General features: G+C 39.0%; 3 protein-coding genes across 3 annotated transcripts in view; 1 reads left to right on the top strand and 2 right to left on the bottom strand.

The window, feature by feature from the left end:
* The first annotated feature begins 47,140 nt into the window (after positions 1–47,140).
* On the top strand, positions 47,141–48,471 carry LOC149404357 (uncharacterized). Its single transcript, XM_089607500.1, has 2 exons — positions 47,141–47,502; positions 48,468–48,471. The coding sequence occupies exons 1-2, from the start codon at positions 47,141–47,143 to the stop codon at positions 48,469–48,471; spliced, it is 366 nt and encodes a 121-aa protein (XP_089463626.1).
* Positions 48,472–55,872: 7,401 nt separating this feature from the next.
* Positions 55,873–59,808, bottom strand: GPAT6 (glycerol-3-phosphate acyltransferase 6). Its single transcript, XM_089604417.1, has 3 exons — positions 58,864–59,808; positions 56,670–57,106; positions 55,873–56,541 (listed from the first exon to the last, which is right to left on the bottom strand). The coding sequence occupies exons 1-3, from the start codon at positions 59,482–59,484 to the stop codon at positions 56,076–56,078; spliced, it is 1,524 nt and encodes a 507-aa protein (XP_089460543.1). The 5' UTR covers positions 59,485–59,808; the 3' UTR covers positions 55,873–56,075.
* A 12,264-nt stretch (positions 59,809–72,072) lies between these two features.
* The window catches only part of LOC149404355 (stromal 70 kDa heat shock-related protein, chloroplastic), a 3,219-nt gene continuing 3,202 nt past the window's right edge, over positions 72,073–72,089 (bottom strand). Inside the window, exon 8 of the mRNA XM_089603052.1 lies at positions 72,073–72,089. This exon is cut by the window's right edge and continues 696 nt beyond it. The gene's annotated coding sequence lies outside the window, so the exon portion shown is untranslated.

The following is a 72,089-nucleotide window of genomic DNA, read 5'->3' as shown; positions in this document are numbered from 1 at the left end:
AGATGACCGGGTGGTTTTGACCGAGTGAAGACGACCGGGTGGTCTTGGCCGGGCGAAGACGACCGGGTGGTCTTCCTTTTTGGCCGACCAGGTGGTCTTGGCCGGGTGAAAAATGACCGGGTGGTCTTCTTTTTTGACCGACCGGGTGGTCATTCTCGTGATTTTGTCTTGAAGATTTCTCAAGGAGCCTAGCTTGAAAACATTCTTTGAGAGTCTTTTGAAAGACATTTCATGAGAGTTGACTCGGAGATTGGCGCGTGAATTTTCTTGTAGGCTTGGGCCTTGTGTATGGGCTTGATGTTTCGTTTCTTTTTTGCTCTCGGGGTGTTATTTACACCATGTGAAAATAACAGCATAACAGATATGATTTGACAAAATTAACACACTTAATTTACCCAACTGGATTTTTCTCAATAGGGTAAAAAAACGGAGAGTTACTCAAATAACCCACTTAAATACCATACGTTAAAATTTTAGTCGAACAATCTAAAAATTAAAAAAATAACACAAACTAAAATAAAATAAATGCGTCATATTATAGAGAGGTAAGTATGAGTTAATTTTTTTTTTTTAATGTTTGAATAGTTAATTATAATTTTAATAGATATAGCTAACTTTTTTTTTTCATGAAAAAAATATGTATTGGTTGAGGCTATTCTTTATTTGTCAGAAGTAAATATAGGCTCTTAGTTGTGAAACATTAAGGTAGCGTTTGGTTTTCATTCCAAAAACTGTTTTTCACTTTTTGAGTTGAAAAAATTGAAAACAAAAAGTGAAAATGTGTTTGTTTTAATTTTTCGGAAAAAAATTTCAAAAATTTTTGAAGTTGTTTTGTAAAAAAGTAAAGAAAACTGAAAACAAATAAAAGGTGTTTTTGGAATTTTTTTCTTCTCTTCTCTTCTCCTTCTCCCCATCTTCTCTTTTCATTCTTTAAAAAAAAATGAAAACTATACCAAACACTTTTTTCAGTTTTTTCACTTTCTCAAAAACAAATATGAAAACTGTACCAAACAGCTTTTTGAAAACAACTGCAAAATAATTTTCAGTACAACTACAAAAATTAGAAAATAGAAAACAAAAACTTTTGAGTTAACTACCAAACAAAAATTAAAGTTTTCGTGTTCCGTGTTTCACCACCAGACATTGTAAAAGATACTGACCGTTCAATGAAAGAGTCGGGTATCAAAGTATTTTTTGTTTTTTTTTTGTTTGTTTGTTTTTTTGTTTTTTTTTTTCTCCCGAGGGAGGCTTTATATCTTGTAATTATCGGAAAATGTCACTCTAGGGACCACCAAATTTCTAAATTTTCCTTAAAAAAAAAAAGAAAAAAACCAAATTTATCAACTACTTTTCACTCATGAGAAATAAAGAGAAAAAAAAAGAAAAAGAAAAAAGAAGTAGAATTAATGACATGAATCTCTTCTAAACTCTTGTCGCTATTATAATGCGCTTTTTAATCTCGAACTTTGTTATAAAATTGCTCTGATATCTTTCTTTTCTCGCACATTGTCTTTATGTCAAATTGTGACTGTAATCCTGGCAGGATTTTTGTCACGTGAGGACGTTTTAGCGGTAAGGTATTTTTTTTTGCTCTTTACTAAACATAATTTAATTAATTTAAAGGTTGAATAAATACATATAATTTATCTCAACATCGGGACGAGAGGAAAATCCCCAATCGGAACCCTAGAACCCAAAAAACTTCGCAATTCCATTTCCATAGTCACACAAACCCTAAATCTCATAGTCGTTATAAATGGCATCGTCTTCCAGGAGTGGTTTCACACCCGGCGTTGATGAGATGGAATCCGCTGACAATCGTCGGAGGCCGGGTGCTATTGTCGCCTGTTGTGTGTAGAGCGGACTTCGTGGACGTCTGACAATCCATGACGTAGGTTTTATGAGTGTTCAAGATACAAGGTAAGTTTTGGTTTGTTTATTATCATCGACATTTTTTGTCGTCTGTTCTCGTAGGTTTTATTGGTAACTTTGTCTGAATGCCTATGTTTATCTAATCGCAGAAGAATGATGACAAAGGTTGTGGAATGTTAGAGTGGATTGATCCACAAATATGTAAAAGGTCAGTCCAAATCATTCCCGGATTGCTGAAAAGAATCAGTAGTGTCGAAGATGCACTGAACGTCGAATTGTCGAAGAATTCTGGTGATGACAGTGACCAAGTACAACTGAATCATTTGAGTGAGAAGATGAGAGAAGAAGTCTAAAAAATTAAGCGTTATCTTAAAGTAACTGTAGTCTGTGTTGTGTATGTTATCCTTTCAAATGAGTAGCATTTCGGTTCAAGTCACTAGCACTTTGGCTCTTTTTTTGTTACACTTTTGGAATTTTAGACTTCTTTGAAGTGCTAAATCTTTTTGTAAATGAAAAGTGCAATGGAAAGAGGTTTTTTAAGGACATTTACATTTTTATATTCGATACACAAAATAATCAAAATAAATAACTTGATTTACTGTTATCATAATCAGTTTCTTGTAGAAAACATAACCTAAGCACATGTTTGTTACACATAAATACATCAAATGGCCATACATACATGACATAACTTAAATACAAGTTTGATACACAAAACAACTATAGAAACATGTCACCATAAAATGGCCATATAAGTTGAAGTCAGGTTTAAGACACAACCCTAGCAATACACAAAAACATATCACCATCACCAAATCTGTATAAAGTCTTTGGGAGTAATCCATTTTTCCTAATTGGGACCCTATTCAATCTCAGACTACGGTGCAATTTGAAAGAGTAAACCTGATCATTAGTGTACACACAACACTTTAGTAAAGATAATTTCCAAAAACAGAATTGAGAAACTAACCCTTGTAGGTGGATGTTGAGTGGCTTGGCTCGGTAGCCTCACGATGAGCATCCCTTGCCTGTGTTTGTTGTTGTCTCTGCAAGCATAACAAATGTTAGATTGGCAACAACAAGCATCTGATCTTAACAAACTCTGAAAAACTTTTTAACTCTTCTTGGTTTTTTCAAAAGCAAGTTGTGAGGTTGTGTCCAGGTTTGCCATAACGAGAACTGGTAACTGTGACATATTTCCTAGTCATCCTTGTTCCACCTCATGGAACAACCTCATCGTGTTCGAGTCTCCTCAATCTTTTTCGTCTTCCCGACTGTGCTCTATTGGGAGGCATTCTAAGAGGTGTCAAACCTGTCTTAGGCCATTTCTCAATGGGGTTAATGAGGCTTATCTTGTGCTTGTAGCAATTAATGTAGGTGGCCTTCTTGTAGCATTCACTGATATACATATCTCTGGTTGCTGTTTATTTTGCCAAATGCATTGAATTGCATGTGCACAAGGATATCAAATCAATTAATATCAAATCAATTAAAGTGAAGTAGCATACCTTACAAATCCCATCTACCACAAGAACATGTTCTTCGGCCCAGGTCACAATCATACATACGCCCATACATGTTGGTGACTTGATACTATAAGTCTGTAGCCCATTGGCAATATTCTCACTACTGATGCCTTTATTCTTCTCTATGATCTTGAATATTCTTGGCCCTATGACGCCTTGCCATTTTTTGGAAGCCAGTCTTTGTTTACTCATCCTCTGCATTAAGTACATTTCGGATTCTCTTTAACATAGACAATATCGGTCTCTGCCTAGCCGTTAAAACTCTCACATAGGTTGTTTAGCAGGATGTCACATTTAGGAGTGGTTCTGAAATTCCTCCTCGCCCAATGACTTGGATTTTTCTCGCATAACCAATTGTAGGCATCCTCATCCACTACTACAAATATGGTTTTCAGATGCGCATGACTATCAAGTGCGACTAGTCGCACCTAAAAATCGCATCTAAATGACTTTCTGGTGCGACTAGTCGCACCTGATTGTCAACCCGAAGTGTAAAAAATTTCGCTAAAATTGTTTTTGCTTTTGAGTATCAGGTGTGACTAGTCGCACCCGATAGTCAAAAAAACTATCCGGTGCGACGATAGTTTCAAAAATTTAAAGCGGGCCAATTCTCCCCCTCATTTTTTCATTCAGGATTGACGTGGCATTCTGGGTTAATTTTTTTTTAGATATTATCAGGTGCGACTAGTCGCACCTGATAACGTATCGGGTGCGACGAGTCGCATCGAATAGATCTTTCGGGTGCGACAATGTCGCACCTGAAAGTTAGGTTTTCTATAAAACAAAATCGTCTGCACTTCGTCTTCCTCATTTCATCACTCCGCCGATTTAAAAAAAAACCTCTCTCTCTCTCTGCAACTGCACCGCTTCTCTCTCTCTCTCTCTGCCTCATCTGCCTCACCAGGAAAAGAGGAAAAAGAAAGAGAGCTTCGATCGGCCAGCAGCTCTTCCGCCAAGCCGCGCGCGCGCCACCACGTCTCTCCTTCATCTTCTCTTCTCCTTCTTGCTTGCGCTCGGCCAGCAGCTCCTCCACCAAGCCGCGCGCGCCACCAGCCACGCTCCGCCGCTGGTGGGACCTCCGCCGCCGCCGCGCTCCGCCGCCGCCAGCAGCCCCTCCGAACCTCGCCTGGCACTCAGCCCCTTGTCCTCGAGCCCCTCCGACCATAGCTCCGGTGCTGCCCCTTCGAAGCTCTACCGAGCCTTGTTCCCGCTCACTCTCCGGCTCTCTCTCTGCCTCACTCTCACTCTCTCCGTCAGGTCATCGTAAGCTCTTCCGGCCGAGCTTCCGACCGCTGCTCAGCCTCGGCGTCTCTGCCCCGACAGCCATGCTGCCTCGACGCGTGCTCAGCCTCGACGTCGCTGCAATCCCGGTAAGCTATCTCTCACCGCTTCTCTATCTCTCTCTCTCTCTCTCTCTCTCTCTCTCTTATTTTCCCTTTGACTGAACCGAGAACCGAGAGCAGGGCTGCTGTTGTCCCGAGCTGTCCTCGACGAGTCTGCTGTCATCCCCTGTCCTCGACGAGTCCCTGCCTCGTCCCCTGTCCTCGACGAGTCTCTGTCCCCGCTGCACCAAACCGTCGCTGCCTTGATCCCTCCTCCGCCGCATCACCGAGCCGTCCCCTGTTGTCCTGAGCTGTCCAAGTAAGTCTAGCTTTTTAAAAAAAAATTGTTTGTTATATAAGCTGGCTGTTAGTTTAGTTAATTAGGCTAGTTGATATAAAATGTTAGTTAGTTAATTAGTATGTAAATGTTAGTTAATTAAATAGATATGTTAATAACTAATTATTTAGAATGTTAAGTGTTAGTATGTAAATGTAAATGTTAGTTAATATAATTGTAGTTAATCATTGTAAATTTTAATTACATAGTTAGTAATATGTTTAGGTTCTTTAATTTAATTTTGATTAGTATGTTAATTATAATTGTAAGGAAATTGTAATTAATTACAATACCATGTTAATGTCTAGTAATGTGTTTAGGTTAGTGTTTAGTTTAAATTTGTTTTGTTTTAATTAGTTTTGATTTATTGTAATTTATCAATTAGGAATTGTAATTAGTCGAATAATTACATGAATAAGTTGTTTAGTTTAAAATTATTTAATGAAATTAAAATTGTAATTGTAACATGCTACTTGAAATTGATTAGTAATTGTAATTGATAATGTCACATGTTTGATAATTTGATTAGTTTAGATTAAAACTAAGTTTTATTTGTGTTTTGTGACATGTTTTGATGTTTTGTGACATGTTTAGTATAAAATGAAGTTTAGGTTAAAATTAAGTTAATGAATTTGTGATTAGTTTTAGTTGATTTAACATGAAATGAAATTGTAAGTTTAAATAAGAAATATAGTTTGTGAAATGTTTTGATAGTTTGTGATATTTTGTTTATTTGGCCTTTTCATTTATAAAATGTTGTGACCGAACCACGGAGGTTCGGTTTAGGGCTGAGCTAATTTGTAGGATAGTTCTGGATAGTTTGTATATGTTTTTAAATAATTTTGCAGGTTTTTAGTTTGTCAGTATAATAGGGGAAACTCTGCCGAAATTTCGGTAGAGTTTTGAAACAATTAGTCTAAAAAATCCCAACTTATTCAATCCGACTTTAAAATAACATACAATTATTCATAATCTCTCTTTCATTTTGTTCTCCGTCGTCTTTTATCAATAACTCTTCACAACTTTCATTTTTCGCTCTCATTCAGCGAAATGTCCAATCCAAGTAGAGATTGGATCACGGAGAATAATCGGGTGACATTGCAGTACAAAACCGGTGTTAACGAGTTTATTCGCGCTGCAAGAAGATTCCCTAACGAAAATGGAAAATATCGGTGTCCTTGCAAACCTTGCAACAACGTGACATAGCACGACATCGGGGTTGTCAGGAATCATTTGCTGAACAAGGGGTTTACCCCAGGCTACACAAAATGGTATCATCACGGCGAGCTCGAGTGTGTCGTCTTTCCTCATGAAGAAGATTTCATCGGAGGAACAGATCAGAGAGGAATAGGAGGATTGCACGGTGCTGTGGAGGATATCAGGGATCACGAGGATTTCGACGATGCTACGGAGCCGACCCAGAGTGAGGTGCATGCAGAGGAGCAAGTGGAAGACCTCTTCGCCGAGTTGGAAGCGGAATTGTACCCTGGATGCAAAGAGTTTTCTTCTTTGTCCTTCTTGGTTTCGTTGATGCACCTCAAATTCACGAACCATTGGACGAACAAGTCGTTTACAGAACTCTTGCAGCTCTTGAAGAAGTCTCATCCAGCTGGTAATCGAATTCCGGAGAAGCATTACGAGGCAAAGGCTTTGATTAACTCCACTATTGAATCGGGATTAGATCTCTTGATCTCAGCTCCATAATCCCACAAGGAAGCGTACTACTCTTTGTACGTTCCGTGAATAACTTGGTTTGCAAATTTCTTAGCCCTACAAGCCTTCACCCTTGAGCACCCTAACACCAAATCCTTCTGAACCTTGTGCATGAAGTCGATAGGTGACCACGAGTCATTGTCATTGAAGTGCATGTACTTCTTTGAAAACCAACGAGTAACAAAACCTATTCTGGTTCGTTCTAGCACATGTGTGCTCAGGCGCGTACGTCTTGATCATAAATGTGGTAGTGTTCCTATGTTCAGACGCAAAGCATAACCAATTACATGTTGAATCTTTGCAAACAGCTCTAACTCTATTAGAATCATTGACTTTAAAACGTATTTCATTGCCATTTGTAAATGGAGTACTCTTGGATTGTGTCTTGAAAACTTTGCCACTAGGAAAGACTAATCCCACTCTTAGATTAGGGCAAGCCATGTCTGTGTCTTCTCTGAATTCATGAAACATGGGTAGAACTTCTTTGACAGCTTTGTAGGTTTGACCTCATCTTCACTAGACTCTTCGTCCAAGTCTATATTTTCTTCATCGTTGTAGTCGTTGACGGCATCAGATATAGGATCATCGTCATTAACCAATAATTTTCCCTTGCTCTTAGACCACATTCCACAGCAGCGCCGTCAATATCTACATCTGTTGTCAATGGTGCCCACAAGAAGAGTTGTAGTCTTTATTTTGTACATTTGATGTAATAAAATCTCAAGAAGACTCTTGCTTGTAATTGCTTATTCATTAATAAAAAGTTGAAACGTTCATTCATTCTTCCTTGTCTCTTTGAAGCTTTATAATAAAACATTAGTCTTTAGTCCATAAACAAACTTAACAACTTACGAAGAGACAAATGTAGATTTGCATGAACAAACTCTTCGTAGTTTGCTTAAAACGATATATTCGCTATCTAAGGGTCAAAGGACTATTGACCTCAGTACGGTTGTTAGGAGAATCTATGATGTCTGGTTATGGGGCATTGAGAGTTGGAGACTCTATAGTTCTTCTAGGTATCTTCCGAAGGTACTGAATTGACCAGTGCACTTCTAGAGACAAAATAAGAACAAACCATTTAACCTTTTATGTCTCGCAGTCACTACGTATGAATTGCATCGTGCTTACCTTAATCCTGAAATGAGACATGCAATTTCACAGCTTATGTATTCTCATTTGAGAAAATTAGAGTTCGGACTCACTATGTGATTCCGAACAAGACCTATTGGTGAATGACTAAGTTATGAAGATGTCATGTGTAACTTTGTGAAGTTCTCATAGATATGGAATTCATGTACAAGATTGCTGAAATGCAATGTATATCACCTCATGCTTTGTTCCTTGGAGTGTGAATAAATGAACTGACCAGTGTCCAAATTGAGTCTTGACTCTTTTGGATGAAACAATGTGACTTGTTAGCTCCTTGTCAATACATTGTTTCTGACTTATTCACAAGCGACAAATGAGTTGAGGAAATAACCGTTAGATGGGTAAAATGGTAATCTTGTAAATCCCGACTAGTTGATGATATTCATGAAGAGTAAACATAGATAATATTCAGTGGATCCGCTCATCATAATTTGGTTGAATTCTTCAGTAGAAAATAAATTCATTTGAACCAAGAGATTTTCAGTGTCTTTAGTGGAGTCAGTTGACATTAAGCTAAACTTGGAAAATGTTTGTGAACTTTTGAGTCCAAGTGTTTAGCTCAAGCTTTGTTCATTTGGATCCATTAGGTCACTGTCACAAATCACATCGAGTAGGAATAGTTAAACTAGAAGCTAAGTCAAGACAAGAACGAGACAAGTTTTATGAAAATTGTCAAAAGGATATTTTTGTCCTATTGGACATAGGATGAAATGAATGTCAATAAATTTTTTAACAAGGTCATATGATTACTTAAGACCACTCGGCCAAAATTGATTTAATTGGGCCTTGTGGATTAATTTCATTTCATAAAAATTTTATTGAAAATTCTTAATGGGCCTTTTTCATGTTGTCATGAACAAATGAAGAAGCTTCTAGAAGCCCCTTCTAGAGAGCCTCTTGGGCGCCCATCACCCAAAGAAAGAGAGAATATTTTGTGCATAAATGTATCAAGATACTTGCCAAAAGAAAAAGAGGAAACAAATTTCCTATGCATGGCATAAGGGAATTCGGCCAAGACAAGTCAAGGGAACAAAAGAGAAAACAAATCCAAGCCTTCTAGAAGGCTCCCTTGGTCGTGTGAAATAAGTGGGAAAGGAGGGAATATTTGCTCATGAATATGTGATATTCTATAGAAGAGGAAAATACCTTATTGAAGGTAAAGCCTCTCCTATAAATAGGGGCCTCATTCTTCACATTTCATTCATCCCCAAGTCTTAGAGATTGAGAGCTTCTCTCTCTAGCTTGGCCGCCTCTCTCTTCTTCTCTCTCTAAGTTCTTTTCGTTTTTGTTTTGGCACCTAGGTCCTCATTCGACCTAGCGTTTTTAGCTCTTCGACTTGAAGACTTGTTCTTGAGTCGTAGTGTTTAAAAGTGCCCACCTATTTTTCTCGAGTGATTCTTGTGATAGAAACCATCGTGGTTGCTCGAGTTGGCGAGGAAAGAAGAGAGACGTGCTGCGAGGGAGACGAACGTTTTCAACCTTCCGAAAGCTCATCAACGTTCAAGCTTCTAAAAAAGTTAGTAATCTTAAATGCTCATAATATTTTTTATTTACATGTACTTGCTCTTTGTCTAGGTTAGTAAAATCGTTTTACTTGTCAAAATATATTTTTTAAAATTCTGCCGCTTACCGAAGCATTAAACTTTTTCTTAAACCCTAGATCAATTCCAACAACATCATCTTCACTGTTCTCAATCCGCTATCTTGCCAAGCACCTTAAGTTCTTCATGGTCATCTGGTTGACTCCCTCCCTCTCCTGGTTGACTTTGTGTTAAGTCCGGCTTACTCCTTCTCCTGGTTGACTCTGTGTCAAGTACGGTTGACTCTCTCCCTTCCCTGGTTGACTATCTTGATCTTCATGCTGTTGTTCAAAAATATGGTCTTTAAGTTGAATATCTTGCACTTCAGGATCTTCAATTTGACTCTTTTGCATTTCAAGGTCTTCAACTTGACTTTGTTCAACGTCTAACTCCACATTTTGTTCACGCACATGGTCTTCCACTTGACCCTCTTGCACTTCAGGGTCATCTAGTTGACTCTCTTGCAGTTCAGGGCTTCCGATTCATACTCTTTGACTTGTTCTGGTTGGGGTAATAGCAGAAGTTCGTCTACAATAGCGAAGATCTTGGCTATGGTGATCACAAAACAATGAGATTTCAAATGTCTCCTTAATCCATTCACCGACTACTATCATCAGACTCTTATCTGAATCAAGGTAGAAGAACTTTGTTAATGCTAGCGGTACAATGTACTATATTGCTGAATCAGAATACCTCAGATTATTCTTTACAATCGAATCAAGATCCAACAACGACAGCTTATCAATGTTACAGTGCTCTACATAGTCGACTCGACCTTCTACGCACAAAAAACGTTCATTCACCATCTCCATTCTACCCTCATGTTGAACTTTGTAGATGAATTTACAAGACCCTTTCAGTGCGAATAAAGACAACAAATCCATTACATATAGTATTAAATCAAAGAAAAAACGTAATGAACACAAAAAGACCCAAAACCAATAGCAGACAATAAATCCATTACATATACTATTAAAAACTTTTAAAGTTTAAAACCAAGAAAACCAGACAACAATGGTGGTCCCTACTCTTCAAATTTAAAGAATCAATGCTTTAAACCGACCAATACCAGACATCGTGATCAGTAATGCTTTTCAGCCCTAAGAACATATATAAAAAGAGATTCTCGCCATATTTTAGGCCATCGTGGGTCGATCCGCTCCATTTCGACTCGTCTTTCTTCTTCGATCTCGGAGCACGACTTCCCGGCTTTTTCTTCGGAGACTTCTTCGGAGGCTCGGCTTTTTTCTTTTTCTTTGCCAGAGACTTCGTCCGGAAACCAGTCTGTTTACGGTTCGAGTGCAGTGGAGGATTCGAAGCTTTCGAAGTTTTCACCATTTTCGGAGAGCGGACGATAACCTAGATTCTTGAGATTTGTTTATTTTGGTACTTTTACTTTCATATATTATACAATTAAAATTCAAATTAAAACTATTTAATAAATAAAACAAAAATGTGTCCAGTTAACAGCCAAATTTTGACAGAAGGGCCAACATACGAGAAAAGAGAGAGATTTGAGGATTTTTTTCTAAACAAATTCGAGTTAGGGAGTGATTTTTAATTAAGAGTTCAAAACATATAATTTATTCAAAGAAGTATAATAGAAAACTGTGGCGTTATCTAGATCTTCACTTTCTGACTAAATATACAGCAAGACTTTCAAAAGAAATAGTAAAACAAAAATGTAGAGCAAGAGTTACTACTAACATTCAGCAAACGAAGACCCACAAAGCCCCAAAGTATACAACAATTAAAGATTTTGTCAGTATCCAATATATTCCATATATTGATAAGAATATTCTATCAATTGTTCTAATTAGTGCGCATAATTGTCTACAGTATTTGGATGAAAAAAATCGCATCTCCTACTACTTACGATCGAAAGATAAGAGCAGAATCAAAATGGGACATTTTTCCCAGCAGCAAATCTAGATCTAAACGGAAAAAACATATTGTAAAAGAAGTAAATCAATCTAAAACCTAGGTGGCCTCAGGAATCTAAAGAAAGGTTATTCAAGGCCGGGGATTCCCTGACTGGAAGGTTTCTGTTAGCTGTATTTGCAAATTGTAGCGGAAAAAATAAGTAAAATAAAATAGAATCCAGATTAAACTGTTACAGCTCGGGACTTAGATCTCGTGATAAGAGCCGTGGTTGCGGTGAATTTCAAAATTCTGATTGTTTTTGCTTCCGTCTGAACCTAACCTTTGCTCACTTGCGATATATTAGATTAATTGGGTTGAAAGCTGACTTTTATTAATGAAAGAAACCCATTTATAGGTAAGTCTAGATACAAACTGGTAAATGTCCAAAATCTAACTTAGTAAACAAACGGGTAACCACCCATACTTAACTTAGGAAACTTACTATAAAATCATAAAAATTATGAAAATAATGAATAAATTACCCTGAATAATAAATAAATCGGATCCATAAAATAAAAACAGGGCCTTCAGGCCTAATCAATTGCTTGGTCCGTTGCCGGCCCAATATTACGATTCTTCCTACAGTAACTAGCACCGTCGAATGAATCTGTAACATGACTCTTTCCCTCCATGACGAGCTTGTCCTCAAGCTCAAATTTTGAATGCGCCTCTTGAAAATTTGGTGAAGTCTTTCCATGTTGCGTTGTCCGTCGACACTCCACTCCACGAGCAATTAGTATTGTCCCTTAAAGCGTCGAGCCCGAATGATGTCGCGGGGCGGATCAGAGATGGTCGTTTCTTCATGGATTAAAGGCAGGTCTGCTGGTTTGATCAGCAAGTCTCCTCGGTGCGACTTTAACAAAGAGACGTTGGATACATTTTGGATGCGGGCTTCGTTAGACAAATTGAGACGGTAAGCCACCTCGCCAGTGCGCTCCACGATCCACAATGGTTCGTAAAAAAGTGGCGATAGCTTGTGCAATGCATGTCTGGCTATCATGAGCTGTCGGTAAGGGTACAACTTCAACTACACAAAATCATTGATGGCGAACTCCACCAGGCGATGCTTATTGTCATATGTGGTCTTCATGCGATGTTGTGCTTGTGTCAGACGTGCACGTGCCTCGTGGAGGAACGCAACGATCTACTAGGGAACGATCGACTACGTTAACTTTCAAGCTTCCTACCATGTAATCGAGGACATGTGGTGGTGTGACCTTTAGTGCGGTGTGGTATGAAAACCGTGTTAACTACGGGATATCGTCTTGTTGTATAATATCCAAAAGAACGTTACATATTGTTGTAGCTATATTGTAGTTTTGGACATTTTTTTTTACAATTTTATAGTTGTAGGAGCTCTGTTGTGGAATCCACAATTTGTCATAGTGGCCTTTGGGTTATCACCCGTCGAGCACTGCAAGTACATTTCTAGCATACGATTGACTACCTATTCTTGCCCGTTTGACTGTGGGTGGTAAGAATTACTGAAGGCTAAGCTTGTACCCTAGAATCAAATAAGTTCTCGCCAAAATTGAATCCTGAATACTTGGTCGCGGTCGATGACTATGGAGTCAGAGAGGCCATGTAGCAAGAAAACCTCACAAAATAATACTTCTTTGACGGACACGGATGGGAAGCGATGAGCTAAGGTAAGAAGTGGACATACTTGTAGAATCTGACAATGAACACAAGGATAATTTTTTTACCCACGACCTTTGGAAGGGCCTCCACGAAGTCCATGGAGATGTACACCCATGTCACAACCCGCAACAGTGGATGACGTCACATATCATAATATCAACATAACAATATATCATATCAAACAGATACAGAAATAACTAAACATAATAACCATAGCACTTATATACATATCAGTTCCTGGGTTTGCGTATAATTATATGAGATATGTTTTAGGAGCGTAGATTACAGAAGGGGTTCAACAAAATATAGATACTATTATAGAAGAGGTTGATCCAAGGTGAGTTCCCATTAGCCCATAGGTCAAGAGATACATGTCCGGTCTTCGTCTTCAGTTCAGTCATTCACATCGCCGCCTTGCCCTTCTCTACATTACCAAGGGTCATGAAACTATGAGTCGATTCATGATTCAATACGTGGGAGTCTAACTTAGAAAGTAAAGCGACTAATTCCATATGATAACATGTGACGTGCAAACAAGCACATAAGAATGCGTGATGTAAATCTAACTAGTCTAGAGCATGACTAATGTGTGCACACTCTAACTAGTATTTGTCTTCCTTAAGGTTACACACATCCCCCGCTATAACCTTCGGATCGACAAGAGACCAGCCTTAGACTTCGAGTAGCAGTCATCCGACGGCCTAGGAGTTTTAATGTTTATTTGGGATCCACTATTGGTACCAACTCCGATCGACGTTGGTGCAACTCCCAGGCCCACATAGCCCGTCAAGGTATATTCCTCAAGCCCTCATAGCTGGCAACAAAGTCGGGTACGACTCTTTGTCGACTCCCCAATATATGAGTACTCAGCGCCATTCCCCAGGCCAACAGAGCCCGTCAGGGTTCTCTTTATTTTGGTGCCATCGACATCAGTTCATTATGGTTTAGGTACTCTGCAACACTCAGAGTACACACCTATGCTACTTATAGGAGAGCGACTCAGGATATACCCTGAAAGAGATTTCGTTCCCCTTTTATGCTCGTTAGTGTTTTGAGTTGAAGACTCGGGACAAGACTCTCGGTACTTCTACCCTCGTTTCAAATCCGAGAGTCAAACATGGCTCTCATGTCTCCCCCATTCTAACAGGTCAACCACAGAACTTAAGGGATGATTATATCATGTAGTAGAGGCTGGGTTTCACAAGTCTATGTTTGAACTTATCGGACGAACCCGAGATAAATTTTCAAGAAAAGCGGCCGAAGCCTTAATCTTTGAGATTATTCGTTTTTAAGGCTTTTCTTACTCTTTACTAATACGTAACAATGCACGTAAACAGAGTTATTCCCTTGGTATGTAGTTGACTTAAGTCTCCACACTTACCCGGAATAGTTCGTCGGAAAACTGGTTGACTTCCGGAAATTCTTCGCTTTACACGCTTCTCGAGACTCTTGGCACGTCCTGAAGCGTCGAGAGAACTAGAATCCGAAGTTGAAACTTCGTTAGTCATTCGATTCGGAAAATGTAGAAGAGTTTAAGGTTCGTTGTCAGGATTCGTCGCGAGTCGGTTCGGGGGTTTGAGAATTTAATTTACTTATTTCCCGGCTTTTCGGAAATTAAACTTATCTAAGACTCATACGTGTTCGTACTGAAGAAATCATACGAAATAATCCGAATCATAGAACCGAGAATTTCCAAAATAATACACTGAAATTAAATTCTCGAACGTCTTTTAATTAAATAATTAACAATTATTTAATATAACTCCAAATCATTAAAGTGTAACTCAAAGTCTAACACTATAAAGCAATACACGACTCACGAGTAAGATCGAGATTCACTCTTTTTCTGAATTCTTTATTTTTCGGCTTCGATACGTTAAGTTTTGCCGGCTCTCGCTCGTCCCATCCAAGCTGTGAATAAGCTGTGAAATCCAAAAACGAGCTTCGAGTCAATTTCATAATTAAAATTCAGACTCGAATCCTAGAATTCCTGTTCTCGGTCTCACTCCGAGATCCGGGAGATCCTCGACCTAAACAACGAATCAAGGAGACGAACCATCATTCTCAATCAACCCGACCATACCAAACCGAACCCGAACTAACCGAAAATCAAATTACTTCCTAAATAATATCACTCTAATTCAAGGTCAATTAACCAAACTAAACAATTATCAAACGTTAACTTCTCAAATCATGATAACCAATTCCTTAATCAAATAAACCAAATTCAAATCTCAAATCACATCAACCGATTCCACGATTCTCAGATTCGACTCAGTAATTATAGCTCGACCGAGTTTCAAGACTTCAATCGATTAATAAGAACCACATCAATAATTGAGCGCTTCTCTCAAGGTACACGGCCAAAACAGAACTTCACACAGCCTAATAAACAATCTTGGCCAAACCAGCAACAACGAGAGAAATCCCTCAACAACGAATCATAATCGAATCACAAATCCGAACTACAATTTTTTTCCGACTCAACCGTCAACAACACTAACAGTTTCAGAATTACACAACATCACAAACACATACACACACACGGCTAGAAAAAAAATAAACCATAGCCAAACTCAAGTCACACGGCCAAAACAAGAAAATTCATCACCAAACCCTTTCAAATTCAAAAACACTCGGAGAAATCAAATTTACTCACAAATCCGAGCACCAAATCAATTCAACAACATCAACAAACCTCAGAATCATCAAATCCCCAATTCAAATCTATAAACCATAAATTTTCCCCATTTTATGCCAAAATCAAAGAAATTTCAAGAAAACAACTTCCAATCCACAAATTTAAGCATTGAACATCAAAACCCGAGCTCAATAATCATCCAAAACACATCAATTCCAAAGTTCACGCTCGGAATCAAGAAAACCCCAATTCTAAATCTTGAACCCTAATTTTCAAAAGTCAATTCGAGAAAAAGGTTTCCTCACCTTGTTTCGTGAAATCAATCCCTTTGGCGCTCTCCCTCTCGTTCTTCGGCGCCTCTTCTCGGTCGGCATGCTCGGGGCTCGCGGCAGTCGTGCGTGACGGTGCTCGGTCTCAGGAATGGATGGTGCACGAGGAAGAGGAGCGCGGAAGAAGAAGAAATAAGAAGAAGATGGAGAAGATGAAGAAGATGAGGATGGTGGTTGTTGGAATAGATCTAGGGTTAAGAAAAGATTTATCGCTTCTAGCAAGCGGCGGAATATAAAAAATTTCTTTAGAACACGTAAAACGATTTTACAACCTAGACAAAGCGCATGAAAATATAATTTAAAATTTTAAAACTACATTTAGTTTTTACTCGGTACCAACCTCGAATGGAGCTTGAACGTTGAGAAGCCTTTGGAAAGTTGAAACGTTCGTCTCGCCACGCAGCTCGCCTCTCCCACTAGTCTTCTTGAACCTGTTGAGCAACCACGAAAGTTTCTACCACTAGAGTCTTTGAGTGTGATTAAGATTTAGTGTGTGGGCACTTTTAAACACGATGACTCGAGAACAAGTCTTGCAGCCAAAGAGCTAAAACAACTGCTTGGTCTAATGAGGACCTAGGTGCCAAAACAATAGAACAAGAAGAGAGATCTAGAGATAGAGAGGGGCGGTCAACTTAGAGAGAAAGGCTCTCAATCTCAAAATTGTGTGCTGTGAGTTGTGAATGAGGTGAGGTATTTATAGGAGGAGGATTACCTTCAAAAGGTAGTTTAGTTTCCTCTTATCTATATAATATCACATATTCATTAGCAAATATTTGCTTCCCTTTTTCCTCATGTCACAAGTCCAAATCAAGCTTCTAGAAGCCAGTTTGTTTCCTCTTTTGATTGCCTCACTCCTTGCCTTGGTTGCCGCCCATGTTCTTTCCTCATAGAGGAAATTTGTTTCCTCTTTTTCTTTTGGCAAGTATCTTCATACATCAATGCACAAAATAAACTCTCATCTCTCTTTGGTGTGGACGGTTTGGGCTTCTAGAAAGAGCTTCTAGATGTTTCTTCATTTGTTCATGACAACATAAGAAAAACCCATTAAGAATTTTCAAGTAAAATTCCATGAATGAAATTCAATCCTCAAGGCCCAATTCTCTTATTATGGCCGAGTGACTTGAACCCATTGTCATCCTATGACAATGTCAAAAACTTTATTTATTGACATTCATACCATCCCATGTCCAAAAGGACAAAATTACCCTTTAGACAATTTTCGTAAAACTTGTGTAGTTCTTGTTTTGACTTAGCTTCTAATTTGACCCATCCTACTCTAATGACTTGTGGTAGTGACCTCATGGATCCAAATGAACAAATCTTGAGCTAGCATACTTGGACTCAAAAGTTCACAAACCTTTTCTAAGTTCTAGCTTAATGTCAACTGACTCCACTAAAGAGTTGACACTGAAATCTCTCAGTTCAAATGAATATATTTTCTACTCAAGAATTCTACTTAATTGTAATGTGGATCCATTGAATATTATCTATGTTTACCCTTCATGAATATCATTAACTAGATGGGATTTACAAAATTACCATTTTACCCTTCTAGTTGTTACTTCATTTACTCCTTTGTCGTTTGTGAATAAATTAGAAACAATGTACTGACGAGGAGCTAACAAGTCACATTGTTTCATCCAAAAGAGTCATGACTCAATTTGGACACTAGCCAGTTCATTTATTCACATTCCAAGGAACAAAGCATGAGGTGATATACATTGCATTTCAGCAAGCTTGTACATGAATTCCATATCTATGAGATCTTCACAAAGTTACTCATGACATCTTCATAACTTAGTACTTCACCAATAGGTCTTGTCTATATCACATAGTGAATCTAGAACTCTGACTTTCTCAAATGAGAATACGTAAGCTATGAAATGATATGTCTCATTTCGTGATTGAGGTAAGCACGATGCAATTCATACGTAGCGACTTCGTAACATAAGAGGTTAAATGGTTTGTTCTTATCTTGTCTCGAGAAGTGCACTGGTCAATTCAGTACCTTCGGAAGATACCTAGAAGAACTATAGAGTCTCCAACTCTTAATGCCCCATAACCAGACATCATAGATTCTCCTAACAATCATACTGAGATCGATAGCCCTTTGATACTTAGATTGTGAATATACTATTTTAAGCAAACCATGAAGAGTTTGTTCATGCAAATCTATATTTGACTCTTCATTTGTTGTTAGGTTTGTTTAAGGACTAAAGACTATAGCTTATCATAAAGCTGCAAACAGACAAGGAAGAATGAATGAACGTTTGAATTTTTATTAATAATTCAGCAGTTACAAGCAAGAGTATTCATGTTACTTTATTACATAAAATGCACATAAATAAAGACTACTACTCTTCTTGTAGGCACCATTGACAACACTGGTGATGTGGTTGGCCGGCCGGAGAGTTTCTTGTGGTTGTTTGTTGTTGTTGTTGTTGTTGTTGTTTTTTCTTTTCTTCCTTTGTTTTGCCGAAATCGGACGGGGGAGGCGAAGGGAAGATGAAGAAATCGAAGAAGAAGGAAGAAGTGAGGAGAAGAGAGAGAAAAAAGAAATCTAGTTATATGAATAAGTCTCCAATTTTTATTCATTAAATCCTTCTTTTCTTTCTCAATCTCAAACTGACCCAACCTTCAAAATCCATTTCAAATGGGTCCTGAACATTGTTAAAATTATATCCTTCATCACATAATTATTTAATTAAATCCGTGACCGATCGGATTTTAATTATATGATTAAATCGAGAATTTTCTCGTTCGTTCTCGATTAATTTGAATATATTTAAGGTTTCTTGGAAATAATTCTCATCCTTGAGAATTTATTTCTTAAACTAAACTCCGGAATATTTATTCGGAAAATAATTTATTATTTGAGACGAACTCGATAAATCCTTCATTTATTCCGAGATTTTTCATTACCTTAAAATATTTTAAATTAATTCGATAAAATTATATGACCATAATTTATTCAAGAATTTGATTGTAACAATGGAAGCTCGTTTATTAAACGTGAATTTACAAGCCGAGTGATTCAATAGTTTAACCTTTACAACCCATATGTCATGTAGCACATGTAAAGGCTAGAGAAGACCTGCGGATTGCAGTCTCTATCATTTATATTTTTGGACACATGATATTGTTGGACGAATGCTAGGATTGTCTTCTTCCACCCTTTCCAATAAAAATCACGTTGGATATTGTAGAAATTGGCCACAACCATATGTACCAACGAGGATGTGGCATGCATGTAGATGCGCTCAAGAAAACGGATAAGGCCATTACGAACCACCCACTCTAGCCCTTTTTTTTGCCGTGAATGACTAGATCTCACAATTCACGGAGGGCCTTTGCTACTTCAATCTCAGTGGAAAGATTTGCGAAGATACTGATCTAGGGACAATAACGTCGTCCCCTCGACTTCAAGGTCATCTTCTCCACGTCGTGACAATGCATTGGCGGTGCAGTTTAGAAAATCCTCTCATTTATTAGGTCATTTGTGGCAGGGACCATTTGATAATGGCCACAATCTTGCGTTGGTCGGTAGTGACCCTGGTAGGTTGAACTACGTGGCCAAGATAGGCTACCTTCATACGTCCAAATAAATACTTGGGTCAATTGAGGAAGAGCTGATACTATGGATGTGCTCCCGAAAGATTTCGTTCATCAAGCTTTGGAATGTCGATGGGGCATTCGAAAAACTAAATGGCATGGTGAGAAATTTGAAATAGCTGTGGTGCTTGCTGAACACTGTCATCTCAACATCTCAAGGGTCTATGCGTATTTGATGGTAGCCAGATGACAAGTCGAGCTTTGAGAAATAAGTGGCACCTTGGAGCTCGTCGATAATGAGAATATGAAATTCATCCTTTCATTGTTTTGGAATTCCATTCTCAATAACTGCATAAAAACGCCATGAGGTGTATGCCTTTTTCACGAGGAGAACTGGTAACGAAAAGGGGACACGCTCTTGTGGATGGTGGCTAAGTGCAACATCTCACAGCATTGTCTCTAAATCTCATCTTTCTGTAGGAGCGGGTCGCGGTTTGGGATCATTGCCACATGGTCGGTCCCTGTAGGAGTCAAATCTGGTGGTTCCATGAGCGAACACGTACTCCAACTCTGTGAGCAACGTTTCTAAGCCATCCTCCTCTTCCATGATGTGGAGTTGACAGAAAACAGCCCCCTGCTTCAGAAAATTTGTCGTTCCAAACTCCGTCTCTCTCGCTACAAAGTCCCATATGATCCGACCAAACTGGTTCGGCCAATGGATTCCAAGAACGATGTTGAACTCATCCACGGGAATCGCGAATAGATTTGTGTTGAACTTATGGCCTTGCATTGTCAAGCAGAGGTCGTGGCAGATTCCCCCACTATCGATGCATCCTTTATCTGAAAGTGCCACGCATGATCTGCGTAAGTGTTTGATGGTGAGGTCGAGTTCCCGTGCCATGCTACTTTTGATGAAATTATGTGTGCTTCCGGTGTTAAAAAGTGCCCAAAAGATGCCATTGTAAGAGGCCTATAGACACCTGAAACGTCTTAGTGGTGTGCTCACCTCAGATTATGTGGATGGAGAGCTCAAGGATATCTGCTTCATTAATCTTTTATTCAGAGTAATCTTCACCTTCTTCAATCATGGCGATGTGGATGTGAGTTGGTTTGCAGCGATGGCCCAACGCGAAGATTTCATCGCAGTTGAAGCATAGCCTTTTCACCCATTCACTTCCATATCTCATCGCTTATGAGCTTCTTCCAAAAACTTTGTTGAGCACCCAGGCTCGGTTCTAGTTCGCGACCCGTTGTGGCAGTCAGCGTAGGTCATAGCCGGAGGCTGTGATGCTCCAGTAGGAAGTTTTTGTCAATGGTGCCCACAAGAAGAGTTGTAGTCTTTACTTATATACATTTGATGTAATAAAGTCTCACGAGATGTCTTGCTTGTAATTGCTTATTTATTAATAAAAGTTGAAACGTTCATTCGTTCTTCCTTGTCTGAAGCTTTATGATAAAACCTTAGTATTTAGTCCATAAACAAACCAAACAACACATGAAGAGACAAATGTAGATATGCATGAACAAACTCTTCATGGTTTTCTTAAAACAATACATTCGCAATCTAAGGATCATAGGACTATTGATCTCAGTACGATTGTTAAGAGAATCTATGATGTCTGGTTATGGGATATTAAGAGTTAGAGACTCTATAGTTCTTTAGGTATCTTCCGAAGATACTGAATTGACCAGTGCACTTCTAGAGACAAGATAAAAACAAACCACTTAACATTTTATGTTCACTACGTATGAATTGCATCATGCTTACCTCAATCCTTAAATGAGACATGTCATTTCATAGCTTACGTATTCTCATTTGAGAAAGTCAGAGTTTGGATTCACTATGTGATTCTTAACAGGACCTACTGTTGAAGTACTAAGTTATGAAGATGTCATGAGTAACTTTGTGAAGATCTCATAAATATGGAATTCACGTACAAGATTGCTGAAATGCAATGTATATCACCTCTTGCTTTGTTCCTTGAAATGTGAATAAATGAATTGGCTAGTGTGAAAATTGAGTCATGACTCTTTTGGATGAATCAATGTGACTTGTTAGTTCCTCGTCAATACATTGTTTGTAACTTATTCACAAGCGACAAACGAGTTGAGGAAATAACAGCTAGAAGGGTAAAATTGTAATTTTGTAAATCCCGATTAGCTGATGATATTCATGAAGGGTAAACATATATAATATTTAGTGGATCCACTTTCTTGAGTAGAAAATAAATTCATTTGAACCGAGAGATTCACAATGCCAACTCTTTAGTGGAGTCAGTTGACATTAAGCTAAACTTGGAAAAGGTTTGTGCACTTTTGAGTCCAAGTATTTTAGCTCAAGCTTTTTTCATTTGGATCCATGAGGTCACTGTCACAAATCATATCGAGTAGGAATAGTTAAACTAGAAGCTAAGTCAAAACAAGAACGAGACAAGTTTTACAAAAATTGTCAAAAGGGTAATTTTGTCTTTTTGGACATAGGATGAAATGAATGTCAATAAATTTTTTGACATTGTCATATAATGACACATTATTACTCGGCCATAACAAGTTTATTGGGCCTTGTTGATTAATTTCATTTCATAGAATTTTACTTGAAAATTCTTAATGGGCCTTTCTTATGTTGTCATGAACAAATGAAGAAACATCTAGAAGCTCCTTCTAGATGCTCTTGGCCGCCCAACATAGATAGAAAAAGGAGAGATTATTTTTTGCATTAATGTATGAAGATACTTGTGAAAAGAAAAAGAGGAAACAAATTTCCTCTATGAGGAAAGGGAATTTCGGCCAAGCAAGGGGGAAGCGAAAGAGGAAACAAATCCGAGGGCTTCTAGAAGCACTCTTGGCCGTGTGAATGAGGAAGGAAGGAGAGCAAATTTCCTCATGAATATGTGATAGCCTATAGAAGAGGAAACTAACTTGTTTAAGATAACCCATCTCCTATAAATAGAGCCATCATTCCTCTCATTTTATTCATTCCAAAGTTTTAGAGATTGAGAGCTTCTCTCTCTAGCTTGGCCGTCAATCTCCTCTCTCTCTCTCTAAGTTTTCTTTCGTTTTGTTTTGGAACCTAGGTCCACATTTGACCTAGTGTTTTAGCTCTTCAACTTTGAGACTTGTTCTTGAGTCATCGTGTTTAAAAGTGCCCACACGCTAATTCCTTTCTTTCTCGAGTGATAATTGTGATAGAAACTTTCGTGGTTGCTGGAGTTCCCGAGGAAAGAAGAGAGACGTGCTTCGAGGGGAGATGAATGTTTCAGCCTTCCAAAGGCTTTTCAACGTTCAAGCTTCTCAAAGGTTAAACATATAATGCTCATTAATAGTTTTAATTTATATGTACTTGCTCTTTGTCTAGGTTAGTAAAACCGTTTTACTTGTTTTAAAGAAAATTTGTAAATTCCGCCGCTTGCTCGTAGCGTTAAATTGTTTTTTTTATAAGACAATAAACATAATGTAAAAGAGTAAAATGTTTTTGATTTTTGAATGTTTAATTGAAATTGAATTTTTACATAAACTAGTTTGAATTTTCAAAAAACCGTTTTCGTTTTCAAACTTGAAAATATTTTGTCATCCAAATCAAATAAGTTTTCAAAATGTTTTCAAAACTATATATATATATATATATCACATATGTTCAAAATCTATATCCTCTTGAAAATTTGAGTGGGAGGTCTCCTCGTAGACGAGCCGAAAAATAAAAGATGTGTAATCTCAAACTTTCAAGTGTTCGAGTGAGTTGAAGTTCACACTTCCCTCATGCACTTTCCCGAATAGAAAATAGGAAAATGTCCGAGTATGTACCTTGTGCCTTTATGCACTAACACTGCTCTTACTTGAACATGAAGATCTAGGATTCCTTTCTAGTAGTCCACTCTATCGGTTTATAACTAGGAAATTTATTTCCGAACTTATAAAGACGATGTGCCAACTCCAAAAACTAAGTGGGAGGGTTATACTTGTTGTTTGTAACCCACGATCCCCAACACTAATGAAAGAAGAAATTAACGTGAGACTAAGAGTCACTCTTGTGGCTCTCTCTTCAATGGGAGTACTCTATGGCATTTTTTCCTTCGATCATTGCTCAATGAGCTACGTTCGAGAGTGAGACGATGAAGATAAGGCCTCCTCTTTGGGGATTGTTTTTTCAAAGTTGACCTTTTGGAATAAGTGGTTGGTTGCACACTTAGGTCCAATCCCTAGTAATCCGCCCTTGAGGCTCTGCGAAAGGATGTGAGTGATCAAACCAATTTAAAAGGTGGCTAGTCAAAATTGGTGTATTGACATCTTGGCTAAGCATTAATGATGAGTCATTTACTTATAAATGGAGTTTTTTGCGGCCTTCTCTTTAGGGAGTAAATTATCATTTGGTTTATAACACCTTTTGATTTTATCAAATGTTAAAAACATAAATCCTAAACCAAAGACTAATCATAAACTTGTTTCAACTCTTATAGGCAATATGTCTCTCAACCATTCTTTCCTCGAATAAACTCGAAGGCGAAAATTACGTCGACTGGAAACGTAACCTCGACATTGTCCTTACTGTCAACAAGCACAAATGGGTTCTCACAATCCATGTCCTCAAATGAATGATGATTTGACACAAGAGGAAAAAGACGCCCTGGCAGCCTGGCTCCGATCCGATGAGATTGTAAGGTGCTATATTTTAGCATCAATGAACAATGTGTTGCACCAACAACATCGTGACATAGAGACTGCCGCCGATATGCTCTACAATCTCCATGAGATGTTTGGAGGGCAAGGACGTCAAGTTAGGCAACAAGCGGTCCGACAGTTTATGAACTGTCATATGAAGGCTGGAACTCCCGTTAGAGATCATATGATGCTGATCATTAGTTATCTAAAGGAAATGGTTATCCTTGGATCTAAGATTGATGGGGAGACTAAAATAGACATGATCTTGGAAACTCTCCCCGAGTCTTTTGATACCTTAAAGCTAAACTACTCCATGAACAAGCTAGAGTACACTATTACCGAGCTTATGAAGGAGCTTCATACCGCTGAAGGACTCACTAAGAAAAAGAGGACTCAAGGAGAGTAACATGCTACTGCCTCCACCTCTCAATCTAAGAAGAGACCTCGCAAGGCCGAGAAGAAGAACCAACCCTTCAAAAGAAGAACAAGACGCCAAAGGCTCGGAAGGTGGACAAGTCTAACGACAAGTGCCACCACTGCAATGAGCCTGGTCACTGGCGTAGGAACTGTCCTGCCTACCTCAAAACCAAGGAAAAAGGTATTGTACTTGTTACCGAAGCTTGCATAGTAGCTGATAATGCATCATCGTGGATTATTTGACTCCGCTGCTACTAACCATATTTTCCGCTCCTTGACTGGTTTTAGGAAAAGCAAAAGCTTAGAGGATGGCGACTTCTGCTTCAAATGGGGTGATGGGAGCGTGGTGTCTGCGAAGGCTGTGGGATCCGTGACGCTGTCTTTTGAAGACTGCACTTTAAATTTGAATAATGTTTATTATGTTCCTTCCTTTGGGAAAACCTTATATCTGTTGCTCAACTTTTCGAGCAAGATTATTATTTAAAGTTTATAAAGAATGGGATTCGTATTTCATTTTCAAATTCTTTTGTCACTGATCCATGTATGAAGAATGGTCTTTTTTACATTTATCCCACTCAACCTTCTCTTTTCGACACCGAAATAGATAATGATCTAGTTAGGGAGCCAAAGAGGATCAAACTATCTGAATCCTCCGATCTAATAAAATCAACATATCTCTTGCACTTAAGACTTGGTCGTATCAGTCTAGACAGGATTAAGAGACTTGTGAGGGACGGTCCACTCCAAGCCTCTGCAATAGGTTCACTACCTACTTGTGAATCTTGCATAGAAAAAAAATGACTAAGCGACCTTTCTCCGATAAGGGTCAAAGAGCCACTAAGTTGCTGGAACTAGTACATTATGATGTATGTGGTCCGCTCAGTCAACAGGCATGTGGAGGATACGAATACTTCGTTACCTTTACTGATGATTACTCAAGATATGGTTTTGTCTATTTGCTCAAACATAAATTTGAGACCTTTACCGTATTTAAGGTCTTTAGGGCTTTAGTGGAAAAGCAAACGGGCAAAGTGATCCAAACCCTTCGACCTGATCGAGGAGGTGAGTATATGTCTGGAGAGTTCGATGACTTTCTTAAAGAAGAAGGTATCGCTTCTCAGCTTACCGCACCTAGCACACCTCAACAAAATGGAGTGTCAGAGAGAAGAAACCGAACTCTTATGGTGATGGTTAGATCAATGAGGAATTACTCATCACTCCCTCTTCCTTTTTGGGGATATGCCATCGAAACAGCCACTTACATTGTGAACCAAGTTCCGTCCAAAACGGTTCCTAGTTCTCCCTATGAACGATGGACTGGCCGTAAAGTAGATCTTCGCCGCATCAAGATTTGGGGTGGCCCTGCACGCGTGCTGAGGCAAAAGACTAGCAAGTTGGCTAGTAGGTCAGAATTGTATATGTTCGTTGGATATCCAAAGCAAACCAAAGGTTTCACATTCTATAGTCCCGAGGACGATAAGACTTTTGTTAGCACGAATGCTCGTTTTCTTGAGGAGGACTTTATGAAGGATGCAAAACCTAGAAGCAAAATTGTGCTTGAAGAAAAGTTGGGTGAGGAAGCTTCTACCTCATCTGTAAGAACTGTTCTTACCCCAACTGAAACACAACCTAACTCATCTGAATCTCGTCAAGTAGTACTTTGACGCAGTGGGAGGGCTACTCAAAAAGCCTGACAGATACATGTCTTATGGAGACACTCTCGTAGTCGTCTCTGACATGGGTGATCATGTTTCCTATAGCCACGTGATGGCCTGTTCTGAATCGAACCTTTGGCTTGACGCCATGAAAGTTGAAATGCACTCAATGTATATCAACAAAGTCTGGAAACTTGTAGACCTTCCTGAAGGGATCAAACACGTAGGGCGTAAGTGGATATACAAGAAGAAAAAGGGTCCAGATGGGAACGTCGAGACGTTCAAATCACGACTAGTGGCTAAAGGTTATACCCAACAAGAAGGGATTGAATATGAAGAAACCTTCTCGCCAGTCTCGATGCCTAAAGCCATCTGTATACTTCTATCCATAGCTGCAGTTCTGGATTATGAGATCTGGAAAATGGATGTCAAAACTGCCTTCCTAAATGGCAATCTTGACGAGCGCATTTATATGGCTCAACCATACGGTTTTGTGGAATAAGGTCAAGAGACCAAGGTTTGTGAGTTGCTTAAGTCCATTTATGGATTAAAGCAAGCATGTAGGTCAAGGAATATTAGATTCGATGTAACTGTGAAGAGCCTCGACTTTGAGTAGTCAATAGATGGGCCGTGTGTTTACAAGTTAATACACGAAAGTAAAGTTGTGTTTCTGGTACTATATGTCAATGATATATTACTCATAGGTAATGATGTGAATAAATTATTTGAGGTTAAGGTCTGGCTGGCAAAGCAATTCGATATGAAGGATCTAGGAGAAGCCGCATACATTCTGGGGATCCAAATCTTTCGAGATAGGAAGAACCGGACTCTGTCGCTCTCTCAAGCATCTTATATTGATAAGGTGATGGATCGCTTCTCGATGCAAGACTCCAAGAAGGGCTAAACACCCTTTAGGCATGGAGTATCACGCTCTAAGGACCAGTCTACCAAGACTGCATAAGAGATTGAAGACATGAGGAAAATTCCTTACGCCTCAGCAGTACGAAGCCTCATGTATGCTATGCTTTGCACTAGACCTGATATCTACTTACATATTCAGGTACTGACCTGACTATGATGCGATATACTGACTCCGATTTTCAAGCGGATAAGGATTCCAGAAAATCCACTTCGGGATCTGTGTTCATCCTTAATGGTGTTGTCAATGGTGCCCACAAGAAGAGTTGTAATCCTTATATTGTACATTTGATGTAATAAAGTCTCATGAAGACTCTTGCTTGTAGTTGCTTATTCATCAATAAAAATTTGAAATGTTCATTCATTCCTCCTTGTTTGTTTGAAGCTTTATGATAAAACAATAGTCTTTAGTCCATAAACAAACTAAACAACTTACGAAGAGACAAATGTAGATTTGCATGAACAAACTCTTCGTAGTTTGCTTAAAATGATATATTCGCAATCTAAGGGTCAAAGGACTATTGACCTCAGTATGATTGTTAGAAGAATCTATGATGTCTGGTTATGAGACATTGAGAGTTGGAGACACTATAGTTCTTCTACGTATCATCCGAAGGTACTGAATTGACCAGTGCACTTCTAGAGACAAGATAAGAACAAACCATTTAACCTCTTATGTCTCGAAGTCACTACGTATGAATTGCATCGTGCTTACCTTAATCCTGAAATGAGACATACCATTTCACAGCTTACGTATTCTCATTTGAGAAAGTCAGAGTTCGGACTCACTATGTGATTCCGAACAAGGCCTATTAGTGAAGTACTAAGTTGTGAGAATGTCATGAGTAACTTTGTGAAGTTCTCATAGATATGGAATTCATGTACAAGATTGCTGAAATGCAATGTATATCACCTCATGCTTTGTTCCTTGGAGTGTGAATAAATGAACTGGCCAGTGTCCAAATTGAGTCTTGACTCTTTTGGATGAAACAATGTGACTTGTTAGCTCCTCGTCAATACATTGTTTCTAACTTATTGACAAGCGACAAAGGAGTTGAGGAAATAACAGCTAGAAGGGTAAAATGGTAATTTTGTAAATCCCGACTGGCTGATGATATTCATGAAGGGTAAACACTGATAATATTCTATGGATCCGCTCATTACAATTAGGTTGAATTCTTGAGTAGAAAATAAATTCATTTGAACAGAGAGATTTTCAGTGTCAACTCTTTAGTGGAGTCAGTTGACATTAAGCTAAACTTGGAAAGGGTTTGTGAACTTTTGAGTCCAAGTATTTTAGCTAAAGCTTTGTTCATTTGGATTCATGTGGTCACTGTCACGAATCACATCGAGTAGGAATAGTTAAACTGGAAGCTAAGTCAAAACAAGAACGAAAATTGTCAAAAGGGTATTTTTGTCTTTTGAGACATAGGATGAAATGAATGTCAATAAATTTTTTGACAAGGTCATTTGATGACTTGATATCACTCGGCCAAGTTAGTTCAATTGGGCCTTGTGGATTAATTTCATTTCATAAGAATTTTATTGAAAATTCTTAATGGGCATTTTTCATGTTGTCATGAACAAATGGAAAAGCTTCTAGAAGTCTTTTCTAGATGAAATAGGCGCCCAACATACCCAAGAGAAAGAGAAAATATTTTGTGCATAAATGTATCAAGATACTTGCAAAAAAAAAGAGGAAACAAATTTCCCCTAAGAGGAAATGAAGTAGGCGCCCAAGTAGAGTCAAGGCAAGGCAAGGAACAAAAAAGGAAACAAATCCAAGCCTTCTAGAAGGCTGCCTTGGCCGAGTATCTCATAGAGAAAAAGAGGAAATTTGCTCATGAATATGTGATATTCTATAGAAGAGGAAACTACCTTATTGAAGGTGAGACCTCTCCTATAAATAGGAGCCTCATTCTTCTCATTTTTCTCATTCCACATAAGTTAGAGATTGAGAGCCTTTCTCTCTAGACCTTGTGGCCGCCCCTCTTCTCTCTCTCTCTAGTCAATTTCGTTTTATTGTTTTGCCACCTAGGTCCTCATTTGACATAGTGTTTAGCTCTGCGACTTCAAGACTCGTTCTTAAGTCGTAGTGTTTAAAAGTGCCCACTCACTAATTCCTTTTCTCTCGAGTGATTTAGTGATAAAAACTTTCGTGGTTGCTCGAGTTGACGAGGAAGGAAGAAAGACGTGCTGCGAGGGGAGACGAACGTTGCAACCTTTTTCCAAAAGCTTCTCAATGTTCAAGCGTCTAAAAAGGTTAGTAAACTTCCATGCTCATATTAGTTTTTTATTTACATATGCTTGCTCTTTGTCTAGTTAGTAAAAACTGTTTTACTTGAAAAAGAAAATTTTTAAAATTCCGCCGCTTATCGAAGCGTTAAACTTTTTCTTAAACCCTAGATCAATTCCAACAAATGGTATCAGAGCTATGGTAAAAGATATGCATGTACATGTATTTAAAATTATGAGCTTGAAAATCGTTTTCGAAAGTTTACTAATTTTGTGACAAGTTAGAATTGTTTTCTTAGATTTTTTTTAATTTATTGCTCTTGCCTTTAAATTAAAAATCATGTTGATTTTCTATGAGTTTGGGATGTTATTAAAATACATTAGAATCAATTCTAAGATTTTTTAATTTTTTATATTAAAAATCGTGTTTTTAAGTTTGAGAAAATTTCGAGTAAATTTTGTGACTAGTTTTCTTGTCTTACTAGTTTCTTTTATTTACTTGAATCGTTTTATGCATGTTGTCATTTCTTTTATACCATGTTATTACCCTGCTAATAAAACACAAATAAAATTTTTAACAACATCCTAAAACGTTCCGTTACACTCGATTCTTTTTCGCACCTAAAAAGGAACAAACTTTAATTATTTCTTTTTCTTCGAGCTGGAGTAAACCCGCATTAAAAGTGGCATAACTCTCTGCTCAGAAATCGAAATTAAATGATTCTTGAATCAAATTAAAGCTCTGTCTGTTCTCTGTCCAATGCCACTAGTTTCAGGTCAAAAGGACATCGGAGCCGCCAGTTATAGAGATTTTACTCCGAGGTGCGCGGCTGTTCCGAAAGTCCAGTTTTTTTAGAATTCCGGATTTTCAGCCCCACTACCATGAGTTATAGAACTCCAATGAGAAAAATTTCTTGAGCAAAAATGTTTTTCATAAGATTATAAACATGATGTGTAAGATTAAAATGTTTTGATTTTTGAAAGTTTAATTGAAATTGAATTTTTACAAAACTAGTTTGAATTTTGAAAAACCGTTTTCGTTTTCAAACTTGAAAATATTTTGTCATCCAAATCAAATAAGTTTTCAAAATGTTTTCAAAACTATATCTATATCACATATGTTCAAAATCTATATGCTCTTGAAATTTTGAGTGGGAGATCTCTTTGTAGACAAGCCGAAAAATAAAAAGATGTGTAATCTCAAACTTTCAAGTGTTCGAGTGAGTTGAAGTTCACACTTCCCTCATGCACTTTCCCGAAATAGAAAATAGGAAAAGATCTGAGTATGTCCCTTGTGCCTTTATGCACTAACACTGCTCTTAAACATGAAAATCTAGGATTCTTTTCTAGTTGTCCGCTCTATCGCTCTCTAACTAAGAAATCTGTTTCAGAACTTATAAGAGTCGATGAACCAACTCCAAAAACTAAGTGGGAGGGTTATACTTGTTGTTTGTAACCCACGATCCCCAACATTAATGAAAGAAGCAATTAACATGGGACTAAGAGCCGCTCTTGCTACCCTCTCTTAAATGGGACTACTCCAAGGCGTTTTTGCTTCGATCATTGCTCAATGAGCTATGTCCGAGAGTGAGACGATGATGACAAGGCCTCCCCTTGGAGGATTGTTTTTCAAAGTTGACCTTTTGGACTAAGTGGTTGGTTGCACACTTAGGCTCAATCCCTAGTAATCCTCCCTTGAGGCTCTACGAAAGGATGTGAGTGATCAAACCAATTTAAAAGGTTGCTAGTCAAAATTGATGTATTGACATCTTGGCTAAGCATTAATGATGTGTCATTTACTTATAAATGGAGATTTTTTGCGGCCTTCTCTTGAGGGAGTAAATTATCGTTTGGTTTATAACACCTTTGGATTTTATCAAGTCTTAAATAAAACTTAAATCCTAAACCAAACACTAATCATAAACTTGTTTCAACTTTATTAAGCAACATGTCTCGCAAACATCCCTCAATCATCCTTTCCTCGAACAAACTCGAAAACAAAGACTACGTAGATTCGAAACATAACCTCGACATAATAGTTACCGTTAACAAGCACAAATGGGTACTCACCACCCCGTGTCCTCATCTGACGAATGTGATAGGTGCGTTTATGACGCGTAAAACTCCTATTTCCCGAACCAAAAACCGACGAGTCCTCAAGTATTTTAATGTTTTCTAGTAGGTTTTTGAGTAATTTCAGGTTCAGAGGAGCATTAGAGCATCTACAATCAATTTCGTGGAAAGATGATGGGATTCGGAGTAAAAATGGTCAAAATGGAGTCAAAATTGAGATGGGCAAGAAACTTGGCGACTACGCGCGCCGCGCGCCCTCTACCGCGCGCCGCGGGAAGACAAGATCCGAGACCGCGCGCCGCGTTCCTCTAGCTGCTCGCCGCGCATACGGGATCGCAAACCACGAAATCGCACAGAGTCTTATGCGCGGAGCGCGCATAACCTGGAGCTGAGTCCGCGCGCCGCGCAGTGACTACCGCGCGCCGCGCGTCTTCGGATTACTGGAATAGGAAATTAGCGATTTTTGAAGATTTTTGACCCTTGGATCGAATTGGAAGGCTCAGATCACTCCGAAAAACACACAAACAGGGCTAAAAACACATCTTGTAACCTAATTAACTCATTCTAGTTTGGTTTTAGTTTTTACTACTTTTGGCTGAACTTTTCTTTGGAGAGCTTTTGTTTGGGAGCGAAGTTGAGTCGACGATCCGACGAACAAGCAACCGTGAACTCCCGTTTTTAATAGTTTTTCTTACTTTCCCTTACTCTCCATTACTTTTATTTCTCAGTTAATTGATAGTGTCATTCTTCCCGTCATGAATCGCATAATGTTTTTCTTATTTATGATTATGTTGATTATTGTTTTGATCATTGTGTCGTTAACTATGGATTCCGTTAGAGGCTAGTTTTTTAGCGGGGTTGTGATGTAGCCGGATTGAATTGGGTTAGGGGGTTTTGTTAGGGTGAATTTATGCTTTGATTTACTTAATTATTCATGCTTGTGTGGATGTGTTCTTAATGCGTTCTTTAGATTGGCCATCTTTAGGATTGTTTTTAGGAGTTTTATGTCACTCGAGAGAGGGCGAAAATTCATGCTCATAATCCATGCTTCGTTTTGTTCTTAGGTTGCTAGACGGCTTAAGCTTAATGTAATCGTTTGAATTCTCGTGTTCATTGCTCGTGATTGTTTTAATAGGATTAGAGGCCGAGAGGATATATAATCCGTCAATTGCGTAGGTTGCTAGATCACTCGAGAGAGGCTAGTAATATCGTAGGGAGAATGAGATTAGCATGAGTAGAGTAGGTCAAGTTGTAGGAGCCCGAAACCCCCGAGTCTTAATTTTCCGGTGAAGTCGTGACCCCCATTTTCTCTTATTTGAAGTTTCGTGTTAAATTTCCGTTGATGTCTTGTTATTTTTATTCTAGTTAATTCTTGCACCTCCCACCTTAATACAGTGAAATCAATTTGCTTTAGGTTGTTTAACGTCGCTAGAGTAACTAGTCTCTGTGGGATCGATATCCATTACTTATGTAACACTATTACTTGTTCGATACGTCCACTTGCGTGCTAGTTATAAAAATATCGCAACATAATGATGATTCGACTCAATAGGACAATGACGCCATAGCGGCCTGGCTTCGATCCGATGAGATTGTGAGGTGCTATATCTTAGCATCTATGAACAATATGCTGAAAAAGCAACATCGTGACATCGAGACTGCCGCCGACATGCTCTACAATCTTCTTGAGATGTTTGGAGGGCAAAGGCATCAGGCAAGGCAACAAGCAGTCCGACAGTTTATGAACTGTCATATGAAGGCTAGGACTCATGTTAGAGACTTTATGATACTGATCATTCGTTTTCTGAATAAAATGGAAATCCTAGGATCTGAGACTGATGGGAAGAATGTCATAGATATGATCTTAGAAACTCTCCCCGCATCTCTTGATACCTCCGAGATGAACTACTCCATAAACAAGCTAGAGTACGCTGTTACCAAGCTTATGAAGGAACTTCACACTACTGTAGGTCTCACTAAGAGAAAGAGGAATCAAGGAGAGGCACATGCTACTGAGCAAAAAGCCTCCGCCTCTGGAACTAAGAAGAGACCTCATAAGGCCAATAAAAAGAACTGTCCTGCCTATCTCAAAGCAAAGGAACATAGTATTGTACTAGTTACCGAAGCATGCTTAGTAGCTGATAATGTATCGACGTGGATTCTTGACTCCGCTGCTACTAACCATATTTGTTGTCCTTGAATGGTTTCAAGAAAACCAAAAGCTTAGAGGAAGGCGAGTTCTGTTTCAAATGGGGTGATGGGAGCCTGGTGTCTGCGAAGACCGCACTTTAAACTTGAATAATATTTATTTTGTTCCTACCTTTAGGAAGAACTTAATATCCGTTAAAGTTCATTAAGAATGGAATTCGTATTTCGTTTCCTGATAATTCTTTTGTCACTAATGCATGTATGAAGAATGCTCTTTTCTACATCTATCCCACTCAACCTTCTCTTTTAGACACCGAAATAGATAATGTCCTAATTAGGGAGCCAAAGAGGATCAAACTTTATGAATCCTCCGATCTAACAAAATCAACATACCTATGGCACTTAAGACTTGGTCATATCAGTTTAGATAGGATTAAGAGACTTGTGAGGGATGGTCCACTCCAATCATCTGCAATAGGTTCACTACCTACTTGTGAATCCTGCATAGAAGGAAAAATGACTAAGCGACCTTTCTCCGATAAGGGTCGAAGAGCCACTGAGTTGCTGGAACTAATACATTCTGATGTATGTGGTCCGCTCAGCCAACATGCACGTGGAGGATACGAATACTTCGTTACCTTCACCAATAATTACTCACGATATGGTTTTGTCTATTTGCTCAAACACAAATCCGAGAACTTTAACGTATATAAGGTCTTTAGCGCTTTAGTGGAAAAGCAATTTGGCAAAGTGATCAAAACCCTTCGATCTGATCGAGGTGGTGAGTATATGTCTGGAGAGTTCGATGACTTTCTTAAAGAAGAAGGTATCGCTTCTCAGCTTACCGCACCTGGCACAACTCAACAAAACGGAGTGTCAGAGAGAAGAAACCGAACTCTTATGGAGATGGTTAGATCAATGATGAGTTACTCATCACTCCCTCTTTCCTTTTGGGGATATGCCCTCGAAACAGCCGCTTATATTCTGAACCAAGTTCCGTACAAGACGGTTCCTGCTACTCCTTATGAACGATGGACTGGCCGTAAAGTGAATCTTGGCCGCATCAAAATTTGGGGTTGCCCTGCACACGTGCTAAGGCAAAAGACTAGCAAGTTGGCTAGTCGGTCAGAATTGTGTCTGTTCGTTGGATATCCAAAGGAAACCAAGGGTTTTACTTTCTATAGTCCCGAGGACGATAAGACTTTCGTTAGCACGAATGCTCGTTTCCTTGAGGAGGACTTCATGAAGGATGCAAAACCTAGAAGCAAAATTGTGCTTGAAGAAAAGTTGGGTGAGGAAGCTTCTACCTCATCTGTAAGAACTGTTCTTACCCCAACTGAAACACAACCTAACTCATCAGAATCTCGTCAAGTAGTACTTCGACGTAGTGGGAGGGCTACTCAAAAGCCTGACAGGTACATGTCTTATGGAGACTCTCTCGTAGCCGTCTCCGACATGGATGATCCTGTTTCCTATAGCCAAGCAATGGCTTGTTCTGAATCTAACCTTTGGCTTGACGCCGTGAAAGTTGAAATGCACTCGATGTATGTCAACAAAGTCTGGAAACTTGTAGACCTTCCTGGAGGGATTAAACCCGTAGGGTGTAAGTGGATATACAAGAAGAAAATGGGTCCTGATGGGAACGTCGAGACGTTCAAAGCACGACTTGTGGCGAAGGGTTATACCCAACAAGAAGGGATTGACTATGAAGAAACCTTCTCGCCAGTTGCGATGCTTAAATCCATCCGCATACTCCTATCCATAGCTGCAGCTCTCGACTATGAGATCTGGCAAATGGATGTCAAAACAGCCTTCCTGATTGGCAATCTTGACGAGCGCATTTACATGGCCCAACCAGACGGTTTCGTGGAAGAAGGTCAAGAGACCAAGGTTTGTGAGTTGCTTAAGTCCATTTATGGATTAAAGCAAGCATCTAGGTCATGGAATATTAGATTCGATGAAACTGTGAAGAGCTTCGGCTTTGAACAGTCAATAGATGAGCCTTGTGTTTACAAGTTAATACACGAAGGTAAGGTTGTGTTTCTGGTACTATATGTCGATGATATATTACTCATTGGTAATGACGTGGGTAAGTTATCTGAGGTTAAGGTCTGGCTGGCAAAGCAATTCGATATGAAGGATCTAGGAGAAGCCGCATACATTCTGGGGATCCAAATCTTTCGAGATAGGAAAAACCGGACACCGTCGCTCTCTCAAGCATCTTATATTGATAAGGTAATGGATCGCTTCTCGATGCAAGACTCCAAGAAAGGCCAAACACCCTTTAGGCATGGAGTTTCACTCTCTAAGGACCAGTCTCCCAAGACTGCACAAGAGATTGAAGATATGAGGAAGATTCCTTACGCCTCTGCCGTAGGAAGCCTCATGTACGCTATGCTTTGCACTAGACCTGACATCTGTTTCGCTGTTGGCGTAGTTAGCCGTTTCCAATCCAACCCTGGACCCGAGCACTGGATTGCTGTTAAGCATGTGCTTAAGTATCTTCGAAGAACTAGAAACTTGATGCTTACATACTCAGGTACTGACCTGAATATGACGGGATATACCGACTCCGATTGCGGATAAGGATTCCAGGAAATCCACTTCGGGATCTGTGTTCATCCTTAATGGTGGAGCTGTTGTGTGGAGAAGTATTAAGCAATCTTGCATTGCTGACTCCACACTGGAAGCAGAATATGTGGCTGCTTGTGAAGCATCCAAAGAGGCTGTATGGCTTAGAAAATTCCTTAAGTATTTGGAAGTTGTTCCAAACGTCGACGAGCCCATGACCCTTTATTGTGATAATAGTGGGGCTGTCGCTAACTCAAAGGAACATCGAAGCCATAAGCGCTCTAAACATATTGAGAGGAAATACCATTTGATTCGAGAGATCGCGCTGCGCGGAGACGTAGAGGTGAAGTAGATCTCTGGCAGATCCATTCACCAAGGCCCTAGCGAATAAGGTCTTCGACCAACATCGAGAAAGATTAGGCATGAACGACTATACATATCTTCTTTGAATCAAGTGGGAGTTTATTGTCAATGGTGCCCACAAGAAGAGTTGTAGTGTATATTTATGTACATTTGATGTCATATAGTCTTACGAAGACTCTTGCTTGTAGCCGCTTATTTATTAATAAAAGTTGAAACGTTCATTCAATCTTCCTTGTCTGAAGATTTATGATAAAACCTTAGTCTTTTAGTCCATAAACAAACTTAACAACTTACGAAGAGACAAATGTAGATTTGCATGAACAAACTCTTCGTAGTTTGCTTAAAACGATATATTCGCAATCTAAGGGTCAAAGGACTATTGACCTCAGTACGATTGTTAGGAGAATCTATGATGTCTGGTTATGGGGTATTAAGAGTTGGAGACTCTATAGTTCTTCTAGGTATCTTCCGAAGGTACTGAATTGACTAGTGCACTTCTCGAGACAAGATAAGAAAAAACCATTTAACCTTTTATGTCTCGAAGTCACTACGTATGAATTGCATCGTGCTTACCTTAATCCTGAAATGAGACATGCCATTTCATAGCTTACGTATTCTCATTTGAGAAAGTCAGAGTTCGGACTCACTATGTGATTCTGAACAGGGCCTATTGGTGAAGTACTAAGTTGTGAGAATGTCATGAGTAACTTTGTGAAGTTCTCATAGATATGGAATTCATGTACAAGATTGCTGAAATGCAATGTATATCACCTCATGCTTTGTTCCTTGGAGTGTGAATAAATGAACTGGCCAGTGTCCAAATGGAGTCCTGACTCTTTTGGATGAAACAATGTGACTTGTTAGCTCCTCGTCAATACATTGTTTCTAACTTATTCACAAGCGACAAAGGAGTTAAGGAAATAACAACTAGAAGGGTAAAATGGTAATTTCGTAAATCCCGACTAGCTGATGATATTCATGAAGGGTAAACACTGATAATATTCTGTGGATCCACTCATTACAATTAGGTTGAATTGTTGAGTAGAAAATAAATTCATTTGAACCGAGAGATTTTCAGTGTCAACTCTTTAGTGGAGTCGATTGACATTAAGCTAAACTTGGAAAAGGTTTGTGAACTTTTGAGTCCAAGTGTTTAGCTCAAGCTTTGTTCATTTGGATCCATGAGGTCACTGTCACAAATCACATCGAGTAGGAATAGTTAAACTAGAAGCTAAGTCAAAACAAGAACGAGACAAGTTTTAAGAAAATTGTCAAAAGGGTAAATTTGTCTTTTTGGACATAGCATGAAATGAATGTCAATAAATTTTTTGACATGGTCATATGATGGCCTAGATCACTTGGCCATGATGTGTTCATTGGGCCTTGTGGATTAATTTCATTTCATAGAATTTTACTTGAAAATTCTCAATGGGCTTTTCTTATGTTGTCATGAACAAGTAAAGAAAAATCTAGAAAGGCTTTCTAGAAGCCCTTTGGCCGTCCAACCCAAGAGAATGGGAGACTAATTTCGTGCAGCCCAATAGAGAAACAGACAGTTTTTTTTGTGCATTAATGTATGAAGATACTTGCCAAAAGAAAAAAGAGGAAACAAATTTCCTCTAGAAGGAAAGTGCAATTTCGGCCAACTAAGAGAGAAAGCAAATGAGGAAACAAATCCAAAGGCTTCTAGAAGCTCATTTGGACGTGCAAGAGGTATGACGAAACTACCTTTTGAAGGTAATCCTCCTCCTATAAATACCCCACCTCATTCCTCTCATTTCATTCATCCAACATAAGTTAGAGATTGAGAGACTCTCTCTCTAGACATTGTTGCCCGACTCCTCTCTCTCTCTCTCTAGTCAATTTCGTTTTTGTTTTGGCACCTAGGTCCTCATTTGACCTAGTGTTTTAGCTCTTCGACTCTAAGACTTGTTCTTGAGTCGTCGTGTTTAAAAGTGCCCACACACTAATTCCTTTCTTTCTCGAGTGATTCTTGAGATAGAAACTTTCGTGGTTGCTCGAGTTTGCGAGGAAAGAGGAGAGACGTGCTGCGAGGGGAGACGAACGTTATCAACCTTCCGAAGGCTCATCAACGTTCAAACGTCTAAAAAGGTTAGTAAACTTCTATGCTCATAATAGTTTTTATTTACATGTGTTTGCTCTTTGTCTAGGTTAGTAAAAACGTTTTACTTGTGAAAATAAAAATTTTAAAATTCCGCCGCTTACCGAAGCGTTAAACTTTTTCTTAAACCCTAGATCAATTCCAACAACTAGATCATTATCTATTTCGGTGTCTAACAGAGAAGGTTGAGTGGGATAGATGTAGAAAAGAGCATTCGTCATACATGCATCAGTGACAAAAGAATTATCAGGAAACGAAATAGGAATTCCATTCTTAATGAACATTAAACAATAATCTTGCTCACGAAGATGAGCAACAGATATTAAGTTCTTCCCAAAAGAAGGAACGAAATAAACATTATTCAAGTTTAAAGTGCGGTCTTCAAAAGACAGCGTCACGGATCCCACAGCCTTTGCAGACACCAGGCTCCCATCAACCCATTTGAAACAGAACTCGCCTTCCTCTGAGCTTTTGGTTTTCTTGAAACCAGTCAAGGAACAACAAATATGGTTAGTAACAGCGGAGTCAAGAATCCACGTTGATACATTATCAACTACTAAGCATGCTTCGGTAACTAGTACAATAGTATGTTCCTTTGCTTTGAGAGAGGCAGGACAGTTTTTCTTTTCGGCCTTGTGAGGTCTCTTCTTAGATCCAGAGGTGGAGGCTTTGTGCTCAGTAGCATGAGCCTCTCTTTGATTCCTATTTCTCTTAGTGAGACCTTTAGCAGTGTGAAGCTCCTTCAGAAGCTCGGTAACAGTGTACTCTAGCTTGTTCATGCAGTAGTTCTGCTTGAAGTTATCAAAAGAATCAGGGAGAGTTGCCAATATCAAATATATTTTGGTCTCCTAGTCAATCTTAGATCCTAGGATTTCCATCTTATTCAGGTAACTAATGATCAGCACCATATAGTCCCTGACAGAGTCCCAGCCTTCATGCGACAGTTCATAAACTGTCGGAATGCTTGTAGCCTTGTTTAACGCCTTTTCCCTCCAAACATCTCAAGGAGATTGTGGAGCATGTCGGTTGCAGTATCGATGTCACGATGTTGCTTTTTCAGCATATTTTTCATAGATGCTAAGATATAGCACCTCACAATCTCATCGGATCGAAGCCAGGCCGCTAAGGCGTCATTGTCCTCTTGAGTCGAATCATCATTCGTCAGAGGAGGACACGGGGTGGTGAGTACCCATTTGTGCTTGTTAATGGTAAGGATGATATCGAGGTTACGTTTCGAATCTACGTATTTTTCTTTTTCGAGTTTGTTCGAGGAAAAGATGATTGAGAGATGGTTGAGAGACATGTTGCTTAATTAAGTTGAAACAAGTTTATGATTAGTCTTTGGTTTAGGATTTAAGTTTGTTTAAGACTTGATAAAATCCAAAGGTGTTATAAACTAAACGATAATTTACTCCCTCAAGAGAAGACCGCAAAAAATCTCCATTTATAAGTAAATGACACATCCTTAATGCTTAGCCAAGATGTCAATACACCAATTCTGACTAGCCACCTTTTAACTTGGTTTGATCACTCACATCCTTTCGCAGAGCCTCAAGGGAGGATTACTAGGGATTGGCCTAAGTGTGCAACCAACCACTTAGTCCAAAAGATCAACTTTGAAAAACAATCCCCCAAGGGGAGGCCCTGTCATCATCGTCTCACTCTCGGACGTAGCTCATTGAGCAATGATCGAAGCAAAAACGCCTTGGAGTAATCCCATTTAAGAGAGGGTCGCAAGAGTGGCTCTTAGTCCCACGTTAATTGCTTCTTTCATTAGTGTTGGGGATCGTGGGTTACAAACAACAAATATAACCCTCCCACTTAGTTTTTGGAGTTGGTTCATCGACTCTTGGAAGTTCGGAAACGGATTTCCTAGTTAGAGAGCGACAGAGCGGACAACTAGAAGAGAATCATAGATCATCATGTTCAGAGCAGTGTTAGTGCATAAAGGCACAAGGTACATACTTGGATCTTTTCCTATTTTCTATTTGGGGAAAGTGCATGAGGGAAGTGTGAACTTCAACTCACTCGAACACTTGGAAGTTTGAGATTACACATCTTTTTATTTTTCGGCTTGTCTACAAGGAGACCTCCCACTCAAATTTTCAAGAGCATATAGATTTTGAACATATGTGATATAGATATAGTTTTGAAAAAATGTTGAAAACTTATTTGATTTGGATGACAAAATATTTTCAAGTTTAAAAACGAAAACGGTTTTTCAAAATTCAAACTAGTTTTGTAAAAATTCGATTTCAATTAAACTTTCAAAAATCAAAACATTTTAATCTTTCACATTATGTTTATAATCTTATAAAAAAACATTTTTCCTCAAGAAAATTATCTCATTAGAGTTCTATAACTCATGGTAGTGGGGCTGAAAATCTGGAATTCTAAAAAACTGGACTTTCGGAACAGCCGCGCACATTGGAGTAAAATCGCCATAACCGGCGGCTCCAATGTCCTTTTGACCCAAAACCGGTGGCATTGGAAAGAGGACAGACAGACTTTTAATTTGATTCAAGAATCATTAAATTTCGATTAGTGAGCAGAGAGGTATACCACTTTTACTGCGGGTTTTACTCCAGCTCGAAGAAAACATAAATAATTAAAGTTCGGTCTTTTAGTGCGTAAAAAGAATCGAGTGTAACGGAACGTTTTAGGAAGTTGTTAAGGCTTTTATTTTTGTTTTATTAACATGTTAATAACATGATATAAAAGAAATAACAATAAGCATAAAACGATTCAAGTAAATAAAAGAAACTAGCAAGACAATATAACTAGTCATAAAATTTACTCGAAATTTTCTCAAACTTTAAAACACATTTTTTAATATAAAAAATTAAAAACTTTTAGAACTGATTCTAAGTGTTTTAATAACATCCCAAACTCATAGAAAATCAACATGATTTTTCATTTAAAGGCATGAGCAATAAATTAATAAAATCGAAGAAAACAATTATAACTTGTCACAAAATTAGTAAACTTTCGAAAACGATTTTCAAGCTCATAATTTTAAATACATGTACATGCATATCTTTGACCATAGCTCTGATACCATTTGTTGGAATTGATCTAGGGTTTAAGAAAAAGTTTAACGCTTCGGTAAGCGGCGGAATTTTAAAAAATTTCTTTTGACAAGTAAAACGATTTTACTAACCTAGACAAAGAGCAAGTACACGTAAATAAAAACTATTATGAGCATAAATAATTTACTAACCTTTTTAGAAGCTTGATCGTTGATGAGCCTTCGGAAGGTTGAAAACGTTCGTCTCCCTCGCAGCACGTCTCTCTTCTTTCCTCGCCAACTCGAGAAACCACGAAAGTTTCTATCACTATAATCACTCGAGAAAAATTAGGAATTAGTGTGTGGGCACTTTTAAACACTACGACTCAAGAACAAGTCTCAAAGTCGAAGAGCTAAACTCGCTAGGTCAAATGAGGACCTAGATGCCAAAACAAAAACGAAAAGAACTTAGAGAGAGAAGGCGAGAGGGGCGGCCAAGCTAGAGAGAGAAGTTCTCAGTCTCTAAAACTTGGATGAATGAAATGAGGAAAATAAGGCTCCTATTTATAGGAGAGGCTTTACCTTCAATAAGGTAGTTTCCTCTTCTATAGAATATCACATATTCATGAGCAAATATTACCTTATTCCCTCATGAGTAACACGGCCAAGGCAGCCTTCTAGAAGGCTTGGATTTGTTTCCTCTTTTATTCCCTTGTCTTGCCTTTGACTCACTTGGCTGATTCTCTCTCGCTATGCATAGGAAATTTTTTTCCTCTTTTTCTTTTGGCAAGTATCTTGATACATTCATGACAAAATAATTTCTTTCTCTCTTTATGTTGGGCGCCCAAGGCTTCTGTAGAAGGAACTTCTAGAAGCTTCTTCATTTGTTCATGACAACATGAGAAATGCCCATTAAGAATTTTCAATAAAATTCTCATGAAATGAAATTAATCCACAAGGCCCAATTAAACTAATTTGGCCGAGTGACATTAAGTCATCAAATGACCTTGTCAAAAAATTTATTGACATTCATTTCATCCTTGTCCAAAAGGACAAAAATACCTTTTTGACAATTTTCGTAAAACTTGTCTCGTTCTTGTTTTGACTTAGCTTCTAGTTTAACTATTCCTACTCGATGTGATTTGTGACAGTGACCTCATGGACCCAAATGAACAAAGCTTGAGCTAAACACTTGGACTCAAAAGTTCACAAACCTTTTCCAAATTTAGTTTAATGTCAACTGACTCCACTAAAGAGTTGACACTGAAAATCTCTCGGTTCAAATGAATTTATTTTCTACCCAAGAATTCAACCAAATTATGATGAGCGGATCCACTGAATATTATCTATGTTTACCCTTCATGAATATCATCAGCTAGTCGGGATTTACAAAATTACCATTTTACCCTTCTAGCTTTTATTTCCTCAACTCCTTTGTCGCTTGTGAATAAGTTAGAAACAATGTATTGACGAGGAGCTAACAAGTCACATTGTTTCATCCAAAAGAGTCAGGACTCCATTTGGACACTGGCCAGTTCATTTATTCACACTCCAAGGAACAAAGCATGAGGTGATATACATTGCATTTCAGCAATCTTGTACATGAATTCCATATCTATGAGAACTTCACAAAGTTACTCATGACATTCTCACAACTTAGTACTTCACCAATAGGCCCTGTTCAGAATCACATAGTGAGTCCGAACTCTGACTTTCTCAAATGAGAATACGTAAGCTATGAAATGGCATGTCTCATTTCAGGATTAAGGTAAGCACGATGCAATTCATACGTAGTGACTTCGAGACATAAGAGGTTAAATGGTTTGTTCTTATATTGTCTCTAGAAGTGCACTGGTCAATTCAGTACCTTCGGAAGATACCTAGAAGAACTATAGAGTCTCCAACTCTCAATGCCCCATAACCAGACATCATAGATTCTCCTAACAATCGTATTGAGGTCAATAGTCATTTGACCCTTAGATTGCGAATATAGCGTTTTAAGCAAACTACGAAGAGTTTGTTCATGCAAATCTACATTTGTCTCTTCGTAAGTTGTTAAGTTTGTTTATGGACTAAACATTTATCATAAAGCTTCAAACAGACAAGGAAGAATGAATGAACGTTTCAACTTTTTATTAGTGAATAAGCAATTACAAGCAAGAGTCTTCGTGAGACTTTATTACATCAAATGTACAAAATAAAGACTATAACTCTTCTTGTGGGCACCATTGACAACATGCACCAAGACAGAGTGAAATCCGAAAATAGGCAAGAACAATTTTCTGGAAAAAAGTGTTTCGGGGAAGAGAGAGCAGGTTCGAAAACCATGTTTTAATTTCTGAAACCGAACTCGGTTTATATAGAAATCGTACCTGTTCGTGAAAAGGTTTGACGAACAGAAGCACCATTTCGTTCAAATGACAGGAACAGACGTAAACTACATGATCGTTGTCCAAACGATGTGACTGTCCATTCAAATGATAACCAAAAATAACCACCGAAACAGGAGGCGCGACTATTGGCGAGAAGCCCGTGGACCGCGCCGTTTTGCCGGGACTCGCCCCGGGCCCACGTGACCGGCGTGCCAAAGTGCGCCTACAAAGCGCCACTAAAGCCTCTATGCCCGAGCTCGAGCCGAAGCCGGACGCCGGTGTCACCGATGTGAGTGTGAAAGGTACCGTAGATACGTCACCTCACATCCACATGGCATATTTCTCTTCTACCACTTGTTTATTCATGGTTATTAAATGCAACTTATATAAAGTGCTCAACACCTTTGTGTTTATTTCATGTGGGACTCTTTCCCACTCACAAACACATTCTCTCAACAACAACACACTATTTCATCTTTTAGTGAACACTTTAAAATAAAGCTTTAAATAATTCAATCACTTTATTTAATATAAGCTTTTTTCTAACAGACCATATGCGTGAAAGAAGCGCTCAGTTGAATTAAAGAAATGGCATGTTTCAAAGACGTCACAGAATTTGATATGGATTGCATGCTGGTAGTGATGGTCCAGGTTAAGGTTGAATATATAGTTTCCATATATATATATATATATATATGTTACGGGATAAATTAGTCGGACTCCGAGCAGGATAGTCGGACTCCCGAGCAGCGAGAAGAATCCAGCACCGAGCTCAGGTTAAGTAAATCTAAGGGCCATCCATTGAAAAGGAACGAACCGTTCATAAGTTAAGAACGAAACCCACCGATCAGAACTTCGAAGAGAAGAGAAGAACGTGGGTCAAAGACTAGTCAAAATCAATAGAAAACATGTTTCAAACTCTAAAACGCACACCTTGACGGTTCAGGAACCATACAAAGAGTATTAACCGTCCACCTCAGCGTGAGGCAGTTACCCAAAACCGTCCAAAACGTGGGATTGATCACCCCACGTTCCTCAGAATAACCGTCAAAGACACGACCACGAAGCCACACCAGACGAGTATAAATAGAAGCCGCGGCACAGAACGAAGCACGGACTTTTTTACACACTTTCTTTCACTTGAAATCTCTAGAAAACACTGCTCTCTTGTATTAGATTCGTCTGTATAAAGAGAAAGTCTTGCCTAAATCACCTCTGTACTCGGAGCCCTCGTACTCGGAGTCTGTGTATTTTCGTGAGATATTGTTGTACTGATTTTACAGGTCAACAGTTGGCTCTAGAAGGAGGGGAACCAGCTGAAGAATATGGCTAGTTCGTCCGCACCCGTGAACGCTGTCTCTAACCAGGAGACGGAGATAGAGCACCATAACTGCACCCTGCCTCTCACCTCGGAAGAAATAGCTGAACTCCTTCCGGAACCCAGCCTCGAAGAACAATTCAGACAGATGCAAGAACGTCTCTCGGTCTTAGAGGCAAATAACAGGGAATTGAAGAGAAGGTTGCAGGCGAAAAGGGTCACACTGCGAAGCGCGATAGTGATCCCAGATGAAGAGCCCTCACACCGATCAGGGAAAGAACCCATCGGGCAAGATCCACAGGTTAAGAAACCTTGGAAACATGCTAGAGATCGGTATGAGAGGATGGAAGATGATTCGAGTCCGAGAATGAGCAGTACAGTCAGGAAAAGATTCCTGATCGGTACCAGCCCATCATGGACAAAGGACATTCAAGCACTTTCAGGCACAGCTTAGAAAGCTCGGAGACCGAAGACAGTGCAAGCACCAACAAAACAAATCTTAGAAGATTGGAACGTCGGATCGAAGAGGTAGCCCTAGGTCAGAAGGAGTCTGTTCCGAAAGTCGGAGAAGCTATCTCCCCTTTCACGGCCCGCGTGTTAGAACACCCGTTGCCTGATCGTTTCAGGATGCCAAGCATCCCAGTATACGATGGAAAGACCGACCCGGGAGACCATATAGACACATTTTCCTCTTGGATGCTGCTGCAAGGAGCCGGACCAGAAGTTATGTGCAGAGCTTTCTGTATCACTCTGACTGGCTCAGCCAAAAGATGGTACAGAAAATTAAAGCCAAACTCCATAGGATTCTGGAAACAGCTATCTAGAAAATTCATGGAACAGTTTGTCGGCTCCAGCTCAGGGAAACTCCCAAAGAAAGGCTGCTGGCGGTAAGACAAGCCCATGACGAGTCTCTAAAAGATTTTATTAATCGCTATTCGGAGCAAGCTCTTCAAGTTGACGATCTGAACGAACACTTTAAGCTCTTCGGGATCTCCTCCGGCGTCCGAACAGAATCAGAATTCTGGCGGTCACTTCAGAAGACTAGTCTAAGGGATTACAACGATTTTCTGAAGAGAGCTCAGAAATATATCAACGCGGAGGAAGCAAGGCTAGCGGCAAGAAAAGCAAAGCCACCGAAGAGCTACCGAGAAGAGCATAGGGAACGACATTCTGAGGACAACCGCCCACCGAAGAAGAGCCGGTCGGGAGCAGGACCTCTGAAACCTTTTTCCAGTAAGTTCGATAAATATCATAAGCTCAATGCCCCGATAGAGGAGATATTTAGTCTTACACAGGACAAGGAAGATTTCCCTAAGCCAAGGCCGATCAAGAAAGATATCTCAAGGAGAGATAAAACAAAATATTGCGCTTTCCACGCGGACATCGGTCACCGCACTGCCGACTGTTTCAACCTCAAAGAAGCCATAGAAGCTCTAATCCGAAGAGGAGCGTTGAAGAAATTCAAGGCCGAGCAAGGGGAACAAGAGGAACAGAAAGGTGAGGCGTATGCCGAAATCTCACTCATAGTCGGAGGACCACATGTGGGAGGAACTTCAAGGAGCGCTCAAAAGAGCTATGTAAGGGAAGCCTACGCAGGACCCCGGCAGATCTTGTTTACAGCCGAGCAGAGGCCTAACAAGATAGCCAAATCTAGCTCGGAGCCTATCACCTTTACAGCAGAAGATGCTCGGTGGGTGATGTATCCTCACAACGATCCATTGGTCATTTCGGCTCTTATCGGCAACAGGAATGTACACCGAATTTTGGTGGACACTGGAAGTGATGTTGACGTGCTCTATGAAGACACGTTCAATAAGATGGGTATTAAGCAAGACGCATTGGCTCCCTCCCCTGAAAATCTCTATGGCTTCACAGGAGACTCAATCCAGCCAAAGGGATTAGTCTCACTCCCAATAACTGTGGGAGAGAGCCCGAGGAGTAAAACCACCAACACAGCGTGGATAGTGGTCCCCGGAAAATCTTCGTTCAATGCGATCATTGGCAGGCCGACCTTGCTGTCCCTCGGGGCCATCGCGTCGGTGGAATATTTGAAGATGAAGTTCCCTACCGAGCACGGGGTAGGTGAAGTAGTCGGAACTCAGGCTATCGCAAGGAGCTGCTATGCAAATTATCTCAAAGAGAGTCAGGACAAAGATGTCCACAGGGTTATGATGATCGACTCAGATTTCGACCCACACCTTTCGAGCCGAGAAGAAATTGGCCCAGGAGACGAAATCGAGGAAGTCGCCCCAGATCCAATACAACCTGAAAAGAAGCTCAAGATTGGAAAATATCTTGAATCAGGTACCAAAAGTAACTTAATTACTCTCCTATCTAATAGCTTAGATATATTTGCCTGGTCACAGTCCGACATGACGGGGATAGATCCTCAAATAGCATGTCATAGGTTAAATATAGATCCTAAAGAAAAACCTATCAGACAAAAGAGAAGGGCTTTAAACTCCGAAAGGTATACAGCCCTAAAAGAAGAAGTAGACAAACTGATTTCTAACGGATCGATAAAAGAAACTAAATATCCTAAATGGGTAGCCAACCCCGTCCTGGTCAAGAAACCTAACGGGAAATGGAGAACTTGTGTGGATTTTACAGATCTAAACAAGGCTTGCCCTAAGGATAGTTTTCCTATGCCGAGAATAGATCAGTTAGTAGACGCCACGGCAGGCCATGAAATCCTAAGTTTTATGGATGCCTACTCTGGCTACAATCAAATCCCTATGTATGGTCCCGACCAGGACCACACGGCATTCATAACTGATCGGGGGCTATACTGTTACACGGTAATGCCTTTCGGGTTAAAAAATGCTGGAGTAACATATCAAAGATTAGTAAATCGAATGTTCGCTGAATTACTCGGGATTACGATGGAAGCATACATCGATGACTTGTTAGTTAAAAGCCGAAAAATAGTTGAACATACGAATGATCTTAGAAGATCATTCGAACTTTTAAGCCAATATCGCATGAAACTAAACCCTCTAAAATGTACGTTTGGTGTCTCTGCAGGTAAATTCTTAGGTTTCATCGTTCATGAACAAGGCATTGAAGTGAATCCAGAAAAGATCACAGCCCTATGGAACATGAGACCACCACGAAACATCAAAGAAGTGCAGAAACTGACAGGATGCATAGCTGCATTAAGTCGCTTTATCTCTCGGTCTACCGACCGAAGTATTCACTTCTTCAATATACTCAGAGGCTCCAAGGAATTTGAATGGACCAAGCAGTGCGATGAGAGCTTCGAATCTCTAAAGGAACACTTGGCATGGCCTCCGACTTTAAGGAAAGTGCATGAACGAGAGCCCCTGGAGATCTACCTAGCTGTCTCGGAACATGCAGTAAGTTCAGCGCTGATCAAAAATGAGGGAAAACACCAGGTCCCGGTTTATTATACTTCGCGGCGCCTTAACGAGGCGGAAGGAAGATACCCTGAACTCGAAAAGCTAGCTTTCGCCATCATCACTGCTTCTCGGAAGCTAAAACACTACTTCCTCGCACATCCGATTACAGTCCTCACCAATTTCCCACCGCGCCAGGTGCTGCAAAAGCCTGACGTGTCCGGAAGGCTAATGAAATGGTCAATTGAGTTGACACAATATGACATACACTTCAGCCCCCGACCAGCAATTAAAGGGCAGGCAGTCGCTGACTTCATTGCAGAGTTCACAAACAGGCCAGTTGAATTCCCGATTTGGGACATGTATGTAGACGGAGCAGTCAACGAAAAGGGGTCTGGGGTCGGAATTGCGCTATCCAGTCCAGAAGGAGAGAAGGTAAAATTCGCTTTAAAATTCGATTTTAATACTTCGAACAATGAAGCTGAGTACGAAGCTATGATACATGGGCTACAAATAGCAAAAGATTTAGAAATCAAAAAGCTCAAAGTATATTCGGATTCTCAGTTAATTGTTAATCAAATGAAATGTGAATTTCAGGCAAAAGGCGAAAAGATGTCGCTATATGCCGAGAAAGCTAGAAACCTAGCAAGCAAATTCGAACTTTGCGAGATCACCCAAGTCCCAAGGGCCATGAACGAAGAGGCCGACGCATTAGCGAAACACGCCACTCAAGGATCAGAGTCGGAGTCAATCCCAGTGATCAAAATTGGGCAGCCCAGCATTGAGCAAGCCCCCCATGTGCTTCAGGTCGAGCGACGAAAGTCTTGGCAAACTCCGATCAGGAAATACTTGCAGCACGGAGCTCTACCCAAAGAGAAAAATGAGGCTAGAAGCTTGAAGTTCAGAGCTGCCCGATATTTCCTCGAAGGTCAGAATCTCTACAAAAGGGGATTTTCCTGAGCTCTACTCAAATGTCTAGATGAAGACGAAGCCGAGTACATTCTCAGAGAAATCCATGAAGGGATATGCGGAAGTCACATCGGATGCGAAGCATTGGCACAAAAGATCATCCGACAGGGACTCTACTGGCCAACATTAAAAACCGATGCTCAGCGCATGACGCAAAGATGCGTCAAGTGTCAAAAGTTTTCAAACATCCCGAGGCTTCCACCTAATCCCCTCATCTCCCTCTCATGCCCGATCCCGTTCACAGAATGGGGAACAGACCTAATCGGAGCTTTGCCAACAGGCCGAGGCGGATGCAGGTACGCGATTGTAGTCATCGACTATTTTTCAAAATGGGTTGAAGCCGAGCCCTTAAATAAAATAACGGCCCATGCGATTGAGAAATTCGTATGGAAAAATATCATTACTCGGTTTGGAATACCAGTCAAAATTGTATCCGACCACGGAACTCAGTTCGACTGTGATTCCTTCAAAGGTTTTTGTGAAAAATATGGCATTAACAAAGTTTTTTCTACTCCAGTCAGACCACAGTCCAACGGATTGGTGGAGGCCGTCAACAAAACAATAAAACACGGCCTAAAAACGAAGTTAGACGAGCAGAAGTCAGAGTGGGTAGATATGCTCCAAGAAGTCCTCTGGTCATACAGGACCACCGAGCACTCCGCAACTGGCGAAACGCCTTTCTCCCTCGCATACGGTTCCGACGCGGCCATACCGACCGACGTCTTGATACCAACAGTGAGAAGAGAAAATTACTCAACAAAGGTAAACAACGACATGCTAGAAATTAGCCTAGACCTGTTAGAAGAAAAAAGAGAAAAAGCCAGATTAAGAAATCTAGCTAACCAACAAAAGGTTTCTCGGTATTTCAACAGGAAAGTCCGACCAAGATCATTCAAAGTCGGCGACAAAGTCCTCAGAAGAGTTTTTCTCGACACCAAAATCCACCAGGAAGGAGCCTTCAACGCAAACTGGGAAGGACCCTACATCATCCGAGAAGACTTCGGAAACGGGGCCTACCGACTACAACAGTTGAGCGGCGATATGGAGAAAAACCCCTGGAATGCTGAGCACCTTCGCCGATTTTACGTTTAAGTTTTTTACTTGTTAAAATTTTCAAAAAGCGGCTTGGTCGCGTGTATCGCGTTTACATTTTCAAAAAGCGGCTTGGTCGCATGTATTATGTTTACAATTTCGAAAAGCGGCTTGGTCGCGCGTACTTATAATTTCAAGTAATTTTCTATCTTTCGATCTTCTACTCGGAATTATTTATGATTTCAAGTAATCACGTACTTATGATTTCAAGTAATCACGTACTTATGATTTCAAGTAATTGTTTATCTTTCGTTCCTCTACTCGGAATTACTTATGTTTTCAAGTAATCACATTACGTATTATTTATCTTTCGTTTTTATAGTTTCAACAAAGTAAACTGGGCGGCTGGATAACTAACAAACAGTTTTTTTTAGAAAACTTAAGATTCAAAATATACCTAGTTATACTTTACTTTGCCAAAATTTTGAAACTCAAGTAAATTAACACAAAATATAGATCCAACCAAGGATCAATTGTTCAAAACCCGAAAGGGTAAAACGAAAATTGCATAATAAAGATCCGACCACGGATCAATTGTTCAAAACCCAAGCGGGTTAGCAGAAATTGAAAAGCAAAAAATAACAAATATAAACTCTACTCCTGGTCGCCTTCTTCGCTGGCCCTTGACTCCGAGTCGAGATCGAGGTCCGTCGCATCCAGAGTAGGATTCTTCGGACCAAGGAGCCGAACAGCCTCGGTCATTCCAGCGGTATAGAGATCATCGCGCATATCACGATAATCCTCGGAAGCTTTGTACTCTTCCACCGCCGCTAAGCGAGCAGCCTCAAGGTCTTCTCGGAACTTCCGGTTTAGCTCTGACCTAACCTTGGCCGTCTCATCCCTGGCAGCATCTCTCTCCTTGAGGAATCGATCATTCCTTTGTCTCAGGGAAGTGAGCTCGGAGCCTAGCAGTCCGACGAGACCGGTCATGCTGACAAAGCTCTGCGATGATCAAAAGGTCAGCCACAATGAGTTATCAAAAAAGGGAAAAGATACCGACTAGATGAGTAAAAATGTACCGAAACCGCCAAATCGGTGGCCTGGTTAAGCCTCTCCAAAGGCTCGAACCTGAGAACCTCCTGAACCTTCTCGGCAGGGAAACGCTCGCGGAGGAAAGTGACAACCGGAGCCAGAGGATCAGAGGCAGAAGAAGGCTCGGCCAGGCTCTTAACCGGAGAAGAGCTCGGAGGCTCCGAAACCTTCGAAATAGGCAAGGCCGCCCGCTTACTGGCAGCCGAAGCCTTAGAAGCCTTGACACGTTTCGGATTGAGAGGGATCAGCTCGGGAGCAGATTTCTTTTTCGCCATCTGGGCAATCTCTGTTAAGAAACAAAAATGAAAATGAGAGAAGACTGGAACATATGCAAGTTGATAAGGGGCAAGTAGAATACTCACTCGAATAGGGGTAATAATAATATTGGTCGAGCAGGTCTGGGTCCGACAACAAAAACGTCGACCGATCAGCCTCTGAAAGATCAAAAATCTCTGAGTGGAGTGGTCGCTCGTCCTCGGGGTATTGCGGAAGGGAACCTGGAACCAAACATAAAACATATGAGGAAACCAGAACAAAAACCTGGCTCAGTTTATCAAATAAGAATTCTGAACTAGAGTCACACCCAGTTCCGAGAACGGAGCCCTTATGGGGCACCTTTCATAAGAAGCGTTCCCTTCAACCCAAAAGAAATGGTCTTTCCAATTTTTCTGGCTGGTCGGAAGGCGAGTAACCACCTTAGACTGGTCATCATTGGCCCGAGCATAATAGTAACCATGCTGCCCTGGGGCCGACTTAAACGAGTAGTATTGCGAAAAATCTTGCAAAGTGACAGGGCGATCATAAATTTTCGCCCATAGCACGGCCATCCCAACGAAGATCTTATACACATTGGGGACGAGCTGGGTAGGAGAACAACCCAGGTCGGAAATGAACTGGAAAATGAGAGGATGCATTGGCAACCCCCCGATCACGTTCAAAATAGCCTTATTGAACGCAATCTTTCCGACAGGAGGCTGATCGGCTCTCTCATGTTCCAAAGGTGCCGAGAGGATAATTCCATCAGCTATCTCAAATTCCTCCCTCAGCCCTTGTATATATTTCTCGGTAACCCGAGAAGTCCAAACCTTGGCCGAAAACTGGCCCTCTTTCCGTTCAAAGACCAAGGCCTCATCCTCTTCCTCTGGGAGATCAACCCCAAATGTCCTCCCACTTGGACCCGGAATGCCTTGAGAAGAGCCCTCTCCTCGGTCCTGCGAAAGAGATAGGCTCGTTGAATCCCGAGATTCCGACCCGCTCTCCCCCGAAGAGGCGGACGAAGACGATATCTCCACAACCATGGTATCCCTACACGACAGGGAAGACGAGTCAAAAACCTTTTTCTCGTTATCAACCCCCTCGGACTCAGGACTGGGAGGCACGCATGATTCATCAAAAGCCATTACAGGGCGGTCCCATCCGATCTCTGGAATATGATACCAGATGCGACTTCTGAGAAAAGGAAACGAGGACCCATCCGACAAGATAACGCTATCGGGATCGGGCTCCGATCGTCGAACAACGCGAGGGTCAAAACTCAGATCAGGACGCGCAAGTCCCCCATAGCCCTAAGGAAGTTAAGAAAGTAAGATCCCTAAAGTCCGAAGGGTCCGAATACGAGAAGTAAAAGAAAATACAGACTGCCGAATAACGATCTCAAAGCAAAAGGGATGTATCAGATCAATGATAAAAAAGCCTTACCCACAAGATTGGAGGTCGGAAGATCCGAGTAAAAAGCGAGAGAGCTAAGAGCACAGTCTGAATAAGCAGATCAAGCCGAGAACGCTCCGAGACTAAAATTTAGAAGAAAAAGCAAAATGAATTCAAAATTTGAGAAAATGCCTTATATAAAGACCACACGAACGGCAGGGATTAAGCTTGTCCAAGAAGCCAAACACATCTGACCGTCAAAACAAAAGACGCTACGGTTCGGTAATGCCAAAAATCAAACGACGTCGTACGATGTCCTGCAAAAAGAAAAAAAGAATGAGAATTCTACTCGGATCGTCCCGAGGCAAGTAAGCAAAGATGAACACGGTCATGAATTAAACCGAAATAGTTCCTTACCATTTTTGCTTATAATACTAAGAAACTGGAGGGCAGCTGTTACGGGATAAATTAGTCGGACTCCGAGCAGGATAGTCGAACTCCCGAGCAGCGAGAAGAATCCAGCACCGAGCTCAGGTTAAGTAAATCTAAGGGCCATCCATTGAAAAGGAACGAACCGTTCATAAGTTAAGAACGAAACTCACCGATCAGAACTTCGAAGAGAAGAGAAGAACGTGGGTCAAAGACTAGTCAAAATCAATAGAAAACATGTTTCAAACTCTAAAACGCACACCTTGACGGTTCAGGAACCATACAAAGAGTATTAACCGTCCACCTCAGCGTGAGGCAGTTACCCAAAACCGTCCAAAACGTGGCATTGACCACCCCACGTTCCTCAGAATAACCGTCAAAGACACGACCGCGAAGCCACACCAGACGAGTATAAATAGAAGCCGCGGCACAGAACGAAGCACGGACTTTTTTACACACTTTCTTTCACTTGAAATCTCTAGAAAACACTGCTCTCTTGTATTAGATTCGTCTGTATAAAGAGAAAGTCTTGCCTAAATCACCTCTGTACTCGGAGCCCTCGTACTCGGAGTCTGTGTATTTTCGTGAGATATTGTTGTACTAATTTTGTTAAACGCTATGTGAGCCATGTCGCTTGTTATCTAGCTCGCCGTAGCTTTTTCTCTGTTTCATTAGATAGAGGACTACTCGTGTCGATTTTTTGGCTCTTTCAATGATAAATTTGTCTTACCTGAAAGAAATTTTTATTCCTAAAAAAAAAATATTCATATTGGGTAGTTGAATGTGGATTACAGAAAATATATTATATATCTTTGTAAGCTCGTGATAAAATTTACTCGCACTTCCTAACATACAAAATTCTCTTCAAAGTTTCCAGTCGTACATATGACTCGCATTAAAAGGACACTTTAAGAGAATGGTCCATATTCAAATAAATAGCCTTTCGTAAATTTCAGTGCATAACACTTCTAGACTACCAACGCTTATTACTTCAATATATATATATATATATATATATATATATATATATATATATATATATATATATATATATATATAATCACCAACACCTAAGTTTCTTTTAGTGTATATATTTCCACAGCAGTCGTTTATCTTCTACATAAACCTCGTCACATTCCTTTAGATCTTTACTTTTCACTAACACAATATAATTCTCACATTTAAGTAAAAAAATTTCTATTTAAAAACATATATATATTTTCACAGAGAACATTAGGAATATATATAATGTTTTAGCGAAGAAAAATGGCAGTGACGCCATGATGTGTACGATATAAAGTGGTGGATTTATATTTCTCCATATAAAGAAGACTACTTTAACAGTTAAACCATTAAATGTTGCATTTAAACTCACTACAGCTCATATCTATTGAAGAAGTCACTAGCTGCAAAATATTGTTGTATTGTATGGACCGGTTGTCATGTGTGATAATTAATGAGCTTTATTGTAAATTAATATTATGCATTATGGTATGCTGCGAGGAGAAGTAGGTAGGGACAATAGAATATGCAATACATATGTAAATGTAGATGAGAATTAATTTGATATTTGTACATATATGTTGAATACCATATTTTATTCAGAATAAATTGACATGTGATAATAAATAAGGATCGTATATCTCATTTTGATTGGTGAACTTATTTTTAAAATTGATTACTCCAACAAAAGCTATCAGACAGTGACAATTTGTTTCTCTCATAAACTGTGGAAGACGAAGTTATGTCCACTGTTGGCGTCGACGGTTGAATGACCATTTTAGTATATATATTTTAGTTTATCACATGAATGAATTTAATTGCTATTGATGGGGCGGTGCTTTAAAGATGAATTTGACAACATAAGTATTGCAAATTTTAGAAGTTCTAACTCTAGATGTGAACTAATATTTTTACTTCGATTTTGATTTGTACGATAGACATATACGAGACAGAGTGATTTTACGAACTTTATTTCTAGTTTAAAACAACCAAATTCTTATATTAAAGTACGGCACTGTATGAAGAAAAAAAATTAGTTTGAAATGATAATAACATGCGTACAAAATGAACGATAACACAAATATAATTGTATGAAGTAAATTACTTATTTAATAGCTTTTTTGTCATCTTCTTTGTCAGCCTTTTCGTTCTTGGGCAATGGAACCCTGCCATCTGTCCCAGCGAGCATGGCGTACTTGTCCTTCCGAGTAAGATTGGTGCACTCGAACCCTAAAGCCCCAGCCAAAACCTTCTGAATATAGTTGGCAACTTCGATGGCCGATTTTCCTCCTTTGCAAGTCCACTCAACCGGCAAAGGGCTCATGAAAGTGATCTCGTAGGTGGGTCTAGGGTTCATGAACACGAAATATGGGTCCAAGAACTTGTACCCTCTAACGGTCGTGCCATAGAAAACAGTCTGCTTGGTGTCAATGGCCACAGGGATGATCCTATCGGTGAGCTCAGCAAAGAGTGCGCTAAACCTTAGAAGGAACGGCTCACGACACGTCGTGCCCTCGGGACAAATGACTAAATCACCCTCCTCGAGCAGTCGCTTTATATTCTCGGCGTCCCTACAATATTATATTACAATTAATATATTACTAGTACTAGTAGTTGTAGTTGTCATTAGCCAATGACAATAAAACAATATATCTACAAATTGTAATTTGTTTTCACTATGTATTAGTCATCTTAGTACCTGGTTCGCTCCCTGGACAAAGCGACAGTCTTGATGGGGGAAACGAGCTCGGTGAACTTACTTATGCTGTAAGTAACGCAGCTTATCTTGCGTCCCAAGGCAACGGCGAGGACGACAGGGTCGAGGACAGTGCGGTGGTTGCAGATAAAGAGGTAGCCACCGCGGCCAGGCCTCGGGGGCGGCGGAGGTCTGCCCTTGGCCACCACTTTGATACCCAGAAGCTTGTAGCTGTACCACGCAACGCACTCCGGCAGAGGGATATTTAGGTACACCCTAAGGATCCCGAGTACGGCTCCAATGGGAAGCCATAGAAAGGTCAAGACTGAGGTCGCGAAGGTCGGCCGTTGCACCAAACGGCCTTCGTGGAATATCACCGGTGTCAGAAGCTTGTTTCTTGGCACTGGATCGCACCTTGTTTTTGGTACCATGTACCCTTCCTGTGCGGAAGTGGGTAACATATACTAATTTAGCTATAGTAGTTAACAAATGTTAATGAAAAAAATTATAGGATAATTCAATAATTTAATGCGTAACTGTGACTATTTGACCAATTAATAATTTTCAAATATTGACCTATATGTATGTTCGAAGATTACTAGTCGTATTTGTTCGGTGGTGTGAATTCCTAGTGCATTAGTGTTGTTGATGACCTATAAAAGTAAAATCTAAAATATATAATAATAGAAAAAAATAAGTCATTTCTGAATGTCATCTGTCTAATAAAGCATTAGATCCTTATTATACGGTAGTAGATGTGGACTTTGAAAATGAAATGACAGGTTGGACATAGAGTAAAACGTTAAATGTTAACCGTATAGACTACAATCTTGTCATATTAAAAACATATAATATGTTAGACTAGAACATGTTCGGAAAATTGACAAAAATAATATTTGTTTGACATAAATAAAAAATCAACCAAAATTCAAATATTGACATATTTAATATCAAATCGATCATGAACTGCAACCAGTTTGTGATGAATGTGTCACAAAATCAATCTAATTCGTGACCGATTTGATATTAATCTGTTAATATTTGAGTTTTGGTTGATTTTTGATAAATGACAAATAATTAGTATTAATACTGATGTCAATTCACATGTTGTGAAAATGTTATTTTTGATACCGGAGTAAATTAACTAAAATATCGTATTGTCATAAGATTTTTACAAAACAAAGGTAATAACCCATAGATAAATATAATATATTATTGTTATTAAAATAAAAATAGAAAAATTATATTTACTGCAGTTAATGTTCATAAAAAAACGCTATTAAATAGTCACAATATCTTGTTCACAAAATGGGAATAATATAAACGTGTACGTTTCTCTTGGCCACCTACTTATTTCCTACTCTAAACAACTTCTCCAACAGATCGTAGTTTTACACCAACCGTACCTTTTACAGGTATCCACCCCCCGCGAATGTTTTGGCATATACTGACTAATCATAAAGCTTATTTATGTGCTATATTATTACGTAGAAGTTATAGTTGTGTGCAACAATGCTGTAGGTGATAGTCTTTTATTCTCATTTACGTTATTCATAATTTTCTTCATTAACATTAAACTTTGGGCACATTATAGAAGCTTTTTATAAAATTATTACGAAGCCATATGTAAATAATTAAAAAAGTAAATTAAGTGAGGATGAATATAACAGATACTATAAATAATAAAACACCATTTGCATTCCCTAATGATCTTAAAAATAAAAAATAATATATCACAACTTATGTGATTCGAATACTTATGCTCGTACGGCCTAGAATTTAATAAAAAGAATGTGATAGCTCATAAGAACATGAGTTTGGGCACGAAAATAGTATGATAATGTCAGTACTATGACCTTCCATTCAAACATATGAAAATAGTTGCATAAATTTCTCGAGTTAAACTACCAGAATATGTCGATAAAAAATAATAAAAATCAGCCAAAATATGAGTCTAATAAAAATTTTAAAAACAAAAATCTCAATAGCTAAAAGACGTCAAGAGACGTCAATATGGTGGAGCATCTGGAAATTTAAATAGCTAAAAATTGAACTACGGTTATTATGTTATTGCAAGAGATATTCACATAATTTTTTATAACAAAAAAAATGTCCTCTTAGCAAGTAAAATAAAAACATACATAATTCGAAAAACAACAAAATATATCTTGAAAACTTGGCATTAAATAACATATACCTTGCAAAGAGACATGAAGTCATGGTCGGAGTCTCTATCTCCGAGTCCCAAATGAGGCACGTCGCACTTGCCAAACTCCTTGACAAGAACCTCTCTCTTGTTCCCACCAACAAGAACTCCAGGCTTCTTCACGAACCCCGTGGCTCGCCCCGACTCGGTCACCTCCAACTCGGTCCCGAAAACTCTATCGGCCCCCAGGAAGGCCTTGGCGAAGGGTTCAACCATCACCCGGGGGCTCGCAGTCACGACGAATCTCCGCCCGAAGGCGCTGAAGACCCTCCAGCCCTCCGGGTGGACGTCGTCGGCGTAGAACCGGGGAAGCACTGAACGGGCCACAAGCTCGGCGTCCTTGATCTTCAGCCCCGCAAAGGCCACGAAAATTAGTGCTTTGATCGCCGAGGCCTCGGATACAAAAATGTAGGCAAAGAAAATGAACGGCGCGGAGAAGAGGAGGATCAGAGCTCTAAAGAGGCTTCCGGCTTCAAGGGCAATGAGCATGTAGTAAGGGAACGCGTTCGAGGACACCAGGAGAGTTCCATCGAGGTCCGCTGCAACGGTCTGGTCCGACCGTTTCTCCGTGCTGCATTTTGAGACCGGCTCAAACCGGCGCCGAGCACTCATGAGAGAGAGAGAGAGAGAGATTATGTGCTTCGGTTTTTGTGTGAAGAGAGTTTGGAGATGTTTAGAGGAGTTTTTAAAAGGAAAGGAATGAGATTGTCATGTGTTGGGGCGGTGGTGGTGTTGTAATTACCACGAAGACACTATGTGGCTAGGATGTAATTTTTTTATCCCTTTTTCATTCTTATTTATCATTATTTATAGGGTAATTAAGTTAAATGACCTCCCGAAAATAAGCAATTGTTTTTTAGCCCACATTATGTTAAATATGGTTAATAGCCAATTGGATTTATTAACAGTCAAAAGTAGACAGGATTGCCCTTTGTTATTCCCGCCCATTTTGTGATCAGGGGTATTTAGAAAATCAGCTGCAATATTCGGTCATTAATTCATTAATTTATGATCATCATAACTGTCGCGTTATTTTTGGAAGCAAATTAAAATTCATTAATTTGTTGCTCATCACTCTCTCCACAACCCACCCTCTCCTCCGAAGCCACCACACCACTCCACCAACACCATCCTCCTTCTCTCTCCGCCTCCTCGCTGCCGCCATCCTCGCCGACGACGATGACGAAGACGACGGAGAAGAACAAATCGCCGGCGGTGGAGAGAGTTGCGCGTACTCGCAGCCGATCATGGTACGCCTTTCAGTGCGTTTTGCATGTGGGTTTCGTGTACTTTGATGATCGGAGGACCAGGAAATTCTCGGATCTCCTTGGATTCCCACCACCTGGGACTGATCTCGATCGATCGGCCCGCCCGTTGTCCACGCTGAGAGGCAGATCTGCCACGAAGAACAGCCTCGTCGCCGGGAAAAATTCTGGCGCCTCTCACTTCGTCCTCCTCTCCGCGATCTGCGTCCAAAGGTCCCGATCAGAATCATGGACTCCGCGAAGAACAGTTTTTTTTTGTTGTTGCTCACATTAATAGTATGTTCGTGTAAATAGAAAACATATTTACAGTATATTCGTGTAAATACGAAGCATATTTACAGTATATTCATTGTAAATACAAAGCATATTTACAGTATATTCACTGTAAATACAAAACATATTTACAGTATATTCGTGTAAAAAACTGAAAAAAATTCTGGAAATATTTTGGGCACGAAAATTCTGGAAATTATGATTATATGGAAGAAAAAATAATATCAATAAATGAAGAATATATTTACAGATTTTATCCATAATGAATTGCCACGAAAATAGAAACTAATTACCTAAAGTCAACGTTAAAAACTTCCAAATACATAACAATAAATAGGCTGAGAACTTTCAAAATCTGCATGAAATTTGTTTCATTATTTAATTCGAAATTTGAAAAAAAAACTGCCTAATTAATAAAATCTGCCGAATTAAATAAGGGCAAAAGTGTAAACCTAATTTAATTAATAAGCTGCTACGTAAGCAATACGACTATTTACAGAAAATTAACGAAAAATTGGCTAAAAAAAATTGCTAGTGTTTAAGATGGCTACGCAGTCAATTATTTGTTGTTTATAAGGAGATTAATATACGCGAAGCTATGACTAAGAAATGCTATTCATATGGTAAATTTTTAAAATATTAGTCGATTACAAATTAATAAGCAGATAAATCATATTATTATTTATGCGTGAAATAGGTGCGCACGGTCCATGAATGATGTTTCCTTTTTTTTTTATAAGAAGATATATATAATGTATACGTATACATATATATATGTATGTATATATTATATATAAAATCTACTAAATAATGCAGAACAAATTATTTTTATTTTTTGCTGCAAAATTAGAACGGATGTGAAAATAGAGAAAAGTGTTTCAAAACAAAACAAAACAAAAAAAAAAAGTAAAAAACAAAAAAAGTGGGTCCAAATAGTAGTTGGAAGTAGAGGTCATACCGTCATAGAGACACGTTAACAGCACATTTAATTGGCCCAATATTTAGTTTTAGGCGCCGATCATCTCGTTGGTAGAACATCAAAGCTCGGCTTGATTTGGAGGTTTCATTGATCAATTTCAGCTTATTTTACTGTAAAGGATAAATTACTAATACAACTAATTTAAATTGGGAAAATTTCATTCTTGGATTCTTAATACATAAACTAGAGAAAAGTTTAGAAAATGGAGAGAATTCTAATTTCTTTTACAAATTATTTTGAATAAATCTTGACTACAATAAATATTGGCAATAGCCGCGATAAAAGTCGTGACTGTTGGTACTTCAGCCACGACAACAGCCACGACTTTTGTCGTGGCTGTTGCTCCATTGTTGTAGACCAACAGCCACAACTTGTCATGGCTATAATCCGCCGCGACAATCAGCCGCTGATTTCAACTACGTTATTTTGCAAGGGAGGTTGTTTTTTCGCCAATTTTTCTCACCATTTTTTCGGGTAATCTGTTTTTCCGCCAATTTTTAATATGTTTCAAATGTAAAAATAATTACGAATATAAAATCTTATAAACCAAAATAATATATATTTCATTCCTATGATAAAATCAATGATCATATTAATAAAATGTCTCATACTATTAAACTAAAATACAATGTACTAACAAACTAAAATAAATAATGTCTCGTGGGCGCTAATAAACCAAAATAAACATACTATCAAACTAAAAGAAACCATTACTCGTGCTGAATTCCCAAAACAGAACGACCAGTTCTCTTCTTAGCTCTCTTCCGTGCTACAGTAGGTGCACTCCCAGAGCTAGATCCTCTTTCAGCTCGCAGTGGACATGAAACCAAAGACGGGGCCGTCTGTGCCGGAGAGGATGCCTGAGATGGTTGAGTCCTAAGTGTCAGTGTGCTCTCCGAGCCTAGTTCTGCCTCAGGTGACTGTTGACGTGGCACTGGAGGCGGAGTCCTCTGTGCTGACGGAGATGCCTAAGCTGGCATGTCTGTTTGAGTAGGCTGTGTCTGAGTGCTACCAGCGAGACCAACACCGAATTGCGTACACAAATCTACAAAATCCTGAGGAATCGGACGTGGAGCAACTAGATTCCTTACCAACAAATGTGATAAGACTCAATCACAATGATTGGAAATGACCCTTAGATCTGCAAAGGACTAGAATGTTGAGACTTGACTCAATACCTAAAGAGATAAGAACCAAGTCTACGACATAGAAGACGCCACAAACGATGATGAAAGTTCTTTTGATAAGTCAGGGACTGATGACGCCATGATCGGATGCGAAAGATCTATTGATAAGTCGGTTTGAACGCCACAAGACTCGTCTTGATAAGTTCGATAAAAGCTCGTATAGAACTCAAGAGAATACTCTCATTAATTTTATCAAATTCTGGATCCCTTTTCATTGAAAATAAAGAAGTATTTATAAGCATGAAACACCCCTTCATGCTAGGAATAAAAAAAAGCCTCATTTAAAACCCATTAACGTAATTAAAAAAAAGTAATTGAAACCCCAAAGTAATCAGACCACATAATGACATATCTTAAACCCAATAAAAACAACATTTTGCATTCAACCTACTAATAAAACAAAAATTTACAATTCCCAATTGTGTCAGCCCATTTAAAGCCACCAATTAAAGCTGAAACAACTTCTGATGCCCAAAAGACATGCCTATTTGTAATCTGATGAAGAATAAAACATTTTTGATTTCATAACCATCTCTTCAATTGGTTTGATGATGAATTAGCATTTTGCTTCCAAAAGTGTAGAACATTCCACGCCAAGCTTTATACATTTTCCATTCATCTTGGCTTAAACCATGAAAGTTTTCATCTCTTAAATTTGGAATTGGCTCCTCGAAATGCATTTGCTTCTTTGCTCATAGGATCATATCAGAGGGTGCCTAAGATGGTTGAGTCCTCAGTGTCGGTGTGCTCTCCGAGCCTACTTCTGCCTCAAATGACTATTGACGTGGCACTGGAGACAGAGTCCTCTGTGCTGACAGAGATGCCTGAGCTGGCATGTCTGCTTGAGTAGGCTTTGTCTGAGTGCTACCAACGAGACCAGCATCGAATTACGTACACAAGTCTAAATATCATGAGGAATCGGAAGCGGAGCACTTAGATTCATCGTCTTGAATGATGTCATGAAAGTACCGACGGCCCTAAATAGCGCTCATGTCATCTGATCAGGCTGATGTTGGTGCTGACGATGATGATGATACGACATTGAGTCATTCTGGATCGACCAGATCTTTGTGCGGCATAATAAGGTCTATCGTTCTCGATCGACCAGATCTTTGTGCGGCATAATAAGGCCTATTCCGGTAATATGATCACGTGTGACCCCTAGAGTAATATGCATCGCTTCCTCCTTAAATGCCTTTTGGTCATCTGCTCGACCCTCGTCCAACACCTTATCACGTATCTTTTTGGAGAGCTGTATCATCTCATCATGTATAAAGAATGAGAAATAAAGAGCGAGAAAAAAAAAAGAATGAATATAATTTGTCAAAAAAATAATTTTATAAACACTTACGTATAAAAATATTTCAGTAGGATTCTTCCACTTAGCACCTTCCAGTTTTCAAGTGGCAATCGCATCTCACCTTCAGTACGTCATGACTACAAAATAAAATAAATATATTTATCGAAAGTATATTCTAATTAATAGTAATATGATTGACGAGAACCTACCTTGTTGTAGCGATGCCCCGCAAAAGAGACAGTCCCCTTACGGCCATTATTCCTTTTATGCTTCCAATTTTCCGAGTTTCGCTTACTCTTCACCAACATATCAAATAATAAGATAATAAATTTGTTAAAAATTATAATTAATATAAAAATAATTATACTTCAAACAAATTTCATCTGAAATTCTTGAGATTCAAACATTTTAACCGCCGCACGCCACTTGTTGATGTCCTCACAGTTGCTTGGCGGGTGACTATACGCATATTCAGGATCTTTATGACACTTTTTCGAGTAGTTCTTTTCGTCTCTCGTAGACGCTTCGCCACATCTTATAAGATCGTCTTCTCAATCACGCGAATGACCTCGGCCCTGCTATTTCAACATTGGTAATTCCATTCCATTTTCGAATGTCATACCGTGTATGCATGGTGGACAAGATAGTCGCATGATGCTGAGCCGTCGTATCCTTTCACGTGAATGTGAGTGCATGAACAATCCCCCGAACCGCCAAACCTAACGTCATGCTGAAGAGCGATAGAGATGTATTGTGCACTCACTCTGGCAACAATAATGCTTAAGATCGAGTTCTCGTCGTAATGAACCAGCTTCCTTCTATGCTCTCTCCATGCCATCTGAGAAGTGGCTTCGGTAGTACTACGAGCCTCAAAACTCTTTCTTCATCCTCTCTTCCACTCCCTGAAGGTGCTAAAATTGACATGTTTGCAAAAATAACACATGTTTAGTAATGTTACAAAATCATCAACAAAAATAAACACATTCATCTTAACGGTAAATTACTCATTCATATTATGATTCGTTTTGGATATCAGCATCAGATTCAATATATTCATCAATAAAATTGTCATCATCTCCAACTTACACTACATGTGTCTCCCTCATCTTCAACATTTTCATTTTATGTTCAAGTAATGACGTCACTATCGATCACAAATTTGGGTAAAGTTGTATTGTGTCGACAAGGCAAAGCATCTAGATATGTTGGTTGGACTGCTAAACGAGTTGTAGAAGACGAAGGATCATCAATAGTGGGAAGGTCCCACATGGGTCGATAGTTACATTCCTCTACAAAATTCCATCTTGACCATTATGAATGTCGTCAATGTAAACGACTTTGTCGTTCTTGAGTCGCAAGTATGAACAGATCGTCGTCGAACCATGTTTTATCCACATATACACTAGTCACTCTAAATGTCTTATCTTTGCGAACTCTATTTCTTGGATCGTACTTGTCTCCATACCAAAGACATTTGAATAGTACGACATGAGAATCGTCACAACACGACATCACAATGACATCTTCCATTTTTCCATTGAAATCGTGACCATCTTTTGAAGGCACACATACACCGCATGCTCGGAACCTATTGTTCTTCACTATTAGTAATTGGATGCAAACTTAATAAATGTGTCCAAATTTTTGGTGTAGAAACACAACACAAAACAAAAGTACAACAACAAAATCAACATCACGTGATATCCTTTCTTCAAAACAGAGCAACGTTCAGAGGCGGCTCAACCTCTTCGGAGGCTTGGGCCGGATATAAAAGAGGGGCCGTTTATGATAAAAGTTAAATTAATTAACAAATATAAAATGCATTATAATATATATATATATATATATATATATATATATTAGATACTCTAATACACACATATTTTTTTCACAAGACTTTTTGTTTGATTTTGTTATTTGTTTAAACGTACAAAAGTTTCAACTGCACTATTTTTATTCAACAAAGTTTTCTATTTGTTTTTAATATAATTCGGGGGATATCTACTATCCATTAGACATATCTTATTTACGCTGTATGATAAAAATTTATTTCACAAATATATATAAAACTAATAAAACAAAAATGAAAAGGAAATTTAAGTGTTAAAAAGCAATATAATCTGAAATGATGTACTCTAAATTTGTACTTTTCAAAAATAGAAACTATTTTTTATATTTTTCTTGACCTATATTTTTTCTCTTCACTCTCCAATCTTACTTATGGTGGACTCTGAATCGGTTTGTATTTTATTTTAAAAATCAGTCTTTGAATAGTTGATAAAGTCTCTTGAAAAAACGTACCATAAATAGGATATAAGCACGTGTTATATCTATAAAACGTTTTTGTTTCAAGGAACAAAACGTTTTAAGCTTCCCAAATTATATAAAAGTTCAACTTTTTTCAATAAAGTCAAGAAACAAAGGTTGCGTATAGTGGGTTGGTCATTTATTTGTGCTATGGCAAAAAACATGGGTTTGTGCATAAGGCCCAAAAGTTGTATGTTACTTATTTTAACTAGGGAAATGGCCGGATCTACTACTCAATTTAATGATTTGGATCAAAATATAGAGTTTCTTGTTTTGGACACATTTAGTAGTTGCTTAAGTGAGCAAGTACATATTTGCGATTCTTCTTCATTCTTCACGTTATCTTCTTCTTCTTCTCTCCTCACCCGCGCGACATTGGAGAGCAAATAGAGCAAGGAAAAAAAATTCCAAACCACATCATCCAAGCTCTCTTCTCGGCCGGCCACCCAAAATCATCACCGCCACCTTTCCTCGCCTTCCTTCTTCCTTTCCTATTCCCGTGCGCCACCACCGAGTCTCCTCCATCGCGTGACTCACAGCCACCGATCCTCCACCGCGCGCGCGCCGGTCGAGAGAAGGGAGAACGCCGCTGCCGCCGAGGCCCAGCTTGGACGCGCACCTCGACCACTCCGATCATCTTCTCCTTGCTTAGCTCTATCGCGTAGATCGCTGCCAAGGAACGAGCCTAGGCGCACGACCACCGAGTCTCCTCGAGCGCTCGACCGCCGTGAAGTGTGCACCGCCGCGAGCTAGGAGAAACGCCAGGAGGGAGAGAGAGCTTGTGGAGGAGGCCGGATTTCAGGAACATAGAGAGGTGAGGAGATTTCTTCAGATAGGAATCGATGTTGATTAGGGTTAGGTTTTGATTTGGGGGTTTTGGTTGTGAACGTGTTTTTATGATTTTAGTTGAAGATTTGAATTGCTTTCGGTGATGATTCTTCTGGTTATGGGTTTGTCTTGGTTTTGGACGAGTGTTGTTTTGGATTGGGTCTTGGCCGTGAGCTTGGTTTGCTTGTGTGTTTTTGGCCGTGAGCTAAGGTTGGCCGTGAGCTTGGTTTGCTTGTTTTTTGCCGTGTTTTACGTTTTGGCCGTGTGGTTCTTTTGGCTGGGAATTCTGAAATGTGTTGTTGTTGTTGTTGTTTAGTGTCTTGTGATAAAAAATCTGAGCCTCGGGAATTTTAAAATTTGAGATTTGATATTTCGTTCGGGCTCGGGTTTCTGTTAGTTAATTCTGAGATTGAAATGTGGTTTTTATAACGAGTTGAGTAATTTAGAAATTGACTCGATGTTCATTTCTGAATTTCACAGCTCAGTCGCAGATCAAGTCAAAGCGAGCGAAAATCGGCGGAAACTGAGCACGTCGAAGCCGAAGAGTAGTGAATTCAGAAAAAGATTTTAAAGCTCGATCTCACTCGTGAGTCGTTTATCGCTTTATAGCGTTAGACTCGAGTTTTAATTTTTGGATTTGAGATTGTATTCATGGATTATTAATTATTTATTTAAGAATGTTCGAGAATTTAAATTCTGGTTAATTAATTCAAAATTCTCGGTTTGTATGATTTTTCATATTATTATGTAATTTATTTAAGACTCGTTAAATTCTCGAACCCCTGAACCGACTCGCAGTGAATCCCGATAACGAACCTTAAGCTCGTCAGCTTCTCCCGAATCATTGACTAATGAGATTTCAACTTCAGGTTTTAGTTTCTCGACGCTTCAGGACGTGTTAACGCTTCAGGACGTGTAGAGTCTCGGGAAGTGTTAACGCTTCAGGATGTGTTAACGAACCTAAAACTGCTATATATTTTGGTTTATATTTTTGTATGGTTTTGTTTTGATATGGCTGTGTCTATAGTTGTGGACTGATTGTAAACAGTAGATATCTACAATCACCACAATTGTAGTCATCAATATCTACAATCACTAAAATTGTAGACATCAATGTCTACAATTTGAACAACTATTGTCATTTATGTTTAGGAATTAAAGACGTAAAAAAGACATAAATTACTGAAATTGTAAGATATAATTAGTCATTCATCCATTATTGAAATACACTCCAAGTTTCAAAAAGACATATAATTAGTTATTAAACTATAATAACTGAAATTAGTTCCAAAAACACATACAACTATAATAATTCATCCATTCCTCTCGGACAAAGGAACTGGATTGTTGCATGTAGTCCGGTTGTGACCAACTTCTCCACATCGCGAACACTTCCTAAGAATAGGCTCTTCCCCTTGAGAATGTATCCGTCTCTTCTTCGGTCTACCGACGGCACATGACCTGTATGTCGGAGGCTTGTCTCTCATTTATACCAAAAAAATATGTTCACTCTCATACGTGAATAAGAAAATTCAAAAATCAGAATAACTTTAGATTGATATGTATAATTGTAATAAAAACTGTCATAAATTGCAGACTTATTAGTCTACAGTTAACAACAATTGTAGATATCGACGTCTAGAGTTGTAGTAACTGTAGACTTATAATATCTACAATGAGACTATTTGTATACATGTATATCTACAATTACATCAATTGTAGATATACATGTCTACAATTCTTGTAATTGTAGACATATAGGTCTACACTTTCAGCAGTTGTAGACTAATAAGTCTACAACAGCTAAAGCTGTAGACCTATATGTCTACAATTACAAGAATTGTAGACATGTATATCTACAATTACAATAACGACGTATGACGGGGACAGTCTACAATTTCAGAGATTGTAGACATGTATATCTACAATTCAAGAACGCGAAAAAAAAAACTCAAATGTCCAAAAACACGAAGAACAACACACAAACAAACCCAGCAACAAACAACACAGAGACGGCGGGTAATGGCACCAACAGACCCAGAACGACACATACCTGAACTAGATCTCCGGCCATGTCTACAACAAAAATTGTAGATATACATGATTTGTAGACATGCATTTCTATATTATCAAAATTATAGACGTATATGTCTACAATTTAAAAAATTGTAGATATATATGTCTATAATTATCGAAATTGTATATATACATGTCTACAATTGCACAAAATTGTAGACATAGGATTGTAAGATAAAATTGTATTTTTCTTGCGTAAAAAAAAAAAAAAAAAAAAAAAAAAAACACTAACAGCCCGCCACAAGAAATAAACTAATGAGTAATTTCAATGTTTCAAACAAGAAATGTCAAGACTTAATTCATATTGCATGCCAAACAAGCTAAGTAAAATACATTAACAAATTCATTAATAAAAAACATACTTAATAAAGACTAATATACAACTATTTGATCATGAAATGAGCTCTAACTGTGGAGAAAACATATTGCTTGACAGAATTGTGAGAGAGATCACTTTTTTCAGCCTCTCTTCACCATTTCCTTTGGAATCGACCGTCCCTTAAGTTTTGAGTGTTGCTTGGTCGCACCTCCCTCCTAAACTACGGGTTCATGTAATAAAACCCATTGAACTAGATCAAATTAATCGAATTCGTTCTATCATTAGCTACCTAATGGGATAGCTCTTAATCATGTTGTAACCCACTTAAATTTGCTCTACAGTTAAAATAAATATTAAGAGAAAGAAATGAAAAATATAAGAGAGAATCAATTCAATCCCATTATCACTGTCATTCTAAAATTCTAAATTTCAATACACATAAAGAAGACAAAGCTTGATAACTATCCCAACAAAGATCATTTGATTAAGAAAGGAAAGAGCTCAGATACCTCAAGTCGCAAGTGGGACGAGTGCCATCGGAATGAGCTATACTCCATTTGAGAAGCCCGTCTCAATTAGGTCCACCATCGTTTGCCATTCTTCTTCTGCTTTGCTGCTTCAATGCCTAACCAAAAAAAAATCAATAAAACTCTAGAAAAAAAAAACCCTCAAAATTAAAATTAAAAATTACGTTTATGGTCTTTCACGTATGTTCTGAATTTTTTGTCAGAACCATCACAATGTATCTAGATTATGAGGACAATATCTTGAGGTGGTTTTGGTGGTGGTGTCTTGTCTTCTTTAGAGCGGCGAGCATCGAGTATGAAATCGCTGAAGCTCTTCGTTCGAGATCGGTCGCCGACAGACTCGAGAAGGATTCTCCGATTGGATTGCTTTCAACGATGGATTAGGTCACGCAGTTAGCGCCATACACGGGGTCGTATCGGAGCACTTGAGTTGAGAGAGAGTTAGAGAGCGATAATTTAGGGTTTGCAGTTGAGATGATTTTTTTGCCTCACCACCGGATCGCGGCCATGAACAGCGTCGTGATTTAGAAACAAAGCCATGTGCAGAATCTCAACAAGGTTCATCCTCATGTGCTCACGCGCTCGAGCTCGTCGGTGGTGAGCGAGGACGACCAACATAAAAAGGTAAGCTTTTTTTGTATGTCAAAATGAACGAGAGAGAAAAACAGAGGAGAGAGAGAGAGAGAGAGAGAGAGAGATGTGAGAGGTGAGAGCTTTTTTGGCTTTATGAGCAAGTTTTGGATTAAAATGAACAAAATTAAAAATTAAAGGGCAAAGAGGGTAACAAAGATTTATCTCTCCTCATATTGGTAGTATAATTGTCCAAAAACATAGACCACAACATTTTGGTCCAAACTTTCCAAATCACTACTAGTTAGGGCCATTTCCCTTTTAACTAGGAAGAACTTTTTGTTTTTTTTAAAGTGTTGATGAAATAGGTCTTTATTGGGTAGGGGCCTTGGGCCATTGCCGCTGTCACCCCACTCATGAGCCGAGCCATGGCAAAGTTATGCGGATGAGCTATTTTATACGATTCATAGACTTGCAAACTGTAAATACAAAAATCAAGGATTAAAACGTTAGTTGTTTATTGTGTCTGGTTCTAAAAATTGGAAATTTAAATAAAGGTCGATTGACATTGCAATATGAAACTTCTGAAGAAAAAAATTTGTCCACGAAAATTACGATGGCCGGCGAAAATTGAGGAGTAAAACAAGAAATAATATTGCATAATTGAATATATTCCAAAATTTAAAAACACATAGTAACTTCCGAAATTGAAATTCAAAACTGTAACTAGCTTGGACTATTGATAATCTCACACATACCTCGACGGTGAGGTCCTGGCTGCAGAAATGCATGCCTCTTTACAGGTGGAAGATTAATCCTCTTTTAGCTTAATACGCCATGAACTAAATCATGTAATTTTGGCCATTAGTGATATGTAAACTTGCACTGCTAATATATTATACTTGCGCTGCTAATATGTTATACCATGTAATCTTAGCCAATAGTTCCACTTTTAAAAAAAATTGAAATTCAAATGCACATAATAAGCGACACATGTAGACGACTTTTCATTTTTTTTTTTTACTATTGAAAAAATAAAGTAATTAAGGATGAGATATATTGAAGATAATATAATAAGTTTTTCCAGGATATATGAGTTCCAAACAAACATAATATAAATAAATTATACGCGATATGCTAACAGACAACTAAAGAGAAATTTTATTATGTGGACCTAAAAGTAACAAAATATCAAATTTGAAAGTAATGAAACTATGACTATTTTGCAAAAATAATAGTTTGAATTGATTACTTCATACCATTTATCCATAAATAAATGAGTTTTCAAACAGAATTTTCATTCAAACAATAATTAAAACTTGCTCATACTCATAAAACTCCTAAATTTTGATAAATTACGATTTTGAAAGTCACCAAAAAACGAGAGGTGCTCCCTGTAAGATATGTGAATCGCTGGAATATGTAAAAAATTTAACTATCATATATAGATCAAGAATTTTTTTGTTTTAAAAATATTTCAATTCCTGTATTCGAAGATATGATATGTACACACCGATATCGCTATTTCTGCAACACAAGACGAGGCAATGAATAAAATTTGTGTGGGGGTTTATATCTAAGCAAAA

This window comes from Urtica dioica, chromosome 2 (assembly GCF_054948205.1).
Source record: "Urtica dioica subsp. dioica isolate 48M chromosome 2, U.dioica_male_clone48M_v1_H2, whole genome shotgun sequence".
Classification (NCBI taxonomy): Eukaryota; Viridiplantae; Streptophyta; class Magnoliopsida; order Rosales; family Urticaceae; genus Urtica; species Urtica dioica.
The sequence above is the reverse complement of the archived record's forward strand: the minus strand, read 5'-3'. Positions and strand labels throughout refer to the sequence as shown.

Bases quoted from the DNA above. Each gene is read 5' to 3' on its own strand.
- LOC149404357 (XM_089607500.1), top strand. From the start codon at position 47,141: ATGTATCCTCACAACGATCCATTGGTCATTTCGGCTCTTATCGGCAAC.
- GPAT6 (XM_089604417.1), bottom strand. From the start codon at position 59,484: ATGAGTGCTCGGCGCCGGTTTGAGCCGGTCTCAAAATGCAGCACGGAG. The intron at 57,107-58,863 runs GTATATGTTATT...ACTTCCGCACAG, and splicing joins ACTTCATGTCTCTTTGCAAG to GAAGGGTACATGGTACCAAA. The intron at 56,542-56,669 runs GTACTAAGATGA...ATAATATTGTAG, and splicing joins TTGTCCAGGGAGCGAACCAG to GGACGCCGAGAATATAAAGC.